This window comes from Thermobia domestica, chromosome 13 (genome assembly GCF_964235325.1).
Source record: "Thermobia domestica chromosome 13, izTheDome1.hap1.1, whole genome shotgun sequence".
Taxonomy (NCBI): domain Eukaryota; kingdom Metazoa; phylum Arthropoda; class Insecta; order Zygentoma; family Lepismatidae; genus Thermobia; species Thermobia domestica.
The window spans coordinates 208196003-208248487 of NC_137466.1; the positions used below are offsets into that span (position 1 = coordinate 208196003).

The 52485-nt window shown below is 36.1% G+C and overlaps 1 protein-coding gene across 1 annotated transcript; it reads left to right on the forward strand.

Moving 5' to 3' along the window:
* The first annotated feature begins 3678 nt into the window (after positions 1-3678).
* On the forward strand, positions 3679-52227 carry LOC145667475 (sodium channel protein Nach-like). The gene is made up of 8 exons (XM_081734953.1): positions 3679-3879; positions 9558-9764; positions 28053-28209; positions 32135-32280; positions 42250-42373; positions 44498-44780; positions 47877-47927; positions 51778-52227. Exons 1-8 carry the CDS (start codon positions 3695-3697, stop codon positions 51942-51944), a joined length of 1320 nt encoding a protein of 439 aa, XP_081591079.1. The 5' UTR covers positions 3679-3694; the 3' UTR covers positions 51945-52227.
* Positions 52228-52485: the final 258 nt, after the last annotated feature.

The window sequence follows — 52485 nt, forward strand, 5'->3', positions numbered from 1 at the left end:
ATATTGCTAAAGTGAGCTCCCTGTGTTATATTGCTAAAGTGAGTTTCCATCTAGGCGTCAAAGCAGACATTTCATTCTGACCAATCTCACACACACCGTTTTACTAATCTCCAAATGCTTTGCACGATATTTAAATAAAATGTTAGAAGATCCTGCAGAATCGAAAAACTCCAGAATTGATTGATAGTCGAAATGAAATTTTTGAGTTTTACGTCCCACGGTTATGCCGGTTAGGTTAAAGGAGACGGTGATTATGAGAAATGAATGAAATGGTGGAATGAAGAAAGTGGGAGGAAACGGGAGAACCCCGAGAAAACCCACGCACACGGTGTTTGTCCACAGCAAGGTTCACTTTGGTTGATAGTTGTCTGTAGGCCTACATATTGGCTGAGTCATTATAACACCTTTTCTCTCACTAAGAATTGTTACGGTTCAATAGTGATGACTTGTAAATATTTACATTACAATGACCCAGATCTACCTTTATTGATTTCTGAAACTTTTCTTGAAACGCAAAGGTCGACTCTTAATCATTTTCTAAAGATGAGCCCATTGCAATCTGCGTCTAATTTAAGCAAATGTTAGCAAAAGGAGGACTGACAGTTGGTGAATATTACCGCAACTAATTTTGGGTAGAAAGTTTCTAAAGTTAAAAAAGAGAGTAAAAGAAGAAGAAAAGAAAGCTCTCTTTCCGAAAATTACGAAAACTTTTAAAATGAAATATCCAAGGATCTTATAAAATAGAGGATCTGGCCTTACAACAAAATCTTGAAGCCATACGTCACAGTTACGCCACCCCTACTCTGCCCACTCCGCCCAACAGGATCGCAATGTTTTGAGCCAACAATCATGGCGGAAACGAAACTAGCCAATCAGACGATGGCAGAAACGAGAGTAGCCAATTAGACGTGCCGATGCTCGGTTAGTTTTTAGCTTCATCGATTTAATAGGATTAAGATACATATGGGCAGATCCTCTATTTATAACATTCTTGAAAATATCTAAGGTTGTTATAGTAAAAGAAGACCGTGTGTAAGAAAGAAAAACACATTTTGAAATAACTTCTAAAAAATTGCCAACATTGTAATAACTGAATTGAATAGAGCAGACATTCAACTCTGGTGCATGGGGTCCTTGGTTCGACCCCTGCTCGCGCCAAGTGAGCTTTGAAGTGGACAAACACCATGTGCATGGGTTTGCTCCGGGTTCTCCCGTTTCCTCTCACTTTCTTTTTAGTGTAATACAGAATGTCCTTGTAAGATTGATTACATGATTTAATATTTATTATAACTAGAATAATTGGTATTTTTTTTTTGCCACTTTTAATTCTCCTATATATAGATCATCACTAAATTTAATACGAATAGATATTTATAATAAAATGTAAATTAACATTTAAGTTGTTTATATACACATCAAATTGTAAATAGATTGTGATTGATTACTCCAATTCGAATTGCTGTAAGGAAGCGATACTTTGTAAACCTTTAGACCAGTGACTGCCAAACCGTCGATCGCGAGCTACTAGTAGCTCATGGGGACATTTTCACGCGTTAACACTTCGGTTGGCTAACTTTAATTTCTCCACTGGGCTGACGACAGAAGGTGCTTGTTTCTCCCGAGCAATTACCATTGTCAGCCTAATCTCGCAGTTGAGTGTATACGCATGGGGTTGTGCACGTTAGTAATATATCTCGGTTTATTATAACATCAAGTGTTACATGTCGAATGAAATAGAAAAGTAAGTTTGGCTTCAGATTTTGTGTGTGTGAGTTGGAAGGGGAAGGAATCTCAAGCCCTATGGGCCTTTGAGTAATTCCGATCATGCCCCTACGCACCATAAAATCTTCCCTCCTCCTATCCCACAAAGATCTTTCTGAACCAAACGCTGGACGGTGGTATTCAACAACCTTAACTTTGTTTTCATATTCAAATTATGTGTTTAACTAGAAGTTACTAAGGTCGGCCCTAGGCAATTTGCCGCGCCGTGCAATAGCATGATTTGCTGCCCCTTTTCTCCAGAAAGATAAAATCTTAAGGGTCTTCACTACAGCGAAATTAAACTACCGCTAATTTTAGAGTTTTTCTGTAATATCTTCAAAACAAATAAAATTATTCGAAAAGCAGAAACGTAATGAACTACACCATACGATTTTCCATGTGATACCGTTATCACAACTCATCTATATGCTTTCGATTTGCAACTGTAAATAGATTTGGCATTTTTTGCGGGTTCTGTAAATAGCGGCATACCAAAAGCGGATAGGTGAATTGTCGTAAAAGTATCACATGCAAAATCGTATTGTCTAGTTCACTACGTTTCTGCTTTTCGAATATTTTTATTTGTTTAGAAAATATTACAGAAAAATTCTAAAATTAGCGGTAGTTTAATTTCGTTGTAGTGAAAAAACTTAAAAGCCACGATTTTAAGTATGCTACCCGCATCATGAAAAACGAAGGGAAGGGGAAATGTACTCGTAGTCAGAAAGATTTAAACATTACACATACACATACAATGTCGTTGTGTCTGTTTTTTTTTTTTTCTTTAAATAATAATCTATTATGTTAGTGAAAGACAAAGCGTACAGAGAAAAGATGGTAATTCTTTTTATAGAATTCAATATCGAGAAACAATCTCTATATATCAGTTTGCAATTCCAGTACAACTAGCTCTTTTATCTTTATTTCTGGACTTTTCTTCCACATCTGTTAAAATTTTTTTAAAAAATTGTTTCAAACTTCGATGATAAGGAACTTGTTTGTGACAAAAACAAGACTAGTTTTCATATAAAAACTATGATAACGAACTAAGTGGAATAGGTGGTCGCTAATGTTCGAGGATTCAGTTCATGTATTTAACAACAATCAAGCAATTTATGGTGGGATTTATTTGATCATATACTTTAACACTCCATGTGAGCATAAACTAAAGGTACGTAAACATGATTTATGAATGTAATATTCAAATAGAAGGTCAGCTTAGTAAATTTAAACTACCATCATCATGAAGTATATTTCCAACTATTTTAAATACCGGATATATGACAGATATAATCAATCATGACAGACAATATAATCATGACAGATTTTGCCATCCCTTGAAATTTGCTGTCCCTTGCAAATGCACGTTTTGCAAATATGATTGGAAGTTACCTACAATAAAACAGAAATGATTAACTAAAACTATCAGTTAATTTATTTTGTATGTACTTAGCAACCCTGTCTATATTTACTCTAAGGAATATAGGAGTTCTGTGTGAAAGAAATTGGAAGTGAATGGAATTATCTTTGACAAATATTTTGTGTCTTTCATATTTATCAGAAAACTGTTTGATTGATCAAGCTGTTACAAGTAGCACGTGCTTCAAGAGAGGGAAAAGGAGAGACAAACTCGGCCAATCAATAAATAAGTTATTAAAAGCGAAGGGTCAATAAATTCAAATCCGATAAGCACCGGATGTTTAGCGGCCTACGCTAATAAGACATAAGAATAAGTAATTACCACATATCACTTAGCTCTTTGCTGATTTATCGATCTTCATTTTGTTCATTGAAAGCAAATTACGACCATAGAGGCGTAATTATCTTTCTTGCCAACAGATGTCTCTGGAAATGCGTGCTATTTGTTGCTATTTTCTAAAGCTAAAGTAAAAATCAGTGTGTGTGTGGTATTGGACATGTTACTTAAATAAACATGTTACTTAGAGAAGGAAGGCAAGCCTGGTCCAATGTAAACGACGAAAAACCAGATGTTCAGAAAAGGCTAGAATTACCCACGTGGGCTAACTTATTTTTATTGCAAATCATAGATTTTTGCGATAAAACGTCCCTTCACGGATGGAAGCATTTAACGCAACCGGGCAAACACTTGCTGGAAAGGTAAGTACACGTTGAGTGCTATGCTTGTTCTACTAAATTGTCATGCATGAATCTTGATGCAATAAGTTATTGTTCAGTTACATTATGTGATCACATGAGTAGATTATCTCGTGGCCCTGTGTTACTGGCACATGTTCACTGGTGCTATTCAGCCAGTTCGCACCAGTTCGCTAAAATTGGTTGTCAAAATATTTAGAATTCGCACAACCGTTTGTTATACTCAGACATAACAGTAAATTTTAACCAGTTATAAACAGGTCCGCAAATTTTAGTTACACTATCTTTGCTTTTAGAAATTCATACAGCTACAGGGTTAAGCATATGGTCTCTCAGAACAAGGCATAAGCGTTTACTCCTTAATCTCAAATGCTCATATATCAACAATGAGAACTGGGATCACATGACAAGGGATGCGTGCGAGACGAGTCGAGTCACGTTTTCCTGACAAAATTCGAGTCGAGACACGGGTCTTTCAATAGAAAAATATACATTTTTCGAGTCGACACATCACTTTTACAGCACATTTTCGAGACGAGACAGCCACAAATCTTGTCTCGTGCGCATCCCTACTAGTGTTGTAAAGGCCTGAAAAAAAAACGGAAATTTTAGGTAAAAAAACAGTTTTTTACCGTTTTTTCCCGAGCTTGGGAAAAAATGAAATTTTCGAATACTTTACTACCTTATGCTTTTAAAATGAAAACTATTATATATTTACTAGTTTACTGTTAAGATCATTGAGTAGTTATGTTTCTTGTATTAAGTAATTACGTTTCTTGTATTACAATAGGGGAATTATGTGGCAACAAATATATTTGCCTTAGCCCTATTCTGAAATTCCTACTCTCTTCCAATTTTAGCATCTTATTCTCAATTTCAGAACAAAGTTGATACAACATGAGCAGTTGCAGTTTAAAATAATAATAATAATAATAATAATAATAATAATAATAATAATAATAATAATAATAATAATAATAATAAATAAAATAAACATATCTTTCCCAAGAATATTTCTAAGCTGCATGGAAAGAAATGTCTGGAAACTGAAACATTATGTGTTTGTTTAACAAAACTAAGTTTGGAAATAATTTGTCAACTTTTTTTTTCGGGCATTTCAAAGGCTGGAAAGATAATAAGATATAGTGAATCCCAATTCAAAATTATGGTCTTTGCTGCTTAAAACATTTTCGATATACCTAAGTACCAAACTATTAGAGGTGGCATTTTCCGCCTTTCTCCTGTGCACACGTCTAAGACTTAGACCATCTAAGGGCAATTGTTCCACCATCTAACATATCCACCCCCATAAAATGTCGCATAGCCGGCCCTGGCCCTTGCGGGCTGTTGCGCCGTAAGGTTTGGTATATACGGTATTAGGTATATTGGAAGTTGGCACATCTTTAACAAAGTATTATTATTACGCCTCCTACTTTCGTCACACCACCTTGTATTGGGATGCTGTACAGGTCTCTACTTGTCACTTGTGGTATTCAGTAAAAATTTTGCGTTTGTCTACCTTTTACGGTTTATTTCCTAAGAGGGCATATCGATTTATCTATCTATCCATCTACTATTTCTTTCTCTAATGAGAGCGAGATTATGTAGTGGGGAAAGACATGTTTTATAAGAGGTGATTTTTGGATAATGGTTTGTAACCACTGGAAAATTGCATGAGTATCATTTTTGGTGCAGGAGACGTGGTTTTACTCTTACAGTGAAACCTCAGGTATTCGATTCCTGCACTCAATACTAAGCCCAAGTTTTATAAATAGCCTTCAATACAAGGAGGCGGCATTGATTTCAATTGAACCAATAGACAAAATGAATAAATACTTTTACTTCGTGAGATATCGTATATGGTAAAACTAACGAACTCTATAGCCTATGAAACCCGGCATTCACAAAAGCTCTCTATTGAATTTTATGCTTAGCCAACTGGATCCAATTTCTACTTTGTATTCCTATTTCTGCAAGATGTATCTTAATATTGTCCTCCCATCTGCGCCTAGATCTTCCTCATGGTCGTTTCCCAATTAGAATTCCAGTTGAAACTTTGAGAACGTTCCTATTTTCTTCATTCTGGCTACATGATCTTTCCACCTGTGCCTCGTAGACTTAATGACCCTAACAATGTTTGGTAAACCGTATAAATTATGCAGTTCCTCGTTATAAAATTTCCGAAATTCACCATTCCCGTTTCTCTTGGGTCCGAATATTCGTTTCCGTATCTTATTCTCAAATACTTTGAATCTACGTTCTTCCCTCACAGTAAATGACAATATTTCGCAACCATACAAAACAACAGGTCACCGAGAGATAATATAAATTGTCCCAGATTCTATTTTCGTATCAGTCGCCAAAGCGTATCTAACTATAAATTTTAAAGTTTAAAATAAATTAAGGAACTATTGTTTCATTCCTTCTCTTTAGCTAAATACACAACCATTTATAAATGACTACAATTGGAGAACTGTACTAATTTTGATGTGGCCTGAAGCTTTCATGTGCTGTAATCAGATTAAGTTGTGGTATCGCTTGAAACTGGCGTTGGATTTCTTCCTTATCAATCGCCTGGCACACTGTTTGTATGTGAATCCAGAAAAGATTAAAACACTCTACTGAAGAATCGTGACTACTAAAGCTTTGGTCAGTTGTATTACACAAATGTTCAATGAGCTAAATGCTGGGCGAGCTTGTAGACGAGGGAAATAGTGGTGCTCTTTATTACTCGAAGAAGGCTTGCACAATCCGTGATACGTATGGCTTGGCGTCGTTGTTCTGAAACTATCTGAAGACAGAGTATGACCTTGGCACTAAGATCTTCCTCATATAACGACCACTGGTGAGATTCCCATAAAATGCGTAGCAGCCGAGGGTGCGTGTTGTACCCAATAGAGCCCCACACTATGATATACTTGCCCGTTCAACTTTTATGATGCCCAACAACTCACGTTTGCAGATTGTACTTGTCACGATAGTATCTAACGCGTAATCGCCCATTACTGTAGGACAGGTTGAATCGGAACTCTTCCAAAATATGACTGTTTTCTACTCACGATCCAACGATGAGTTTATGCGTTCATTGTAGCTCGGGGCGTTTGTGTTTGTAGGTTGGTGGAAGGCAATGGAAAAGTATGTATTCCACCAGTCCAGCGTTTAGCGCACGCTGTTAAATTATCAACGCATATAAGTCTATATCCATTACAACTAAAATATCTAGGCAATACTGCAGACACCCCTGAGTACACTCCGTCAGGGTAATGTGTACAAAATATCTGTCTTCCCGCAGTGTGGCCATATTAGTCGGTCCAATTCTCGATCGTCGCTGTGTTCATTTCTTCCGCATACGCATCAGTTATTCTTACACGCACTAATTTCGTGGTACGACGAGCCGGTTTCCCGTAGGTCGACCATGCAGCCCCGATAATCTGTTTATACTATGTTCTTTGACGACAATGACGCATAGTGACTTATAACGACGCTAGAAAGTGTGGGAAATCTTGGTTGCATCGTCCACTTCTTCTCTCCGACTTCCTTCCCCAGACATGTTGTGTTGTAAGTAATATAGAACTATTATTTTTTATATATCCCCTAAAAATATCTCTGTCCTTGCGCCTGTCCCTTCCCCAGAAAATTAAAGCTAGTGTCGTCACTAATAGTGACTCTTGTTAACTCTTTTCTGTTTTTCACTGCTGCTTAAGTCATTGTCTTGAGGCAGTACTTTAAGATGGGTTGCCACGTTAGAAGAACTTGTAGCTGTCATAAAAAAAATCTTGAAACCCTACCATATTTCACCGTGTACACATGGTCTTGAAAGGGTCATAAAACATTTTTTCCATCTTGCAAGGAGTCGAGCAGTGTCCAACTTTCTGGGACGTCTTGCTTGCTACCTGTTATCGCCCTCCCGCTGACATAAAGGAAAAACCAGTTTCGCCGCTTCCGAAACAACGGATTCTTTTGGACAGAGAGGGGGAATGCGCCAAAATACACGTTTTTAATGAGGAGGTTAATTGTTTGTCCACTAGACTGCAGTGCTGCATGGATGGTGATACCTTTCTTGCTTACAAGAAGTTGTAAAATCTAAACAGTAGATAGAAAGATCGGGATTCATGTAAAGTGGAAACGTGGCTTTACACACCAATGTGCAGCGCGGCATCCCGCTGTTGCTATAGTTGTATAAATTACTCGACAACAAATCGAGGTATGAAACTAACAAATGATAAAGAAGATAAGTAAATATAGGCTCCGTAATGTATTGTTTCCTGTAATTAAGAATCGTCAATGAAACTTACACACTTACTTCCGAACTATAGGTTACTTTCATCACATCATAGTGTGTTTTTCATCCTTATTGGAAATCTGACAGAAAATAAGCACCTTGAACGGGAAGTTTTATATTTCTAATTTTGCCTATATGATTCTCGGGATCGAACCCTATCGACCTTTTGCTTCAAAGGTATAATGCAGTATATAGGATTAAAATGTACTTTGGATACTAGACATCGTTGCCAGGTCTATAGATTAATCTGCAGATCTAAATAAAAAATAAAAGAAAAGAAGAAAGAAAGAAAGAAAGAAATTCAAGGCAATACTGAAACAAGAATTTGTGGTGTGATGTACGGATTTTTCTGCATTATTTTCTAGTTTTGTATTATTGTATATACCTAATATGACAAACCGTCTTAAGAATTTAAACTTTCAGGTAGATAAAAAAGGTCAATTTTTGAGTATCAATGAAATTTTTGATATCTCTGATAGATGGGATTTTGATATCTCTCGCTGGGAAAAGATATATTTTAGTTACTCTGTTTTCGCATTATGTATTACAAGGTTTCTCAACCTGGGAGTCGCGAAGATAAGCGAAAGAGATAAATATAATTAGAATCTAATACCGGAAAATATTTTTAAATATTATTTTGAATTGTGTTCTGATAGTCATGTTTTTATTTTCGTATATACTGTTAAGAACAAAAAATTGAAAGCTGAGCATGATATGAATTCACTAGTGCGGCAATGTCCGGTTCAATCTTCGTGACGCACGTTACCAAGTCATTTTCAAATTATAAGTATTTGTCTTTGTTTTAATGCTTACCATGGAAGAAAAACCACTTTCGCATAGGTACGATATAGCAAATGGAATTATTACTTTTAGACCAGCAGATACCAGCCCAGGATATTCTTCTCTCCTCTTCAACGAGAATTTACCAAAATCTTCGTTATAGGAAACCAGTTGTAAGGACTTTTAATTCATTCACTTTTAGGGAAGTTATTGTATCCATTATGTACAAGAAATGGATTTTACTATTATAGAAATAGATGGATATCTTGAGATCCCCACAATAGGTATATTAAAAATCCCACACAAGCTTATTACAAACCAGAAATTATAAGGGAGTCGCCAGCAAGAGGATGTGATAAAATGGGGGCCGTGATAGAATTTAGGTTGAGAATCACTAGTCTATTAAATAGAAGAATTAGCGAAAAAATCGGGTAAATACACATATTCATTACATGTATTTCTCTAGATATTTTCATTTAAAAATATGGATTTATGATTGATCTACAGATATTTTGGCTTTCCGACGTGGCAATACTGTATGATACTAATATACATATGTTTTTTTATTAACATGTTTTTTATTAATTAGAACATTTATTTTTTTTAAATTTTCTAATAGGTTTATCTGGCTACTCATTATATCAGCATCGTTTTTTGGAGCTGGTGTTTTGATTTGGATAGTTTGGGACAGATTTACGTCCATCCCAACCATCACCAATTTGGAAACAAGTCGCTATCCCATCTCTAATATTCCATTCCCGGCGGTGACCATCTGCAGTGGTAACAAAATCCAAAGATATAAGGCCCACAAATACACAGAGCAACTGTAAGTATTCAACTGTTAATAGACTACAGAGTGTTTTAAAAGTACATGGTTTTCATAAAGTCTGGACGGATTTAATTTGCTTATAGTTTTCATAAAAATGCTCATAATGAAATCAAATAAAGTGCAAACGGTAGCGGAAGGATTAAATTTTTAGTTGGCAACACTGTTAGATAAGCGGCAACTCTAAGAGAGATAGCCCTAAAGTGAACGTTTGGTGCGCTGTGTTCTATGATCATCTGATTGGACCGTTCTTTTTTGAAGAGGAGACCGTGAATGGAGATTCGTACCTGGATATGTTGCAGAAATACCTCATTCCGGAACTGGAGGCACGTGGAATCCAGAACGACATAGTGTTCCAACAGGACGGGGCACCCCCTCACTATGCAATCAAGGTGAGAGAGTTCCTTGACGAGAAATTCCCTAACCGATGGATTGGGAATGGCGCCCAGTTGGAGGTGTGGCGGTGAATGAACTGAGTTGGTGCAGATTACAGGTAAAAATTTAATCCTTCCGCTACCGTTTACCCTTTATTTGATTTCAATATGAGCATTTTTATGTAAATTATAAGCGAATTAAATCCGTCCAGACTTTATGAAAATCCTGTACGGTGAACTCTTAAATGAAATTGAAATGATATAGAAACTATGAATTCATGTAATATAGGATACAGATTAAAATATGGCGAAATATACAAGAACCTTAGCGATAGTGTTAAACGACCAGTGTCAATCCGATAAATATATTTTTCAAATTCGGCGACGAGACGAGAAATTTAAAAATTCCCGTCTCATTTTCAAGACGAGAGCTCCCTCGTGGCTAAGTGGTTAGCTTACCTGTCTTTTGGCGTGGGAGACCCGGGTTTGATTCACATTAAGCTGTAGAGCCACGTCTCACATAGCCTTGCTACTGGAAGGAACGCTATATCAAATCAATCAATCAATCAAACTTCTCTATCCACTCACTAAATCTATAAGTTTCTTTTCCCCTTTTTTGTGTCTAAGCATTGTATTGAAAGATAACTGCAAGGAATAGCAGTTTATGAATGCGTGAGAATTATAGAACAGAAAAGATAAATGGATTCTCTTATGAGGGATCGTCAAAATTAAATGGAACGAGCCGCGAAGAACCGGGATTCGATTCCCGGTTGGAGCGCATGTGATTCGAATCCCTCGTTAAGTGGTAGGTCCACGTCTCATATAGCCTCGCTGCTGAAAGGAACGCTAATTAAATCAAATCAACCAATTATTTTTGAAAGAAACGAGAAGAGAAGAAAAATCCTCGAGTCTCGTAAACCACAATAATACACCCAAGTCTTACAAGGTACATTCACGAAGTCACCCCTTGGGATTCCTGTAAAATTGATTTCCGTATGTGAGCGGGAGGACTGTGAGTTTGCATAATCTGAATAAATTACAAAAATCATTAATATTCAAAAATGCAAATGTGGGAGGAATCTTAATATTTAAGCTGATATTTACTTTAAATTACTGTAACCTCCTGCCACAAAGTTAATTTAGTGAATTTAGTCAGTCGGTAGAGTCTTAGAATGATTAAAAGTTAAAATTTTGAAAAAAGTAAATAAGATTCCTGTTAAGCATGACACTCTAATTTACAGGTTAATATGGTTTTAACACCCATCCTGTATGCGAAAGATACCCAAAATATATTCATCGCAATTACGATCCATTGACAGACCCAGCTTCTGGCCTGAAAAGCAAACAAGAAAGACAAAAGGGTAACACATTACCTTGCGGCCAACTGCAACAATAAAAGAAGTCAACATTCCAGTGGTAATTCTGCTTTAATGCACCACTTCCGTAATTCCAGAGGCACACAGATATTATATTTACAAAAGCACTCGCGCGCGTGGTCTCGCTAAGAGACCTGAGCAAAAGAAGAAAAAAAGAAAAAAAATATTTCTTTTTAATATTTCTTTCTCACACTTTGAGCTCGCAATTATTACTGTTTGTGCACTTTTGTATTTATCACGCCGCGCTCTTCTTTCTTGAAGTGTCTCTGCTTACACTAATCGATGCACTGCCTAGTAGTGTTTCTCCCAAAGTTGTGGACCATGTCCCTTTCCTTCTTCTGTCGTGCTGTTAGGTTCCGCTAACCGTCATGTTTCCTCTGCCTTGGGATTCCCGTCTCATCACTGGCGGTTCAAAAGGGTAGAGTTTGGTGCGATAATACTAGCGATAATATTTGTATACGAAGAAAGTTCTTGCTAGCCTAACATCATTAGACACGCTGAGTTCTCTGGTTCAAAACCCGCCTACTTAATACAAGCAAAAAAATAGCTCAGTTCTTGTATTTAATGGGTTTTAATTGAACTATGCTATACGATAGCATTGGAGATTTCCTACAGAACACGGCAATGCGTTTTCTTCACCAACGATGTTACTCGCTTTAGGTTTCACTGTTAACAGCGTGAACAAGTGATGTAGCGTGTGACGTAGACATGGCACAAAATTAGTACTGGTGCGAAGCACTTTACGAAATATAATGTAAAGCTTTGTCTCTTCCCACTAGTAAATGGTGATATATGTCGCACTTTGTCTCATATCACTTTTGTGAAAACACACTTCTATAAATATAATAGGTATCTCCTACTCTCCCATTCCACCACGAGAATGTTAGTCCGGAGAAAACGAGGAAATACTGAAAGTAAACTAGCTATGATTGCCCATTCTACAGCACACACGCACAAAATATAAGTTTGTGACTAACGCACTATTCTTGTAAACACAACTCTGACTGGTACAGAGTTCCCAATAGCTGACGGTCAACACGATAACGACTTGCAGTGTTCGATATGCACTGTCTCGCGATTCAGGAAGAACTGTCTTTCTGGTTGTCCCGAGTACTGTTATATTCCTTTGCAGTTTCATTGTTTCTTTCAACTGCTGGGTTGGGCCGAACCAAAATAGCCCGTTCCACTGGAATAGGGGTGAAGGTGCCTCCCTCACCTGTGAGTTTCCAGTGACCTAAATAACTTAAAAAAAACACACTTGTTCATGTTCTTTTCCACTTTGTCTATCACTCCAACCGCATCGTTGTCTGTCACTATGTTTGTTAAATTGCTTATTAATCAAGCTTCAATTTAGTATCTGTTACGCACACACACTGTGCCGTAATTACGAGAAATATTAACACAAACACCAACATTATTTAAACTTCGTCACTTGACATGTTTACTTAGACACCTTTGACAGGTGACACCATCTATCGGCGACACCAGGAACTGCTTGAACAAGTGACATTGAATATGATGAATTACAGAAACGGATGCATTGAAGGATTTGGTTTCTGAACAAATTAATGATGTTAATAAAACAAATTAAATGCACTATGCAAAATATAAACAAATTAAATGACTCTAAATAAGGCTGAAGTAGCCTGACACATGATAAACAACATAATAGCACTGATAGGAAGTTCGCTTCTCTTTTGCAGCAGTATTACATTCTCTGCTAGATTTAAAAAAAAAACTGAGGTATGTGTTGGTCTCCCTGCATACCTTCCATAACCACAAACTAGGCCTAAAACTGGTATTAGTACAAGCCAATTTGACAAAACAAAATATATATATCGAACTACATATGTCTAATACTACGGGAACACCCAGAAAGTTTATTTACATTAACATAACACATATTATCAATCAAATCATATCAGCGGTGCAGACGATAACTATATTTTTACAGAGACATCTAGCGGATGTCATGGAACCATTACCAACAACGTTCTAGACAGCTGCCCCTCTAACTCCAGTGGACTAGTCCATAATTTTGAAATTGTCAACTTTTCTTGCTTTGCGAATGTTCCGTTGGCAAAAGGACGCTTCAAGAGTCAAACATGCTAAAAAGGGGAGTGTCTAAAAAAATAGCACCTCTTTGTATCTTGTATTCTCACATCGATACGCTAAAAACTTTATGGTTTTTCAAGTATTGTCTCCGTAGGATCTGTGTCTCGGTAGTGATAGTGTATGCTACTACCTATAATAACACTAAGAAATGAGACTGGCTATCCATCTAAGCAAAACCTGAAGCTATTAGGTTTTCTATCCTTATGAAGATGGTTACATTGATTCCAAAACTCTTCTACAACGTGGGAGTCCAACGCTCCGTTAAGCACACATGCTTTCTTTAAGTTTTTTTTTCTCTGCCTCTGTGCAGGCAAACTAGCGTATCTAACATATTGAATTTGCTATCTTCTTCGAAGTTAATATTCATTAATATTAAATTCTCATTGCTTTTCGCTTAAGTCCTGCCCTGTAGTTCATTACTATTCATTTACCTAACACTATAAACCATAAATATACATAGAAATATTAATAAAAGTTATATGCTCCCGCTGATAATTATTTAAATCTCAAAATTCTTTATATGCAAATTCCTAATTAAGTTGAAATAATATTCATAATTTCACGAAAAATTTAAATATGCAAATCATCTTATAACACAGATCATGTGACGTTCACATTTATTCCCCTCCTAAGGAAATGCAACCGTTAATCGCTTAATCGTTGCATTTTCTCAGAAGTTGTACTAATCTACTTTACGTAAATCACATACATATTCCGTATATATTCAACTTTACACAATATTTCCTTAAATACATCAATATGTCCTAACAATAATAAGATCATAAACTAAACACTAATAACACATAAAAATAATCCCTAACCTATCATAATCACTTTATCATCATAATTCTATACAAAATTCATCTCTCTATGTTACATCATTATTGACTGTAGTATTACACTCCGCGCAACTACTCTCTTGGAAGCCAGACATAAAGAGGTGCGTCTGGAAGTGTATACTCTTTCTGCTCTCCTTCCTGTATGACGTGCCGTGTTTACTACCTGCTTCTCCTACGTCATCAGGTCAGCTGTGTCCTGAGGAGGCGTGGCTTCACGCTGAACGTATTTTTTTAGGTGGAACACGTTTCTCTTCATTATTACTTCCTTCAACTCAGGATCGTTTATCTTACAGCAATGCTATCTCGAATACTGCGTACTGAACTTTGCGCATAACCGACGAAAATGCGTTAATGATATTCATTTGTGAGGAGCTACTATGACTTAATTTTCCAATATATTTTGTTGACACTTTCTTTACTCATCAACCAAGATGGTTGAGAGGCACACACACGAGCGAAGCTCACCACGGCTTCAAGCTCTTAACGATTTCTTCAATTTTCTTCGCTATGCTATCGTGCAAGGAAACTTAATATTTTTACTGGCTAATTTCTTTTATTAACACTGTGCAATGATCCATTCTACTTTTGCACTCAATAAGCGGACTCTTAAACGAAGTGGTATTCTTCTGTACTAATCCCCACGTCATCTATCGACTAAAAGTATTATTAACAGCGGATCTAGGTCACAGAGGGTAAAGATGCATCCTCGTCTTCATGGTTCGATCATCGGTCACTTCAATGGAATGCTGATAATCCCTAATGGTACCGGGCTTCTCGTCAAATATGCTTCGATGTTTGTAGAGCACGTCGTACAACTTTTGCTTTTCCTCCCCACTCAAATCAGTATACTTTTCGACATGATCTCTGATTTCTTCTGGGGTAGCCTGGGTTCGAACCTTCGCCAATTCCTGTGGCGAGTAAACGACGTTTGCAAGTTCGGCTGCAGTTGGGAACTTCCCATCGTCCAACTGGCTGCGCAGGGTAGCCAACTCTCCCTGGTGGCCTCCGCCTGCTGACGCTCGCTCGAACTGCTCTGTAGTCAGCGGTCCTCTCCTCGACACGCACATACTACTAAGTGTGGGATTCTCACAATCAACCACATCCTCTTCGAACTCCCAGGATAATTTTCTTATGAAAAGGTCTTCTTCCTCTATTTCGATGTCTCGAAAAGAAACTTCTATATGGTGGGGATGGTTAAGCGAAAGGACGTTTCTCTCATAATCTAGGATCGCTCTACTTTCTACAAAGAACTGTGAACCCAAAATGAGTTCACGGTTCAGCCCTTTCACTACTATTGCCGAAGTATAGTACTCCTTTTCTGCAATCACTAATTCTAACAATACTTGGCCGATGATCGAAGCGACGGCGCGACCGAACGCTGAACTGACTCTAATGTTCGCTGATTTAATGAACGCTGGTGGGGGGTCTCGTTTACGTATTTCTTCCCAACATTGCAGTGAGATAGCCGAGATGCTCGCGCCACTGTCCAATAATGCCAGAATTTTGCTATCAAATAGACCTACTTCTACCTCCGGAAGTGTTACTAAATTGTTATTGGGTAGCTTTTCGGTCGAACTATCTAAAAGGTTCCTAAAGATCGCATTCGTCTCGTCAAACAACTTTTTGTTTATTTTAATTTTGTCCCCATTTCTCTGTAATAGCATAATTTCGGGATGACGAATGTCGTTATTTCCTTCACGATCGAAATGTGTCGTGCTAATTATACGTCTACAGGTTTCACAATCCCCATTCTCAAGTGTCTCTAAAGTCTTTACGAATGTTTCACTACTTTCTTCTTTTTCTTCTTCTACAACCTTGTTGCATGCATTAACACAATTACGCATATCCTCAGAAATACATTTCGCCGGTATATCCTGAATATTCAGTACTCCAGTATTCAAGTCACCGCTCTGAGAACATGCGGACAGTTCTCAGTGGCGTTGACTAGTTCCAGGGCTGTTTGCACGTGAATTCCCACGAGACGAGACTTGTCTCGTGGACTGTTCAGTCCTATCGTTATGAACTCGGAGCTCATTAACCTCCGCAGCATAGTCACTATTTCTATTATTATTATTACGAGTTTGTGCACGACCCCTATTCCTTCCACGTCGTTGTCCTCGGTTTCCCTGATTTCTCGTTCGAGAATCTCCAGTGTCACGCTCCTGACCACTGGAATTTCTCGAACGCCAATTGCCATTGTTATTGTTATTTCTGCTTCCATTGCCTCTTCGTGAATCCCTATTGTAATAAGGCCCATTGTCCCTGTGGAACCTCCTGTCTCTGGTGGGGTTACTCGGCCTACTGTTTCGTGGGGGGGGGAAGATCGTCCTACATCTTCTTCTTCTTCCTCTACAGTCAGTGTATTTATTCCCCTCCTACTGTTGTTGTTACTTGGTGGCTGATAGGTGGACTGCAGCTCACCAACAATGTTCAACAACTCATCTATAGATCGAGGTTTAGATGACACAATACATCTATAGATGGAGAATGGCAATTGCCGTGGAAGAACTCGCAAAAGTACCTGGGGAGGTAACGGGGGGTCGAGAATACTGTTGGTATGCAGTAGTTCCAACAAGTATTCTGTCGGTTTCTTGCTTCCCCGTGTCTCGAAGCGTGACGTCAAAATAGAGGCACGGAGATTAGCAAGTTTCTCCTCGCTAAGATAGGCGTTCTTGAAATGTCTAACGAGATCTTGGTAATTAGCGCATTTCTTCAAAGTCACCTGCATCCACTGACGTGAGATGCCACGGAAGCAGTGGGAGGAAAAGGCCAACCGTCTCTCTTCTGGTACACCCGTTAAATCGAAATAATTATCTAGCTCTACTAGAAAATTATGGGCCTGTATTTCTGATTCAACTCCTGTAAAAACAGGAAGTGACAGATCTCGATGTAATAGCCCTAAGGCTGACGCTACCTGGCAATTCGCAACACTACTATTGCTACTGCTGACGTTGTTTATGATTTGAGGGGGAGGGGCAGCCTGCTCGTCTGAGTTCTCACGCCTGGGAGGCTCAGGGAACTGTCCCGCATGGCTCGGTCCAGCGACCGGCGTTTCGATTCTCTCATGCGAGACAGAGGCTGTGTTTTGACAGCTGGAACCGTTTTCTCGCACCGACTCCTTAACAGTTCCAGCTGTTCCTCCCATCTCAGTTCTGCTCTACGCAACTTAGATTGTAAGTGGCCCACCGAACTATCTACGGTAGCTTTTACTCTATCTATTTCAGTAGAGACGGCGGCTACATTCTCCCCCACTCTCTCCATGTCACCACGTAGATGGTTGACATCACGAGAGACCTGAGCGAGGTCTGAACCAAGGACCTCTGATATCTCGCCTATCCTGCTTTCAGTGTGAGCCTCTAATTCACTAATTTTATTCTCTGTTGCCTCAACTGATGATTTTAGTTCCTGGCAGGATGCTGTTATCTTGGATTCCAGAGCTTCCGCTGAGGAATCGATCCTTGCTTCTAGCTCTGTCACATTTTGCATCATTTCACGCCGGAAACTGTCAGTGATCTGTTTTTCACAGCCTCCAACTTATCTAGCATGGTTCTGCTAGCGTTCTCCTGCCTACTTGCTAATTCCGAAAAGGTTCTCTGATGCGTCTTTTCTTGGGTTTCTAATTTACTTGAAATTTCCGAAAGTGACTTTTCATGAATCTTTTCTTGGTTCTCAAGCTTATTCGCAATCTCTAAAAGTGATTTATCCTGCTTCTTTTCTTGATTTTCTAACTTGCCTGCTATTTCTTTCAACATGCTAAATAATGACGCGAGACACGGGTCAGATACAGATGTGACTTGCGCTGAGGTGCTGGGAACCGGTCCCTAACCTGCTCCGATTCATTAGCCCTCTCATTATTAACTGTACCTTCTCCAGGCGGAACTACTTCCTGGAGAGAGGTGTTTACATTTCCTACTGAATCGCTTCCGGTGTCCTGAGACTCCGATGGAAATTCTATTACTTGCGCATATTGATCGTCAATAATGTTGTCGCCTACAAAGCCTTCCATCGCTCTAGCTTGACTTCGCGTTACTACCATCAAGTGATTATGAACTCTAAATAAGTAACTAGGTTCTCTAATATGCCTAAACTTGATTCGCTAATTGTTATTCCCCTCCAAAAAGGTTTAAAATTTGGCAATACACTTCAACAAAATAAATGAATATGACACAACAATAATATACACAGAAATAATAAACTTTCTGGATGGCAGCGCGACAACCTGAAAGAAAAAACACATCTACTGCTACCCGCGTCTGGCTTGCACTAAATATCGCAAAAACGTTGGGTATCTTTCATTTCTTGTGGCAACATTCTTTACTGAACCGAAAAATGAAAAAGAAAACAAGACTTTACTTTAATTCTCTTGCACAATTTAATATTCAAAGCAAAATTTAGCAAGGGACATCTCTAAAACAAAACATACATCCAGGATGGTGTGTGTGTCGTGCCCCACGCGCAAGGCAGCCAAGTTCTTTGTGAGCGGGAGGACTGTGAGTTTGCATAATCTGAATAAATTACAAAAATCATTAATATTCAAAAATGCAAATGTGGGAGGAATCTTAATATTTAAGCTGATATTTACTTTAAATTACTGTAACCTCCTGCCACAAAGTTAATTTAGTGAATTTAGTCAGTCGTAGAGTCTTAGAATGATTAAAAGTTAAAATTTTGAAAAAAGTAAATAAGATTCCTGTTAAGCATGACACTCTAATTTACAGGTTAATATGGTTTTAACACCCATCCTGTATGCGAAAGATACCCAAAATATATTCATCGCAATTACGATCCATTGACAGACCCAGCTTCTGGCCTGAAAAGCAAACAAGAAAGACAAAAGGGTAACACATTACCTTGCGGCCAACTGCAACAATAAAAGAAGTCAACATTCCAGTGGTAATTCTGCTTTAATGCACCACTTCCGTAATTCCAGAGGCACACAGATATTATATTTACAAAAGCACTCGCGCGCGTGGTCTCGCTAAGAGACCTGAGCAAAAGAAGAAAAAAAGAAAAAAAATATTTCTTTTTAATATTTCTTTCTCACACTTTGAGCTCGCAATTATTACTGTTTGTGCACTTTTGTATTTATCACGCCGCGCTCTTCTTTCTTGAAGTGTCTCTGCTTACACTAATCGATGCACTGCCTAGTAGTGTTTCTCCCAAAGTTGTGGACCATGTCCCTTTCCTTCTTCTGTCGTGCTGTTAGGTTCCGCTAACCGTCATGTTTCCTCTGCCTTGGGATTCCCGTCTCATCACTGGCGGTTCAAAAGGGTAGAGTTTGGTGCGATAATACTAGCGATAATATTTGTATACGAAGAAAGTTCTTGCTAGCCTAACATCATTAGACACGCTGAGTTCTCTGGTTCAAAACCCGCCTACTTAATACAAGCAAAAAAATAGCTCAGTTCTTGTATTTAATGGGTTTTAATTGAACTATGCTATACGATAGCATTGGAGATTTCCTACAGAACACGGCAATGCGTTTTCTTCACCAACGATGTTACTCGCTTTAGGTTTCACTGTTAACAGCGTGAACAAGTGATGTAGCGTGTGACGTAGACATGGCACAAAATTAGTACTGGTGCGAAGCACTTTACGAAATATAATGTAAAGCTTTGTCTCTTCCCACTAGTAAATGGTGATATATGTCGCACTTTGTCTCATATCACTTTTGTGAAAACACACTTCTATAAATATAATAGGTATCTCCTACTCTCCCATTCCACCACGAGAATGTTAGTCCGGAGAAAACGAGGAAATACTGAAAGTAAACTAGCTATGATTGCCCATTCTACAGCACACACGCACAAAATATAAGTTTGTGACTAACGCACTATTCTTGTAAACACAACTCTGACTGGTACAGAGTTCCCAATAGCTGACGGTCAACACGATAACGACTTGCAGTGTTCGATATGCACTGTCTCGCGATTCAGGAAGAACTGTCTTTCTGGTTGTCCCGAGTACTGTTATATTCCTTTGCAGTTTCATTGTTTCTTTCAACTGCTGGGTTGGGCCGAACCAAAATAGCCCGTTCCACTGGAATAGGGGTGAAGGTGCCTCCCTCACCTGTGAGTTTCCAGTGACCTAAATAACTTTAAAAAAAACACACTTGTTCATGTTCTTTTCCACTTTGTCTATCACTCCAACCGCATCGTTGTCTGTCACTATGTTTGTTAAATTGCTTATTAATCAAGCTTCAATTTAGTATCTGTTACGCACACACACTGTGCCGTAATTACGAGAAATATTAACACAAACACCAACATTATTTAAACTTCGTCACTTGACATGTTTACTTAGACACCTTTGACAGGTGACACCATCTATCGGCGACACCAGGAACTGCTTGAACAAGTGACATTGAATATGATGAATTACAGAAACGGATGCATTGAAGGATTTGGTTTCTGAACAAATTAATGATGTTAATAAAACAAATTAAATGCACTATGCAAAATATAAACAAATTAAATGACTCTAAATAAGGCTGAAGTAGCCTGACACATGATAAACAACATAATAGCACTGATAGGAAGTTCGCTTCTCTTTTGCAGCAGTATTACATTCTCTGCTAGATTTAAAAAAAAACTGAGGTATGTGTTGGTCTCCCTGCATACCTTCCATAACCACAAACTAGGCCTAAAACTGGTATTAGTACAAGCCAATTTGACAAAACAAAATATATATATCAAACTACATATGTCTAATACTACGGGAACACCCAGAAAGTTTATTTACATTAACATAACACATATTATCAATCAAATCATATCAGCGGTGCAGACGATAACTATATTTTTACAGAGACATCTAGCGGATGTCATGGAACCATTACCAACAACGTTCTAGACAGCTGCCCCTCTAACTCCAGTGGACTAGTCCATAATTTTGAAATTGTCAACTTTTCTTGCTTTGCGAATGTTCCGTTGGCAAAAGGACGCTTCAAGAGTCAAACATGCTAAAAAGGGGAGTGTCTAAAAAAAATAGCACCTCTTTGTATCTTGTATTCTCACATCGATACGCTAAAAACTTTATGGTTTTTCAAGTATTGTCTCCGTAGGATCTGTGTCTCGGTAGTGATAGTGTATGCTACTACCTATAATAACACTAAGAAATGAGACTGGCTATCCATCTAAGCAAAACCTGAAGCTATTAGGTTTTCTATCCTTATGAAGATGGTTACATTGATTCCAAAACTCTTCTACAACGTGGGAGTCCAACGCTCCGTTAAGCACACATGCTTTCTTTAAGTTTTTTTTTCTCTGCCTCTGTGCAGGCAAACTAGCGTATCTAACATATTGAATTTGCTATCTTCTTCGAAGTTAATATTCATTAATATTAAATTCTCATTGCTTTTCGCTTAAGTCCTGCCCTGTAGTTCATTACTATTCATTTACCTAACACTATAAACCATAAATATACATAGAAATATTAATAAAAGTTATATGCTCCCGCTGATAATTATTTAAATCTCAAAATTCTTTATATGCAAATTCCTAATTAAGTTGAAATAATATTCATAATTTCACGAAAAATTTAAATATGCAAATCATCTTATAACACAGATCATGTGACGTTCACACGTAGTCCAATGTATATTGTACTAACTTTAGAGGCCCATATGGGTATTATGCATATTTATGGGCCTTCATATATCCGTAATTGAACCATACACTATTAGAACGCTCGGACACAAAATTGCTTTTAGTTTCTTTAGATTTAACTGGACATATATGTGGGCATATGCAAAACAAATTGAATCAAGTACTGCTTTTCTGACACATTTTACGCACCCCGGCCGCCATATTGGATCCGCCATATTGGATTCAACTTTCGTTTTTTTTTCAAATGGAAATAGGTGGAAGTGATACATCAAACAAATGTACAATTTTCTCGGAGATTCAGTGGTATGGTAAATTTTACCGTAGCTTGTACCGTTTGGAAGATATTGCGCGTTAAATCCCTCCAGGCACTTCGCGAATACACATTTGGAGAGTAATGCCAGTTATTCTTACTATTTGATGTTGAAAAATCAAAACAATTTCGAACTGGAAAAATACTGTAGGTATAAACAAACTCTTTACAACATTGATGTCATAATCTTATTACATTTCTGTGAGTGATTGTTATTACTTTCATGTTACACTATAACAAGGAAGTATTGTATTACGGTCAAAATGCCTAATGTAAACCCAGATAAGGACCAGATTTGGTGAAAACCTACCACTTTCGTATTTACGTCTGTGTGTCTGCATGCATCAACGTTCAGAGAATATTTCGTCAACGATAAATCACATTAAGATTACATATACACACAACTTACAACACAGCCCTGCACAACTTTTTTATTTGGTTCAATATTCGTGAAGTGTCTAACATTTAACTTACAAACGGTACAAGCTACAGTAAAACTCACTGCAATAAATTTCCGAGAAAATTTTATGTTAATTTGATGTGTTATATGCATCTATTCAAATTCAAGAAAACCGAAAGTTGAATCCAATATGGCGGCCGGGGTGGGTAACATGTGTCAGAGAAGCAGTACTTGATACAATTTCTTTTGCATATGCCCACATTCATGTCCAGTTACATTTAAAGAAACTAAAAGCAATTTTGTGTTCGAGCGTTATAGTAGAGATTGAATTTCGGATAGACCTATGTGAAAGCCCATAAATGCCCCATGCAAATTACCCCTATGGGAGGCTAAAATTAGTAGAGGAAAAGCACCAAAACCGACATATTCTTCAGAAAATTATTATGTTGCAAAATGAAAAGGAGATATATATATTTTTAAATTTGTATTTTGATATTCTTGTATAAGTTCTGCCACACACAAAAGTATGTTTACTTGCAAGATACTATTAGATTTGCACGATGCTTTGCTTATTAAAAGTAGAAATAAGTGCTGATAGAAGTAGTCTTATCGTGGTATTAGGCACAATTCATAGTTCTAAATAGTCTACACATTATGGGTATTTTGTAAGTTAAGTAAACATTAAGAAGAATATCGCTATGGAATTACACATTCAGTCTAAATCAATAACAATAATCGCAGATGTAAAGATCCTCTTCCACACCGACACATTCTGCGTGCGCCCAGGCCTCACAGGATATACATTGAACCCATTCTTCTCCGCTGATGTCTTCCGAAAAGAGTCTTTTGCCACTATATATAGAAAAAAATATCATAAAAACAGTATCACAATTTTTTGATTTCGTTGCAATTGCATATGTAGTCAAGTTTGCAGATTTCTTAACTACCTAATAGTGCGTGCTTAATATAAATCTCATACTAACAGAACAGAGGTATGAATTTAACTTTTTCCCAGCACGGTTTAGTTTTGGACTTGTCCGCGATATAGACCATAGAACAAATTCACCTGAAATTCAGTTGATTTAATCATCTGTAAGACAATACAGAACGTTAGCCTCCCTATATATGCAACAGCTCTCTTTTAAAATTAGTTCATTTTATTCTTTGTGTTTCATTGTAATAACGAATCCTTCTGCACACAATACATACCAAGGTGAATTAAAAGAGAATTTTAAGAGTTTTAAAGAATAAATGCTAATTTTTCCAAGGTATAGACATTTAACTTCATACGAGATTAATTTGCTTTACGAGAGTTTCTTATTCTTATTACTTTGATTAAAATTACATAAAATCATTTTAATGATATTCAGAATATCCAACCCTAAGGTACTTTACATGCGCGTTTCTCTATTCTTGCTACTTTAGACTATCATTTCATTAATACTTACAGTGTTTCAGATTTAGCGGAGGCACTATAGTGTCTTTGGTTTGCGACACTTATTGACAAGTGTGGGCTTGCATAGTTTCTTTTCTTTTTTTCTTTCTTTCTTTCTTTTTTTTTTAGATTTCAAATTTTTAATAAGGTGACATAGTACTATTTGAAACATAAATTTTTATTGGTTTGACAACATTGATTACGTATATATAGATAGTTATCAAAATAATGTACACACCTAGTTTTCAATGCGTTAGGTTCTACAGGTGGTAACACTGTGGGTAAATCTATGCATGGCTGCTGTTCAAGTGGGTAGATGATGGTAATACAATTAAATACCTCTCTTGTGAGTTTCAAATTGGCGCAAGTATTTCTGAGATGTGACTGTTATGAGGTCTGTCACGAGGAACAGTGTCCAAAGGTAATGACGTCCTACACAACTAATGGAAACAAATACCTCTCATCACTGGTCTAGTGGCTAGCGCCCGTGCCTATAGTACACAAAATCTCGGATTTGCATCCCAATGGGAGTGTGTTGAAATTTTGAACCCTTAGGTGGTTTTGGTCTCACCTTCAACTGTAGGTCCACGTTCGATTGGCCAAACAATCTTAGTTCTAAAAGGGACACTAAACTTCAACCAACCAATATAGAATAACAACTTGGGCGAAGAGTAATCATTGGTCGGAAGAAAAATCTCATTGAAAGAGACCGCTGAACATTAAAAAATGTATTATTACCAACTACAGTAGAGAGAATGACGCAAAATTGACTGCGAAGTTCAATCTGCATCTGAAGCGGTCTATTGTTAAGACCACAGTTCTATTAGAATTGCATAATCTCAACATCCGTGGTTAGTATTGCAATTGAGATGTGCTACAAAGTTTTAGAGCAAATAAAATGGTACTTTCACTATACAAACTGGACCGTCGAACATAGAAAACGCGTAATATGGTCCAATGGGTCCTCTATTTATTTGCAATAACAGACCGTACTAATATATGAAAAATATCCAAAATAACTTCTACTCCGAGTCTCATCCTTTCAGTAAAACATGGGGGTGTCTCTGTGATGATGTGTAAGGCATTTTTTCTAGTGTTTCGTCGGTCCTATGATTACGCTCATAGACAGCGCTAAATCCAATGCTTGTGTGGGCATATTGGTCGACAACATGCGTCTTGTAGTTCTAATATTGTTTCTAGGCAATGATCCAATTTCTCAACACGACAATGCACCAATTCTCAATGCTGGAGCCTTTTAGGTGTGGTTTTATGAATATCGCGATGGATCACAACAACTCTCCTGGCCCGCAGAGTTAACGGATCTCAACATTATTAAACATCTGAGGTCTGTTCCGGACATGGAGCTCAGATTTGAAGCAGATATATTTTTCCATTCTCACTGATGAAGGGTCGTGTTCTGTATTAGGAATGGTTCAGTATTCCTCTGGAAACCACTCACGACTTACTGCCTCTAATGCATGGCACATCAGACCTGTCCTACATACTAACGGTAGTCCTATGCTATGTTAACAAGGTACATTGCATTTTCTTCAAGTGTTTGAATTATTTTTATAACTATCTGTATGACACACATAAAATGACATATACACATGACATATAAAATGACACCAATATCTAAATCTAATTTTAATTTCTTTTCAAAGCTACTTAAATATGTTATACAATTAGATGTGCAAGAGATAGGATTAATGTAAAAACAGCTAACTGTATATATTACTCAAATGTTCATTCTATAATGAAATATGACTTGATGTTTTGGGGAAATGCACCTAAAAGTATTGTTATCTTTAGGCTACAGAAGAAAGTGGTAAGAGTACTTGTAGGAGTAGAATGGAACTCTACTTGCAGGAATATTTTAACCTAAGGAACTTGAAATAATGACTCTTCCCTCAGTGTATTTGTTCGAAATATTAATGTATTTGAAAAAAAAAACATAGTAGTGAATTTATTGTTAACAAAGACATTCACAGGTACAACACACAAAGTAAAGATGACATTCACTTGCATGCACATAGAACAAATATATACAATAAATCAGTTACGCACAAAGGTAGACCTACTCTATTATACAATCTACTTCCATCATGTATAAAAATCAGGTCTCAGTAAATAGCTTTAGAATCAAACTTAAAAGGTGCTTGATAGAACAATGCTTTTACTCGGTTGAAGAATATGTACAAAATAATTCGTATGCGTAAAATTAAATGTACAGTAAGTAAATCAGTGAATCTATAAGAATGCAGGGGGCGCGATAGCTCAGTGGTAGAGCGTTCACCTCCGGTGCTTGGGGTCCCTGGTTCGATCCCAGCTCGCGCCGTGTGGACTTTTTGGTGGATAAACATCGTGCTCGTGGGTTTTCTTGGAGTTTTCCCGTTTCCTCCCACTTTCTTCATTACACTTATCTATCATCATCACCGTCTCCTTTAGCCTACCCGGCATAACTGTGGGACTTAAAACAAAGATTTCATTTCATTTTTATAAGAATCCATATATAATAATAACATTATGTTTATGTATACTGGTATATATATATATATATATATATATATATATATATATAACTGACGTCCAGTTTCGTTGTATAACGATGAATGAATGCAATAATTTATGATTATGATTATGATTATTGGAAATAGCGGATCTTGTTATTCTTTCTTGTAATCAGAAAATTCTAAACTAACTGTAAAATATAAAAGGGAAAGGTTCGTACTGAAGGACTTCTTTATTCAAATTGTAACATATACATATTTGTGCACCCAAAAATGAAAAGAAAAAAATACCATCTCAGGACAATTTAGAGAAGGAACCAACTATAGGCATATCCCTGATGAAAACTTAGTAAAATTTATAATGGAATATATAAACCTAGGTTTAATTTGCAGGATAGGATAGAATGTCTATAATCAACATTTATAAGGTTATAGTTTTCGTACGTAAGGTCAAAATTAGAATCCTGTTGTAATGTTTGGACATTAAATATCAATAAATACTCTGATGAAATAGAAAATATACAGTTTAAATTTTTTTAAATGCCTGCATACAAAGAGAAAAGGTTTATACCCAAAGTATGTCCCTTGTGACGAATTTTAGTTTTCAAACATTAAAAAAAAAAAAAAAAAAAAAAAAAAAAAAAAAAGATGAGTATTTGATCTGTTATTCTTACATAAATTATTAAACAGTAAAATTGACTGTCCAGACATAGTTTCAGAAGTGTTATTACGTGTCCCAACAGGTAAGACTAGAACAGCAAACACTAAGACTAAGACATTCTATTGTAGAAAAGCAAGAACTAACATATTACGTAAGTCTCCTCTGTGGAGAATGTGTGCTTCATATAACGAAATGATAAGATTTCATGTAGTAGATGTATTTAGTAATGTCCGGAAATAAGTTCGAAACAATTGTCAAGCAATAACTTCTGCATAATTAAACGGGGTGTATTTGAATATGTATAATAGTGTATGTTAGATAAGTATGTACACGACACTATAACTGGACATTAAACCTGTTGTGTTGTCCTTATGAAATACATATTTAAATAAATAAATAAATAAATAAATAAATAAATATAGAAAGTAGTTTGCATACATAGATTAATTGTGTCACTATTTGATATCAAAAGGAGCACTATCTCTAGTTTATCACTTGGTAATAAAAATGATTTTTCTTTTGTTTGCTTTTAATTATCATTAATTGAAAAATAGTTTAGCTTCATGTTAAAAACTTGGTCCTTTTTCTATAACAAGTCACTCCGAGGTGTTGGTATGTGTTCATAATTATTATTAAATTGCTATTTGTTTATTTGTTTCAGAATCCTTCCTGAAGACGTCACCCGGCAAGAAGCGTTAGAGCTTCTCCGAAACCTTATATATTTAATCGAAGCAAACACCAAAAATATGGAGGATGTAGAGAAATTGCATTCAATTCTAAAATTGAACAAATATGACGTTTACGAATTAATGGATGAGGTAATACCTTCATCTTTAAATACTTTTCTATTATTATTATTATTATTATTATTATTATTATTATTATTATTATTATTATTATTATTATTATTATTATTATTATTATTATTTACTCTTACGATATTGCAAACAAGAATTAAAAGTAAGTGAAAAAAATACATTATTGATCTGACTCGGCATTGATTTAATTTTCTCCGTGCACATTCATTGTAGTGGTTCCGCGTAGCGTAGCGGTCCCGGGTTCGATTCCCGGTGAGGTCACTCGGTCGAAAGAGTGTAATACGCTTTTTTCAGGCCAGCCACTCTGAATGAGGTTTTCCTCATTCACACCAGGCAAATGCCGTGGTAGTACCTAACTTATAGGTCCGAGGTCGCCTCCTTCCTTCCCCAATCCTTTCTTTCTTCCCTTTCCCCGAATTGTGTGCACGCCGAAGGACGTCATCCCACAAATTCTGACAGGCTAAATAGCCTTCGATGCCGAAAGCCCAGAGATCTCAATCCTAAATCCCTACATTCATTGTACTATGTTGAAATATGCAGTTTGAATGGCCTATTTGTGAGTTTCTTTACGCTGATATGGAACGCCACTCCAGGTTTCTCGTGTTTCAAATATCAAGTATTGGAATGAAATTCCCCATGGTACCGGCCATCCTAGCTCAGAAACTATGCACTTTTCCTCTCTTACATAACTTTTTACATCTTTGTCGATATAGTCCATTAATATCATATATATATAGCGGAAACAGCACCACACGTCATTAGCGTCATTAGTTTGCGCATTGTAGCGTCATTAGTTTGCAACACTGCATAATAAGTGTGATATTGTAAGTTTTAGTTTTACATGTACATTTAGATTTGAAATATACGTATAATAACCTGATGTAGTGCGATTTCAAAACAAATAAAACATTATATTAGGCTAACAACACTGTCAATTTGGTTGTATTGCGGAGAATATGAAACAATGCCCCCTATCGATAGTTGCACAGTACTAAATATTAGCGTTCTTATCTATTGGTACAAAAGTCACAAGAGTGTATCGAAATGAAGGTCCACCCTGTATTCTTTTTCTTTTTTTTTTAAGATTTATTTTATCAAGTTTGGAATGGGGCCTAAGGTCAGTGAGGAAAAGCTCTAATCTCATTCTTTAAAGAATTGATTGCGTTTTTTAAAAAGTGGTAGTTTCTTCTATACTGAATCTTGAAACATACACATTGTAATCTTTGTGATCGCAAGTATTAGTTAGTTTAACATTTTCTCGCTAGAGGACACTACTTGCTTCATATCATCACACTATGGCATTGACAGCGAAACGTCCAACAACAAATTCGTGTTAGTGGCATTCAAAAAACTGCATTGTGCATCAGAAAGTCTCTAATAGTGCCCATACACGGACCACGGTTTGTGCAAATAAGGCTGTTTGTGCAAACATTTTTCACAATGAACTCGTTCGAAAATTGTTTACACGAACATGATGTTTGCGCAATCACATGGACTGTGTATGGGCATGTTTGTACAAACACGAGGTTTATTTCTGAGTAGGAGAACTAATGTAGAAACGCTTATTTCTCGCGCTGTGGCGTCAATAAATAGGATTCAAGAATTCTGGCGAAAATTTATTGAGCTTTATCGAAATTTACCTGAACTGTGGAAGGTAAAGAGTGAAGATTGTAAAAACAGGAATCTGAAAAATGTGGCCTCACATGTTTCTATAGTAATTGTCCAAGCGTCCGAGGTACAATGACTGTTTCAAATGTTGAATCCTCGTACGTGTTTCCGCACACAACAGAATGCAAAGTGGCAAACAACCTCTGCTCGGGGGATTTTTATCGCATCCCTCATATTTGTATCCTGTCTTCGAATAAGAGGTGTAACCATTTCCAGTATTTCACCAAATGTAGTTGAATCCATTCGTAAATTAGTCCACAGTCGAAGTTATCTCAAGCTTGGCTCTTAAATTTTGATGACTAAACTAGACCGTTTCTTTAATTCACACCGTCTTCTTTCTTTTTGGTTTCGTGGTCTTTCCGCTTCCATAGCTCAAGCAATTACTATCTCTAAACAAGCTGCTTCAGTGGACAGGTTTACGCGATCAAACTCAAAATTGAACTGAAGTTTGTGCAAACAGTTGAACCGTGTATGGCCGAATATTTGCGCAAACACAGTGTTTGCACAAACCATGGATCGTCTATGAGCCCCTTAAGAATTGATTTACATTCGCCATTAGACGTTGGATTGCACACTTTACTAGTAGGCACAACACACCTATTGCTCTGGCGGTACAACTTCACGTTTTTGCGCTGTGCCTGTACCCTTTACCTTTTGTCTATATGAAAGCTTAATAGACTCTATGCTAATAGACTCTAATGCTTAATAGACTCTATGCTAAATTTGAAAACTAAACACAACGACACACTGAGCATGGGTATGTGATAAAAATATATACAAACACAAACACGTAACAATTTCAACAGACTAACTGTGTCTTCATCAAACTTCCACTCCTTCTCTTAATTAGAAGGAGTGGAAGTCCTCCTCCTCTTAGAGAAGGAGTTGAAGTCTGATGAAGACATAGTTAGGCTAGTTTTAGACGGAAGCATTTATCGTAGTACATGTGCTGCCAGAAATCTCGTTTTAATATTCTATGGCATCAAAAGTATATGGTGATTTTACACGGAAGCACTTTGATAAGCGTCTTGTTGTGACGTAGCAAACAATTCACTGGAGAAGAGCGCAATTATGGCTCCAAAACTAAAACGCGAGGTAGCTAAAGCTATAGTGGTTGTAACAACAGTTCTCGCCGGTTATATTAAAAAACGAAAACAATAGAGAAGTGTGGGTAAAGAGCATCCCTACTCCAACTCATTCTTCTTTACTACAATTCAATTTTCCACACAAAACAAAGAGCATGGGTATTGGGCACAACATCTTTCGCTTCCTTTTAACACAGCACGGCTCTGCAATCGGACAAGAAATGCTGGGGAAAATGCTACGAAATAGGGCAAGTTCTATTGACAAGAAATGCTACAGGATATGCCATGGCATGGGAAATGCTATAGCATTTGCTACTTTACACAGTAGGATATCGATGATACGATTTTTGCTACGAGAAATGCTACGAGAAATGCTTCCGTCTAAAACTAGCCTTAGTCTGTTGAAATTGTTACATGTTTGTGTTTTTATATATTTTTATCACATAGTCATGCTCAGTGTATTCCGTTTAGTTTGACAATATGGAAACAGTTATAGGAGTTTGACAATATGGAAACAGTTATAGGAGTTTGACAATATGGAAACAGTTATAGCAGTTTGACAATATGGAAACAGTTATAGGAGTTTGACAATATGAAAACAGTTATAGGAGTTTGATAATATGGAAACAGTTATAGGAGTTTGACAATATGGAAACAGTTATAGGAGTTGGACAATATGGAAACAGTTATAGGAGTTGGACAATATGGAAACAGTTATAGGAGTTTGACAATATGGAAACAGTTATAGGAGTTTGACAATATGGAAAAAGTTATAGGAGTTTGACAATATGGAAACAGTTATAGGAGTTTGACAATATGGAAACAGTTATAGGAGTTTGACAATATGGAAACAATTATAGGAGTTTGACAATATGGAAACAGTTATAGGAGTTTGACAATATGGAAACAGTTATAGGAGTTTGACAATATGGAAACAGTTATAGGAGTTTGACAATATGGAAACAGTTATAGGAGTTTGACAATATGAAAACAGTTATAGGAGTTTGACAATATGGAAACAGTTATAGGAGTTTGACAATATGGAAACAGTTATAGGAGTTTGACAATATGAAAACAGGATAGAACAGTTATAGGACATTTTCTGGAACTGAGCGGGTAAAATTTAAATTGACGTAATTAGAAATTTATTGTAACGTGTTTTGTGTTTTCAGCTGAGCCCTTCATGTGACGAAATGATAGTGAAATGTCGTTGGAAGGGTGAAATGAAAAATTGCAGCAAAATCTTCTATCGCATGAAAACTCTCGAAGGCTACTGCTGCGCTTTCAATTACGTTGGACTAAGACCAGTTGTAAATAGGTGAGTGTTATATCTAAGTTTTAGCTTAAATCAACAAATTAACCTATGTCCACTATTATATTTAGGAATAGAAATGACAGATCTTACAAACTGAGGATATAGCTTAATGAATCTAGTAAATGGTTTAGAAATGTATAATACACTCAATTATGTTTCAGACATTACGGGCCTTGTGCACAGTTGTTTTCAACCTTATATTTAGAACTTGACTAGCCCATCATACTAACTTTCGTATTTAGTAACATTTAAGTAAAGTTTATATCTAAAAAGCCAACCAAGACTTTACGTAGAGTTGTCCTAATACAATAGGAGAAATCAAGGGAGAATACGACTCACACAACTTGATTTCTTCTAAAGTCTTTGGACAACCCTGCGAAGAAGTCGTGGTTGGCCTTTTTCGATATAAATTGTTGTTAACTTTGCTTATCTGTTACTAAATACAGAAGTTAGCAACACGCCTTAGTCAAATTGTTGATACAGCGCTAAAAACGACTCTGCATAAGTCCCTACACATTTCTTTGCCACATTATTACTAGTCATAGGAATAGTGTATTGCATATGAGCCGTTCAGATGCCAAACCGATCAACTCCATCAACTGAGATTTTTCAATAGTGAACATTTTAGTAACTTAGATACAATTTGCCTTATGCGGAGTCGTTCTGACGCGGGATTAGAGCCATACTAAAGAATTCAACTAACATATGTTTTCTGCAGTAGTCAGATCTTTAGTATGCTGCTAATCATTAGTCAAAACGACTCTGTATAAGCCCCAATGTATTTAAATGAGCGTGATTAGAACGTTTACGCGTTCTAGTGGCAAATTGTTAAACTATGAAGTTACTCAATTTTGACCCTGAAAGGAACATGGGCCTTATTCAGAGTCATTTTGACGTATGATTAGCATCATACTAAAGACCTGACTACTGCAGGAAACATATGTTAGTCGAACTCTTTAGTATGGCTCTAATTACGCGTCAGTACGACTCTGCATAAGGCCCTATATCTTTTCCAAGTCAAAAATGTATAGAACTAAAAAGCAACAAAAAATGGAGTTAATCGTTTTGGCTTCTGGACGCCTCATATAATTTTGCCATATTCCCACACATTTTACAGTATTATTACTAGAGTCACCGGTGCAATACATTTCAGACACAAGGGTCTACGATAGGGATGGGTCCTGGTAGTCCGGAACCCTTTCTCGAAATCCCGGTTTTTCTGTCAATTTAGTCTAACTTTGGGGGTGATTTTACAACATCTAATATAATTTATCCTCATATCGAATTTGGACTCCTCATGAATTAAATTCCTGCCTAAGTGCCTGTCAGAGATTATTCTTTTACTGGCATAATGTATTCCGTGTAATTGTCTTCAAGAGACACTACTTCTCTTCTTGCCATATTAAAGGCGGATTTTCATGCCCGCGTTAGAACAGAAGCATCACATGTAGCGTATTCACCGTAAATTATTTTCGTTTACATACATCCGTGCGTTTATTGCGACAAATTACTACTCCCTAGCTAATGCGCATGCGTAAAATAGAAAGTTTGCGACTTTAGTTTGTGATAATGGATTCCCGAAGGAGAGCTATTGTTTTAGCTGGAATATATTATATTTCAAAACGCCGCCGTCGGAAGTATGTTAGGAAAATGTGGTGGGTTCGCCCCATTTTCCAGCTTCGACGAGAATACGGAATATACAGGAACCTTTTCTTTGAATTAAAATCCGATCCGGATAAATTTTATAAAACAAATAAAAATATTTATAAATCATACTAAAGCAGTTTCAAATTACATTGCTTTTATTTTATATAGGAATTGATAATTTGTACATAACAGTTAATCTATGAACTATCTATTGTTCCCGGTAATACAACTAATTAACTACACAAATATAAAAGTGCTAACCATCGATACCAATATTCTCAGCAATTTGATGCCATGTTTTTGTCCTTAATACTGAATCCTTGTATTTCGGATGCTTAAGGTTGTACAAAATTTCGTTTTCTCTTACTTGTTCTACGAGCAGTTCTTCAAACGTTGTTTTTACCTCCGCCATGTTAGTCAGTCAATACAACAGTGTACGCGCGCTACTTCAGTCAGAATTGAACAAATTTCTACTCTGACGCGAGTGTAGCGCGCCATCTCCGATGCGTGATTTCATTGGCTGTTTAGCACAATCGCTCGCAACTCACGGAGGTAAAGGACACATGAAAATCCGCCTTAATAGTTACCAGTTCGAGTGCTGCGTGTAAATGGGTTAATTGGGAGATAACAACATCGAAGAACTTGTTATATAACAGCATTCGCAAAAATTGCGGAGTGTAAACGCAACGCAAAAATTTCAAAAATAAATCTTAACAACGCATATTATCGCAAACTAAAATGCAGCGTTTGTGCTGCGTTGATACAAACCGTTACGGAATGAGATCTCAGCCTTTTACTCCGAAAATAGCAATAATGAGAAATGATGTCTTAATTACGTCTAACATAACCCAAAACTTATTAATCCCATGACAATATCAGAAATCTTATTTAGTTTGATACAATGTGTAACATGCTTAAAAAGAAGTTTTTATTACGCACATAGAACTACACTGTAATGGCTCCAAATAAATGTAAATAACAAGTGAGTTTCTTTCATAGTGTGAAACTACAGTAGACTTTAGTAAATTTAACACTAAAACAGAAAGTAATAGATCTATATAACTTCCGGTAGTAATAGAGGGAACTTTTTTTTTGGAGTTGAATTCATACCAAGAAAGCTCTCCTCGCTATCTAGTACAGTCTTTTCTCATTGTGGCGATTAGTGTCGAAAGTAGAAATTGTAAGTTTCCAACACTTTCAATTTTAATAGGCGGGCAAAGTTCCAGATCGAGGAATTCGTCAATGACAATCTTCGAGTACACGTCATGTTCCCATGATGCTGTGTAAAGGAAAGGGTCAAATGAGACTTTCTTCACATATACACTACACTTACACTTTTCTTCCTTGTCCATTTACCCGTTCACATATCCACTTCTTCCTTAACACTTTCTCCTTTTTCCATTATACATTTCTCACTTTTCCTTACTATTTTTATGCTAGTCCATCTTGGTATGTAGCCCTCTTTCACTGTCTGAACTCCTCCAGATTTTGATCTTTTCATGATTTTGACGTTTCCCTTTTCTGATTGTGATACGTCCTTTTGGATATTTAATTATCATTTCAAATATCCTTTTTTGTGAGGTAGACATAAGGCAATTTTACATTTGTAGTCTACGTGAATTATGGCCGAGGCCTCTATTTAACCGTTATTGGTTTTGGAGAAGAGAATAGCTCTAGCCATTTCTCGCTACCTTTTATTATTTTTGTTGTATAAAATCTATATTGAATTTGGAAGTGGTAGTAAATTTCCACCACTTCCTGTTTTAGTAGAAAAATGCGGATGAAGATGAATCAATCCCCCCCCCCTCAGAAAAGAAAACAGTTTGTCACTATCTATTACCATACTAGTTCTAAGGTGAGCGATGTTGAAACGGGAAATTATAACCTTCTAGTACTTGCACGGTTTGAGTAGATAGTTAACGGAATAGATTGAACAGTGGTGGATCTAGCCCGGGCCGTGGGGCGTAGCCTTCCCTAGTTTTTTGAGTAACAAAAATAATCTTCTGTCAGTTGAGGTTCACAAGACACTTCTAGGGTTACACTAATAGTGGTAAATTGTATATTTATATTCAACATTTATTTTCTCCGACAATTTCTAAATTGAATGTTAATTACAATTTTTTTTGCCATATAAACCAAAATGTTTTGTGACTAATCTGATTAGCTACCTTACCTGTAAGTTCCTACAATTTATTAATTACTAGTTCGTACTTCATGTTTAATTGTAACTGGAATTATTCATTTCTTATTCTTAGTTCCTGTTAACGAAGGGGGTAAACGGATTTCAAATTAAAACGATTTGCATAAACTGATTACAATAGTTAACAAATTTAAACTTTTTGTTTGTTACATGAGAAAAATCATCTGATCTTAAAGGAACATTTTGCGCTGAATTCGAATATGCACTCGGTTTCTCTCCATCACGTACAGTTTTCCCTAACAGAAGGATTTTCGGGAAATTCCCTCAAAAATTTCCCTTTTTCAGATATCTTATTCCCCTAGCTCCTGTCCCCTTACATATAGTAACATAGAAATTATACCTAAGTATACCTTGATTTATATTTAATAAACCCTAAAAGTTTCGTAAAAATCGCTTTGTTCTTTCTAGAGAAATAAATATATTTGTATGTATACTGTGTGCACTGTTTATTGCACCTGATAGTAATGCTTTCAGATCTCCTGAGTTGGGGTAAAAACGATTTGTTTTATTACTACAAACACAGACATAAAAATGAATATTTACAATAGTCAACAACACACTTCTATTGCTCTCTGTAAATTAGAAACGTGTATAAAAATAGAATGTACTTCCAACGTATATTTTTTTTTAAAAGTCCAGTATATGTATATCTTAATACATATATATACAATTCTCCAAGTTTTTTCGTTTTGTTCATGAAATGGTTATCAATATTTGTTATCAAATGTAACAAAAAACCTTCTATACCACTTGCGCACTCAGTGAAGATTAAAAAATCTTATGACACCATGTCAACTTTGCTAAATCTTATAAATTACAAGGACCATTGTTGGCAAATATGTTGTGATCTCAAGGTAGTTGGTATTTTATTAGGACTGCAGTGCGGTTACACGAAGTACCAATGTTTTTTATGTTTATGGAATAGCCGAGCTGATGACAAACATTATGAAGTGAAGGAATGGGAACCTAGAGTGAATTACGTACCTGGAGAATACAACGTCAAATACGCTCCTTTGGTAGATCCTAATAAGATATTACTACCGCCACTTCATATCAAGTTAGGACTTATGAAAAACTTTGTCAAAGCCATGGACACATCTGGTGAAGGTTTCAAGTATTTGCGAGATAAGTTCCCTAACCTGAGTGATGCTAAGATTTCAGCGGGAGTGTTTATTGGTCCCCAAATTAGGAAATTAATGCTTGATGATAGCTTTGACAGCAAGTTAAACAGTGCTGAGCTAGCTGCCTGGACAGCATTTAAGTGTGTTGTGCGCAACTTTCTGGGCAATAACAAAGCTGAGAGTTACACAGAAATCGTACAGGACATGATACAGAAATACAAAGAGTTGGGTTGTAGGATGTCTTTAAAAATCCACTTTTTGCACTCCCACCTCAGCTTCTTTCCTGCTAACCTAGGTGCTCTCAGCGACGAACAGGGGGAAAGATTCCACCAAGATATAATGGAAATGGAGAAAAGGTACCAGGGACGATGGGATCCTTCAATGATGGGGGACTATTGTTGGGGTCTTGTTAGAGAATGCAACATTTCTTACAAAAGAAGGAAGTAGTGTACGTTTTTGTAACCCAATGAAAGTTTCATATATTGTGATAGTTTTGATTGCCTTTTCATGACCTTTTGGTACATTTGTATTATTGTTTATTGTAAATTGTCACACTTGTAAATTATATTGTATTATATTTTATATGTGTGTTTGTGGTAATAAAGCAAAACGTTTTACCTCAACTTAAGAGATCTGAAAGCATTACTATAAGGTGCAATAAACAGTACACACAGTATACATACAAACATATTTATTTCTCTAGAAAGAATAAAGCGATTATTACGAAACTTGGAGGGTTTGTTAAATATGAATCAAAGTATACTTAGGTATTTCTATGTTAGTATATGCAAGGGGACAAGATCTTGGGGTGTAAAATAAACGAAAAGGGAAATTTTTGAGGGATTTTCCCGAAAATCCCTCTGTTACGGGAAAATCGTACGTGATGGAGAAAAACCGAGTGCATATTCGAATTCAGCGCAAAAAGTTCCTTTAAGAACAGGTATTTCCTTTTATGTAACAAAACCTTTGTTAACTAGTGTTATATATGCTTGGGTTCTGGCTGCCTCCCTCCTGCACAGTTTTTACTTTCTAAATCAACCACTGAGATGGAAACTATTCTTGGGACGCAGACTCAATTCCAAAGAATTGCTTTTTTTTTTCGGTGTATCTTACCATTCTTACTCCATGATGATTAACGTTGAAACTGGAACTTCTAACATTTCCAGTTTGAATAAAGGAATAACGGATAAAAAGGAACCTCTTCTTGGAACGTTGAGTTATTTTCAGTTATCTCTTACTGTTTTTTTAATTTTCCTGATGTCTGTCAACTGACGAATGGACATGGCGTTCTATAAACTATAACAAAATACTTTGGTTTGAGTAATATTTACCTGTACCTTGGGCAGAAAGTACTCATACATGTGCACTATACTTAGTAGAATGTTAATTTCATATTAACAAAAGAAGAATGTTTTTAATATATGTAAGATGAGTATTATGGGATAGTTGTTGCTATGGACATGTTTTATGGTTACCTAGTCAGTGAGTTTGTGTACTTAACAGTTTTAAGAAAAGGATATTATAAGTTATATCAAATAATAAACCAGTTTAGCACCGTATATAGACGTTGTTATTTTTATTAAAAAGGTGAGATTAATGGTATTTAAATATCGAAGTTAATATTTTCATGCCAAAGAAATACTACCACTTCGAATTTTTTTATCTCAGCAAACGAACCAGGTTTACGACTATCATTTTGATAAGTCGTTATAAAAATTTTGGTTTACCTCACCCGGGACTTTGTAAATTCAATTCCCGAAGAAGAGTAAGGTTGAATTTACTTTTATACTACAGTTAATGAATACGAACTTAACCATATTGCGAAGTGGTAAAGTAATCATAAGAAAAATGGACAACGAAACAATGCAGCAGGAATCAAATACTAGTGACAAAGGTGAGACTAGTGTAACACCAGGATTGACATCGGAGGATCGAATCTTGTTAGCTTTACAGCGACAAATGATGCAGATGTCTACCGAGATAAAGCAGACCATGGAACAGAAGTTCAACGAAGCTAACAAACAAAATGAAGAATTAAAGCAGACCATGGAACAGAAGTTCAACGAATCTAACACGACCATGGAACAGAAGTTCAACGAAGCTAACAAACAAAATGAAGAATTAAGTAGACGAATGGAACAGAAGTTTGACGAAGCTAACAAGACCATGGAACAGAAGTTCAACGAATCTAACAAGACCATGGAACAGAAGATAGAACTGAGGTTTGACGAAGCTAACAAGCAATATGAAGAATTAAGTAGACGGATAGAACGGATAGAACAGAAATCAGATGAAACGAAACAGACAATTGTCCAGGTGGTGAACGACATATCCTCACAGTTCGAGGAAAAGTTAAAAAGGATATCTGATGATTGTCAAGAAAAGCACAATCACCAAAACCAAGAAATTAGTGCTGTAAAAAAAGATTTAGAAGTAATAGAATCTTCCATTAAACAGCAAAAGATCCAGGTCAGCAACAATTCTAATAACATACGTGTAAATACACAGTTGTTAGCTACTATTCAGGAAGAGATTAGAACGTTACAGGCTAAAGACAACATTTACCGTAATAACTTGGGTAGTGATCGCTTTGAGTTGCCCCACTCACCAGAGATGAACTCGCCTTCGCCGGGGTCTGATGAGGATATTATACTAGAAGAAAGTTGTCCGAAGAGTACTGATGAGCGAAACGTAGATGGTGCGACGACACAGCACGTCATGGATAGGAACTATCACTCAACAAGAACAAGGAATGAGAAAAAGAAGGTAAAATTAAGTGTTAAGATGAGTGAAATTCGAGCTATGAGCAAATTCAGTGGTAAGTGTAATGAGAATGCTACTTCTTTCTTAGAGAAATTCCAAGACGAATGCAATATAATGTGTATCGAACGATCACAATATATGAAATTAATACCCCATGTATTACTCCCACCTTGTTCCTTATGGTTTAAAGCAATACGTGATCACATTAGTACATATGAGGAATTCAAAGCGGCATTGATCGCAAATTATGAAAATGACTTTTTGCTGGCAAATAGAGATGCCACCCTTAGAAATCAACACTTCAATCCTCGATTGCACAAATCTGTTGTAGAGTTTGTTGTAAATGTCTACAACGAATTAAAGGTCGTTAATCCTTTGCAATCGGAATCGAGAATAATAGCATCGATTCGAAATTTGCTTCCATTTAAATTGCAACAGATCTTATTTTCCACACAGTGTATGAGTTTCAGCCATTTATTGATGCTTGTCCAATGCTACGAAACTCAATACCATGCCATGAATCCACAATCAGGAATGGGTAAAAATAAGAATAATTCAGATCATTTGGTGCCAGTTCGGAATTTAGATATCCGAAGTGTGAATGATATGAAACCTAACCTAAGCCGAGTATACTCTAGCAATCAAAATGAGCAAAATAGACAAGGTTATGTAGGGAATCCGCCTAACCTAATTAATCGTAGCAATTCATATGTTAGACCATATAGTCAAAATAGGTTTAAAAATAGACGTAATGTATGGCGAAATTCTAGAAATACAGCGAACTATGTGGATAGACGTAATTGGAGATCAAGAGATGGCACTTCATATCAAAATCAAAATCACGATGAAAGACATGTACAACATAATGTAGAACCTAATCATGATTGTGCGGTACAATGCACTTTATTAGATTCATATGCAAGTACGAATGTAACATGATTACCGTCAAGGAAATTAGGTTAAACCCATATTAGTTATAGATTCTTGTGAATTTTCATTTTAAAGTTTATGTGTTAATATCAATAATGAAAACGATTCTTAAAAATACTTGAAATGCTTAAATAGAGTTTTAAGTAGACTGGAAAATTGATTTTCAAATGATTTTTATTCTTTCTTGTTAATGTGAAGAATCATAATTCGATTCATAAATGATTAAAAGCAAAGATTATTTATATTAGATTGATTTGTGTTGAAAACTTAATTGTCAAAGATTATGTTAAGTAGAAGTTCTATTCTATAAAACTAATTATTCAACGACTACCTTGAATGAAATTCTTCTTTATTATAACATCTTAGTGCTACGATGTATACCTTTAAATGCAACATCTGACTTATTTGTTATTTAATGCGCCCTTAAAGATTAATATTATTTGTAACCCACGTTTGTCCTTTACATTCTTTGAAATCGTACCTTTCATCGATTAATTAAATAAGCGACGATATTTTTAATAAGAAAATATAATAATAATATAATGGATAATAATGAAATAAATATAATTAATGTAATTAAAGATAAATATTGATGAAATGTAAGATTTGTTTAATGTATATGTGAAATTAATGAATAGATATACAAGGTGCGATCATAATATGATGGACATATGTAATGTAAGAACACTAATGTAAACGGACCAGTGGTTCTTGAAGATAAAAGCCAAGCCTACTCATGACTTTTATATTCAGTCCCTTTGTCGAGCGACATTTTTATATAACAAAATACTTTGGTTTGAGTAATATTTACCTGTACCTTGGGCAGAAAGTACTCATACATGTGCACTATACTTAGTAGAATGTTAATTTCATATTAACAAAAGAAGAATGTTTTTAATATATGTAAGATGAGTATTATGGGATAGTTGTTGCTATGGACATGTTTTATGGTTACCTAGTCAGTGAGTTTGTGTACTTAACAGTTTTAAGAAAAGGATATTATAAGTTATATCAAATAATAAACCAGTTTAGCACCGTATATAGACGTTGTTATTTTTATTAAAAAGGTGAGATTAATGGTATTTAAATATCGAAGTTAATATTTTCATGCCAAAGAAATACTACCACTTCGAATTTTTTTATCTCAGCAAACGAACCAGGTTTACGACTATCATTTTGATAAGTCGTTATAAAACTTCCGATAATTTACGCATACCATACTTCTGAAGTCTAATGTACGAATGGAATGTACATGTACGAAATTACTCTAATAGCTATCAATGATCATGTAACCTCGTATTGTATTTTCAGCCTTGGGAATAAAACAAGAGTGGAACGAAGTAGTTCTCCAAGCTACTTAATGGGTCTCTCCATTGTCGTCAATCCACAACCAGAAGAATATTTTGCCTCCATTCTTTCATCCTATGCCATTAAGGTAAATATTATGTTATATTTGTTTTCTTTCAAAAGATTAGGTACTAAATTATTCTTATTATTTCTAAGTCTGCTCTTAAACATTCTTTGAAAATAATCTATTATGTTTACTTACATGTGCACTTCACGAAAATTTTATAAATACATTCTTTCTAGAAGTAAAGATACCCATTGATTTTATTGTCTTGTTTAAATGTGGGTCCCAATAATGTTAAATTATGATCTTGAGTGCCTTTCTGTTGTAATATTTTTTACAATACATTGTACTTAATCTGTAACGTCATTTCAAATTTTATTTGGGCTGAAGGGGCAAAACGTCCGATATAAGCAGTGTTTTAAGTTCTTCTTTAACATATTATGGATTAAAATACTGTATCGGTATATATGATGTTCTAAAAATGGCACCCATGAGTACACAGCATTATACTACAAGTTGAAATAAAGTGAAAATATATATATTTATAATCAGTGGCGTATTTACGATTTTGTTTCGGGGAGGGCTTTGCTAACTTTCGGGGGGGCTTTGCCTGAAAATGTGAAAATTCTGCAAGATATTTCATATACTTTACTATAGTAAGTAAGATTTCGGGGGGGGCTTAAGCCTGGAAGCCCCCTCTAAATACGCCACTGTGTATAATTGTATACCTTTCGGGCCTTCGTCTAATGTGAATTGTACTGTGTGGCAACGTTGCACATGAAGAACCACAGAGTAGATCTACTAATCCATCAAATAATTACATCGATTCTTTCCAGATGGCACTTAAAGTCGATAAACGTTGACACTAGCACCATCTATTAGCGCGACAGTCGATGTAACTGCTTGATAGATTGGATTCGTAGAACAATGTTAATGGTTCCAAGTTAACCCATTACTGCCCCTTGGCAACTTAAGTTGCCACGGCAATTTTTCGTTATATCGCAGAAATTCATGGATTGACGTTGCAGGTTTTAACCATGAAGTTACTTTGGAGTCTGTTTCGTCATAGCATCGTTGCATTTTCTTTGTATGATATATTGACGTAAGGTTAGCATTGTTTTTGGCTACAATGTGTTTTGAGGAGAAAGACTCAACTGAATTGATTTCAAAGACTCCAGAAGGAAGGATTGAAGGTCTGTAAAGGAAGGATTAACTCTATTTTAATAGTTATGTTTTCGCAGTGTATTTTCTCCCTCAAAATTGTAACTTTCCAAAATGTTCCCTTTTTTGAACATGTATGTGCCATTTGGCAACTTAAGTTGCCGGGCTAAAAAACAAGAAAAAAATAAATATTTTTCAAAAATATTCTAATGTCTATTTTAGAGTACTATTAAAGCCAAATAGGCGAAAAGAAACATTTCAAAATACCACTGGGGAATTCTGGGCACTAATGGGTTAATATGCGACGTTGCCACATAGTGAAATTTTTGATTCCCCATAGCGGCTGAAGGAGGCCCCCGGAGAGTTATTCCGTAATATAGTATTTTCTCTTTGTTGTCATCTATAAAGCTTTTCGTTGTTTGTGGGTGCCATTTTTAGAATACCCAATATATATATCAAAGTCAAGGAGACAGTTGTTCCAATGAAGGTCTAAATGATGCCTCTGTACTTAAAATGTATTTAATACAAATATTACCGAATCAGTACATCAACTTCATAAATTCTTTCAATACCAAATGTTGATAGTTTCATATAAGAAGCTGTAAAGAATTAATCTCTTAAAAAAAGCTGTAGGGTGAACACAACTCTGTATATGTAATCTTAAAAATGATCTGTTATTTAAACTACTTACTTACTGAGCAAAATAATACGTCTATTGTAAAAATTATTTACTGTAACAGTTTCGCCAACTATCTATTTGCCTTCATCAGACACTATTAAGTCTGTGATGAGATAGTGTTTCATGAAGACAAGTAGATACAGGAGAATTTACAGGAATTAAGTGATTTTTGCGTGCAGATATGTTGTGCCATGCTTCCAGTCAATTCGACCATGGCCTCATTGCTTTAATGATAAATCACATCGCTGCTTTTCAGCGAGCCAAACAGATATTATACAGATTGTAATAATGTTTTAACTGGTGTGCGTATAATCCCTTATATACTCTATATTAATGTAGTAAAGATTTAATACTAATTTTTCCTGTAGGTTTTGGTTCACAGTCCCTATAATTATCCCGAAGACTCAGCCATTGAGAAATTAGTAGCAACGCAAACAGAAAATTTTTACCGAGTTTCAGCTAGCTCTTTGTACGGCTCAAAGGCCATCCGTAATGTTGGAGTGAAACAGCGGCAATGTTTGTTTCAAAATGAAGTTCGACTTGTCCACACAAAATACTACAGCTACGAAAATTGTCTTATGGAGTGTCGAAGCCAGAACTTTTTGGAGTTGTGTGACTGCAAACCGTTTTACTTTCCTATTATCAATGAAAGTAAGTAAAAATAATTATCATTTTGAATTTTTAGTTGATGCACAGTTGTGAAAGTATGGTTTGGAAATCACCAAAGTTTATTGCTGCAGAAACAATCCTTTCAATTAGGGTCTAATGTTAGAATTGCCTAAGCCTGACATACTAAAAGTAATACAAAATTAACATTTTTTTTTTGCTTGTTTTCCATAAGTTAAAGGAGATAATGAGATACAATTTACCACAATTATACATAATGTTATTCTACAACAGAAAATGTGAACCTGAAGAATTTTCAGTGTTGACATCCATACAAATTACAGCGTTGTCAGAATAACACTTTCCCCAAAATCTAAGTTAAGGCAGCGACTAGAGAAATGAACTCAAACGCATTTGATTACGTACCATATTATCTTGTAATCCTTAGTAACTACTATTAAAATAATAGTTGTATTTAGTTTGTAATAAACAAAAGTTTTAACATACAGTTATTAAAATTAAATAATAACTTTATATAAAAAGTAGCTTAGAGAGGATACCAAAACAACATGACACGTAATCAAATGCAGTTGAGTTCGTTTCTCTAGTCGCTGTCTTAACTTAGATTTTTTGGAAAATATAATTCTGGCAACACTGTAATTTCTATGGATGTCAACACTGAAAATTCTTCAGGTTCATATTTTCTGTTGTAGAATAACATTGTCTATTGTCTATAATTATGTTAAGTTGCATTTCATTATCTCCTTCATATATGAATGAGGAAGCAAAAGAAAAATTGTAAATTTTGTATTATTTTTAGTATGGAAGGCTCTTAATGACTATCCCTTTACGGTATCCGGGGTTAGGGGGTATTTTTTAGACTTTCAGTCAAGCAGCTACTGCATCGTCACTATTTATCCTAGGATCATGGTTCATACCTCATTCTCTTCAGAATAGAGCTGGCTTTCAAATGATACCACTTGCATGCTCATACCATATACCAGGAGAAGGAAAATTATGTCAAAGGGAAAATTTCGGGGGGATTTTTTTTTCAGACTTTGAGCCCCTCTGGAACGACCCTGTGTAAACGTAGAGATCTAAAAAAATCTGATAATTAGTAATTGGTATACTGAATGTGTGTGCCAAATTTCAAGTTTCTATCTTGAATACTAAGGGCGGGAGAAATTTTATCAAGAATTCCCACAATGCCCCAAATTACCGCAAAATACCATGATCCAGGTAAAAAAAATCCTGAGACATCTCTATTTACCCTAGACCTATAATTCGACAATCATTCTCTTCAGAACAGAACTGCCTTTCAGGTGGTACCATTCACATGTCTCCATCATGTATCTAAGGCAGTAAAATCCCGAAAAAAGGGATTGTTTGGTCTAAATTCCCTTTTTTCAACTTTTAGCCCCTCTGGACCCCCCTGTTTTAACGCAGAAATCTGAAAAAAATCTGTTAAATACTACTTGGTGGACTGAATGTTTGTGCACAATTTCAATCTTCTAGGTGCAAAAATAAGCCCGCCAAAAATATATAGAACCCCCCTATATACCGAAAATGTCCCATATTCCCCTATACTGAAGTATGTTTTGATAAAAATTCCCTGAAACATCCATAATTACCCTAGGGTCATGTTTCGCCCATCACTCTCTTCAGAATAGAACTGCCTTTCAGACGGTATTACTCACGTGTCTCCATCATGTATCTAAGGCGGGAAAATCCCGAAGAAAGGGAATTTTTTGGTAAAAATATCCCTTTTTCAACTTTTTGCCCCTCTGGATCCCCCCTGTTTTAGCGCAGAAATCTGAAAAAATCTAGTAAATACTACTCGGTGGACTGAATGTTTGTGCAAAATTTCAATCTTCTACGTGCAAAAATAAGCCCGCCAAAAAATAATGAACATAGGCTTAATAAAAGAAAATATATATTTTAGAATTATGACGTCATCACATCCTACGTCTCGACGCAGGAAGGTGTGAAACCATACGTAAGATCTTCTACAATGTTTCTGGACTTGAAAAAAAAACCGGACGAAAAAGCTCAAATAGGAGAGTTATATCGCAATGTACCATGAAACACCCGTATGGTACAAATTGTACCATCGGATCCCCAAAGGGCTATATTGTCACTTTTTTAAAAAAATGAAACTGAAACAACGTTTTCTGAGCCTTTTCTTTTTACATTTCAAGGGTTATGTGTTGCTATTTCTGTTATTTTTAGTTATCTTTTTTTTACATATTTGATTTACTCTTAGCTTTCCAGCTACCTCTGTCTTTAGTTGCTATATACAGTATATATCTTTGTGTGTGGGTGTTTGTGTGTGTGTGGAATGTAATATTGTCAAGTAAACTAGTTCGATAATAGTAATGGGAAAATGAAACAAATAAGTTTAACGACCCACGATTCTTTAGTCTAAGGGAGACGGATGATTAAGAGGAAGTGAATGATGATAAAAGAATCAATGAAATGAGAATGTCGGAGGAAACGGGAGTACCCTGAAAATACCCATGCATACGATGTTGTCCACCATAAACTTACTCGGTCAGGAATCGAAACAGGGACCCCACGTACCAGAGGTAACACCACTGAGCCACCGTACTTTGTTATTGATTTCTATGTATAGCATTTACCTAAAAAATGGCAGTATAAACAGTATGGAATTCTAATTTGGATAGTACAAGTACAGCTCACAGATAACGAGAAGAATCCTAGCAGAAGTAGTGTGACGTAAGTATGGGGTCGCCCACTTTTTTCACGGGGGTTTCAAATGACACCACGAAATAGCACACAGATAACTACCCGGTGTAGCAGACGACATCGAAGTATAGATCACACCTCAAAAACCGAAAATGGACTTGACCGTGTTGTTGACCTTTCCCCGTTACCCCTGTTTTAGGGTTCTTCTCGTCATCTGTGAGCTCTACATTAACAATTATGAACCATAATATATAGGCCTACAAAATTCTAAAGCTTTCTCTAACAATGTGATGCAAACCTGTAATTAAAATTAATAAATTTTAATAGCCGCACTTTGAAATTACTCACAAGTATAAATTTTACCATTAGAAATTTAAATTAAACCATTTTTTTGTCATTCCTTGTACTAAAAGAATATATTTTTAATTTATTCAGGCAAGAGAGTATGTGACCTGTCCGATGTACGTTGTGCTGCAAAAATTAGACGTAAGTAAATGGAATATACAGGGTGTTTCAAAACAACACCGACAACATTTGGTAGGTATTCCTTACACCAAGATAAGACGAAAAGTATAGACCAATCTGGGTGCACAAATGCTTCCTTTCATCGTTATAGGCTTATAAAAACATCAAAAAATGAACTTTAAAAGTCCATAGGTACAGTACAATACTATGGGACCTACCGTAGTCGGGTCAAGACTTTATTTAGAAATTAATATGTGCCCTATCGAAATATCCATGTTTCAGAATCCTGTGGTACTTTCGCAAAATTTTTTATAGAAATAGTTGGTAAGTACTTCAAATTAAATGGCCGTAGCCAAACTGCCTCCATAAAAATTGTTGCATTAGTAATTTATTTTTCTGAAACGTATTTTTGGATAGCGAACATGTTAATTTTTAAGTGGTCTTGACCCCACTACGGTAGGTCATATAGTTTTGGAGCTATGGACCTTTAAAGTTCATTTTTCCATTTTTTTCGGCAGCCTATATAAAGCATTTGTGTACCTATGTTGGTCTATACTTTTTGTCTTATCTTTGTGTCAAGAATTACCTCCTAAACGTTCTCGGTGTTGTTTTGAAACACCCTGTAATCACAAGTTTCCAAGGATTAGATTCTATAGGGTAATCAGATGTTCTATTTTAAGAATATATTGTATCTCAAAAACTTCATTATACAATGCATCGTTGTTCCTTTTTGCATCGAATTTCAAATTATTTTCTCTTTTAGCCTTTATTACCTTTACGTTACTTGAATTTTGAAGAACATGTTTGCATTCTGTGAATATTGTTAAATATTATGGTATCGACTAAGAATCGAACTTCAGATTATTGGATCTCGATCTGCCTAAATCTTAAACTGGTTTCTCACAGAATATTGCGAGAGATAGAGACAAAGTGAAATGAAGAGGATATAAAACTAATAATTGAGTGATAAGGAAGTTTTAGTTTCGTTAACGATTTTCACCATGAGAAGCTCTGTATGAGGTACGGGGCAAGCAATCTGAGACTGTCAGAAAAGGTAATACAAAAAAATCACTTACAATTGTGTTTCTTTTGTGGCTTGAAGGCTTCGTCTGCCCACGACTTACATCGAAGAGCAAGCCACATGAACTGAAGTATCGTTGACTGAATTCAGAAGTCCTTTTTATATGCAACGTTGGAATGAAGTCCATATATATATTTCATATCCAGGACCCTCGAGAGCCAACTCGGACCCCGGGATTGAGTTATCATCGGGCCCGGTATAAAAACCGGCAAACTATATCTCATAATTACTAGGTACATTATACTGATTACAGTAAATACATATACTAATTACATTACTAGAGTTACAAGTTCGTAATTAACAAAACGGCCTTTCTTGCTTTCCTGCTAGCAAATGTATCTATGATATCACTAAAGCTTAGCTGATGGGCTAAAGTAGACTCCATAAGAGTTTCCAAGTTGGATAATATTTGTTGAGTCATTGATGACCGAAGGAGTCAAGTGCATTAAACGATCTTTCAGCCTCTGGTAGAGTACAAAAAATACGGAAAATGGTGACTAGTTCTTGGTGAAGAGTTGTTTTGAGCAACTGAAATGGTGTCAGAGCAGCACTGAAGTTTGTAGATTGAATCGCTTGTAGCTGAACCATTTCATTAATGCTATCATCTGATACATCATCGCTATATAGTTCTAATCATGTTCTTACTTTTCCCTCAAGTTCACCATTATTCAGCGTTGGATACTTCCACAAGAAATCGAATTTCGTGTGCCAGAATAAAAAATTTAAAAAAAAACTGAAAATTTCTTCGAGGTTCTTTCGTGTTCTTCAACAGTTCCGTGAGCTAAATGTTTCTTGATTATGCGCTTTTCTGGAAAATCTGAAGTCACGTGTAGATTTTTGCTCACAAGTTTACATTTTTGCAAAATGTTTCCCCATTTACTGCATAGTAGTTTTAGATCTTCAGTCAAACTTGTAATATTGTCAACTTTGACATCGAAAGTAATTTCTCTCGTTTCAAGACAACTTTCCTGTAGTTGATGTATGTCAAGCGGAAAATACGGAAAATATTTGTAGCAATTTTCTCTTCAGCACAAGGATTGTAAAACACTTTCTGTTTTCGCAAGGCCCCTCAGCAGTCCGGGCCCCGGGGGATAAAGTCCCGGCTTTAAAGCGCTCTCGTCGGGCCTGTTCATATCACCTTGCTTGGAAATTTCACGTGACTGTGTGATACAATAAAATAAGCTTTGAGCTTGTATCAATAATCCGAACTAGATTTTGAAAATAACCCTGAATTAACCCATTCAACTAAGACAGTTGGTGTTTTGTACTCAGGCTAGCCTTCAATTGTTTACATATAAAATTTAAACATTACAACATTTTACAATTACAATACAACATTTTACACAAATTACATTTTTTTTTTTTAATTTTGGTGTACTACATTTCCGTGCTTTTAACTTGTTTCCTTCTTAAAACAAAATAATGTTAAACAGTATTATCAGTTGTCATAATCTACAGCTCACTGTTGACAATCGAATAGAATATTTATAAATTGAATAGTTAGTTGTACACAAGGAATATACTGAAATTACATAAATATGAATGTATTGAAATGAAATAAAATGTGCACAGGAATTCCTAACACAAATATAAGGAAAGGCCATGACAGTATATGAACAAACTGAAAAACAGTTCATAAACAAACATTTTTTAAAAGAAGAAAACCATGCGTCGACCCCATGGTCGTTCACTTTGCGGGGTCACTTTTGAATGCTGAAATCATTTTTCCTCATGTTTCGCTCCCACTTTCTTGGAAATACGTGTTCATACGCTACTAGGTCTGTGACATTTTTGCTACTGCGCCAGTATGCATCCTTCCATAGTGCCCAGAACTTTTCAATTAAAGTTTGAAAGGAACTTTTCCTCATAAGCCAATTAACTTTCGCTTACTATCCATCAGTTCGTCTTCCACCACATGGGTTTTCAGTGAAATCAACGGTTGCATGCAAACTGTTGAAGACCTCGGGTTTCTCCGAAACCACACAGAGAAAAATCCGTTCTCCGGACAGCGGTATATTGTACAAATATACGTTATCCTCTTGCTTACTACAGAAATCAGTACGGAGCACACGTTATCCATATGCTACATAGGCACTGCCCTTCGATGTTACATGATGCCGTTGCAGGATGTCTGACATGTAACAGTTTTCCGTAGTTCACATGCATATACTTATGTTACATTCCTCAGCTGTATGTTATATACGTATATTTGTATGTGAGATGCTGACCGTCTATATTGTTTCATACGGAAAGTACGTATTGATTGAACACTTATACAGAAAGTATTATAAAACATGCGTTTTCAGTTATACGTCTGCTGTACGTTAAGTCCAAAAACTACAGGAATTATGCATGTAACCTATCTTTTTAAGTATGTCACCTACAATTTTTTTTCTCAGTGCAAGACAACGACAAATATGTTGGTTTAATTTGATGCCAGCAATGTATGGCAAATGACAATAATACTGTGTTCGTTTTAGAGCACTGATACAAAAAACGCGCGAGGGCATTAGTTGTGACCTACACGAGGCAGGGGCTGGGGTTTTTAGTTCTACATGCTTACATCCAGTAAACATTGTTTGGGCAAAAATGTCAGATGTCTGGGTGGAAATAAACCTCGAGGAAGTTGCGACTATGGATGGTTCCGTTTCTTGATAAACTGTAGATTTATATCTTACACAACCGTGCTCTTGAGAGGTATCATTAACCACCAAATTGACAAATAATAGTGTCTGGTCCTACCTGTATATTTTCAAAGATGAATTATATATATATTTCACTCAATTATAGGAAGACTGATGACAATGCGTCCGACTGAGAAGATTCCTGGCTTAGAATTTGAACTTGTTGACTCTATAGACTGTACCTGCTGGCCATCCTGTTACGACACCACATACTCAGTTGAAGAATCATCGGCACCACTGCTGAGGCGAATAGAGAAAACAGAACTATTGTAAGATATAGTTTAACATTTACGCTAGTTTTAACATTTTAAGTTTTTATATTTACCGTAAGTAGCAAGTCACTTCAAGGTGATTGAGTTTCTTTGTTGTCGACCTTCTGATTTAAAAAAAATGTATCTGTTTTTAATAAAAATCACCAATTCAACCTTCTATTCGCTCTTTCTTTTTCTTCTTTGTAGTCACATGTGAGTGATGACTATTAAATAAGTGCATACCATAAAGAAACAGATTATGTCGAGTAAAGGCAACAACTTTCAAATGTCAGCATAAATATTGTACGAGGAGTATATCAAAAAAGAACTGATATATTTTTTATGTGGGGTTGGCAATACTGATGATTTTGAGCATGTGCAGAATAATGCCCTAGTATTCTGTGCTTGCAACAGAGATAGATTCGTCTGAATGAAGTTGCGTACGCTCGAGTATCAGTAAGGTGAAATAGCTGCCGTAATACAAAGTCCCGCCAAATGTGAAGTGAGATCTGTCGTACGATATCTGAACGCCAAGGGACAGAATGCAGCTTATATCCATCGGG

What these genes read in the sequence shown, in the direction of transcription:
- LOC145667475 (XM_081734953.1), top strand. Translation starts at nt 3,695, where the DNA reads ATGTTACTTAGAGAAGGAAGGCAAGCCTGGTCCAATGTAAACGACGAA. An exon ending in CACAAATACACAGAGCAACT is followed by an intron (nt 9,765 to 28,052) that starts GTAAGTATTCAA and finishes TATTTGTTTCAG; the next exon opens with AATCCTTCCTGAAGACGTCA. An exon ending in TTTACGAATTAATGGATGAG is followed by an intron (nt 28,210 to 32,134) that starts GTAATACCTTCA and finishes TTGTGTTTTCAG; the next exon opens with CTGAGCCCTTCATGTGACGA.